Source organism: Ursus arctos, unplaced genomic scaffold (genome assembly GCF_023065955.2).
Source record: "Ursus arctos isolate Adak ecotype North America unplaced genomic scaffold, UrsArc2.0 scaffold_84, whole genome shotgun sequence".
In the NCBI taxonomy this organism is placed as follows: domain Eukaryota; kingdom Metazoa; phylum Chordata; class Mammalia; order Carnivora; family Ursidae; genus Ursus; species Ursus arctos.
The window spans coordinates 937-73,025 of NW_026623105.1; the positions used below are offsets into that span (position 1 = coordinate 937).

The window sequence follows — 72,089 nt, forward strand, 5'->3', positions numbered from 1 at the left end:
TTCCAATATCTGTGCGGGGATTCACGGCTCCCCCACTTCGTACCTCAATGCTCAGTGCTAGAGATGTTCATTTGTAGAGATCCAGATGTATCTTCCTGCGTCTCAGGCTGATTCCGTGGGTGTTTAGGCTGGTCTGGTACCTATCCAGCTCGACTCAGGGGACCGGCTGAAAAAGGGGACCCCCTACTCCTCTGCCATCTTAACTCTCTCTCCGAGCCTCATTATTTCTGCTTGGGTTGCAGGGCCATCCCTAAACCAGTCACTTGGCTGGAACAGTGGAAAATGCTGACCGGCCAGGCTGGGGTCAGATGGCCATTCCTGGAATCCTGGCATAGAGGGTGGGTGGACTCCGCCTCAGCCACATGGACTGGGGTTAAGAGAGGAGTGGTCCTTAGAAAACTGGGGTGCTGGGACCAAAGAAGGGGAGATGGATTCTGGGAAGCCTGGAATACAGATGTTGGAGACAGGTGGGTCCTAGTGAGAAGGGTGCAGGAGCCCATGGGTGTGGTTTCGTGGCCTCCTGGGCCCTTTGCCACGAATCAGTGAGCAGGCATCCTGCGGACCTAACCATCCCTCCCCTTCCAGCGTCTACTGGGACTATGCCATGACCATCTGCCTGGAGGAGATTGTGTACCTGCACTGCCATCAGCAAGGTAGGGACCATGGGGGAGCACGGGGCTGGGGTGTTCCTCCTGGCTCCCCTGCCTGGCCCCACCTCCTTAGTACCTGTGCAGCCTCAAACAAGTGACCTCTCGCTGAGCCTCAGTTTCCCCATCTGTAAAACGGAATCACAACAGCACCTACTCCTGGCGTTGTTGTGAACATCCTGTGACATATGATAAGGGCTCAGCACCAAACCCATGGTATTAGCTGCTCACGCCTATTGAGCGCTTATGATGTGCCAAGCAGGGCTCTAAACAGCTTGGCACGAGGTCACACACCCCGGGAACTCCTGAGTTTGGACTCGAAATCAGGTCTTTATCATTCCAAAGCCTGTGCTCTCAAGATCTGGGATTAATAACTAGAGTTCTCCTTTAAGGCTCAGAGAAGGCACATTCAGAACAAGCAAAAGGCCATCCTGCTGTAGAAAGCAAGTGATCCATGCCCCACCAAGGCACAAAACATGAAGCTTAGTTAGTGAGACAGATCTGGGTTCAGATCCAGGCCCTACTGTGCAGCCCTGGGCAAATTACATCGCCTCTCTGAGCCTTGGTTTCATCACTTGTAAAACACACAATAAGAGATATACCTCATAGGTCTATTTTGAGTATTCCAGTAAGACACTGCCTTTAACATGCTGTGCTATATACAGTAAGCGCTCAATACGTGCTAGCAAGTCAACTACTGCCCTGAGAAGGGATAGGTCTGCAAGCCTCCATGAAGAAATAGGTCAGGCTGATTCGTAGAGGGTGATTGAGGGTGTAGAGGGACATCACATGTTTAGGGGCATCATTTCCTTTGGGGGGTGACTTCATCGGGGCCAAACATAGTCTTCTGGATCATGTCCTCTACTTCCTGGTCAGTGACCGTGGCAGGTGGGGTGGAAGAGGCTTGGCGGGGGCTAAAAACTGGCCCTGACCTTCTGCCCAGGCCTTTCTCAGAGCCTTGGAGCAGGTCTGTGGGTCTGGTTTGACATGCCTGGGGGGATGCGTATGCCGGGAGGGCCCCATACCCATGCCTCATACTGACTTCCCGCTGGATCTCCTCTGGCTGGGTCGTGGTGGCAGTGGACAGCGGCGGGACAGTGGTGCTGGTCAGCCAGGACGGGATCCAGAGGCCGCCTTTCTGCTTCCCCAAGGGAGGGCACCTCCTGCAGTTCCTCTCGTGCCTGGAAAATGGGCTGCTCCCTCATGGGCAGCTGGACCCTCCACTCTGGTCTCAGCGGGGAAAGGTGAGTGATCACAGGGGACCCAGGGAGGCTGGGGTGGGGGTCAGCTATGGGGAGTGGTCATTCTTTATTTTTTGAAAGAGAGGTGCATGCGTGTGTGTGCAAGCAGGGTGGGGGAGGGGTGGGGGAGAGGGAGAATCCCAAGTAGGCTCCGCACCCAACCCAAGACTTGGGGCCGGATCTCACGACCCTGAGATCATGACTTGAGCCGAAATCAAGAGTCAGATGCTTAACCGACTGAGCCACCCAGGCACCCGGAGGAGTGGTCATTCTTGCCCATGGATCCTTAAGTGGCTTTGTGGGCACATACACACCCCACTGAAACCCTCAGGCTGTGCAGATTGTGGGGACAGGTGTATCCCAAGGACTGTGCAATAGGACACCTTCTTTCAGGGCAAAGTATTTCCCAAACTGCGCAAGCGAAGCCCTCAGGGTTCCGAGTCCACGTCTTCAGACAAGGAAGACGACGAGGCCACAGATTACGTGTTCAGGACCATCTGCCCCGGCATGCGGTCTGAATTCGGTAAGCTGCCCCGTCTCTGGGCCCCCTGGATCCAGATGTTAGCTGATCATGAAAATGATTCCAGGTGTTTGGAACTAGAGGACAAGTGGTTTTTTTCCCAGGGGCCTGAGCCTCACAGAGCTAACACAAGCAGTCATGTATGGTTTTCAGAATCTTTGAGAACAAGGACGTCCTTTCTGAAGAAGTGCCTACATCAGAAATGGGCAGACTCCTTCCTGTGGTCCAAATTCGGCCCCCGGCCTACTTTTGTAAATAAAGTTTTATTGGAACACAGTCCCGCCCATTCATATCCATATTGTGTGTGGCTGCTCTCACACCGCAGCAGCGGAGTGGGAGTGTTGTGACAGAGACCGTATGGTCCCCAAAGCCAAAAATAGTTACTATCTGGCCCTTTATAGAAAAAGTTTGCAGATGCCTGCCTCAAGTAATAAGAGAGAAGAGTTTGGCCCTGTGGGAGGGATGAGGGGCCATAAATGGTTCTAAACCCCCTCTCAGTGTCTTCCTGCCTCTGTCTCCACCACCCGGTCTGTGTGCACAGAGGAGGCAAAGACAAGTTCTGAACCGTGCAGACAGGCTCAGAGTCAGAGGAGGGCATTTTCAGACTCCTGTGTTGCTGAGACTGTCTGTACCATCTGGCGTGGTAGGCGTGAGCCACGTGTGGCTCCCGAGCACTTGAAATGCAACGAGTTCGAAGAGAGATGTGCCTTAAGTGTAAAAGACACCCTGCATTCTGGAGACTTTGGAGCAACAATAGGAAAGAATGTAAAATATCTCATCAGCAATGTTATATTGACTCTATGTTAAAATGGTAACATTAGGGATACACTAGGTCAAACAGAATATACTGTTGAAATTGATTTCATCTGTTTCTTTCCCCCCCTTTAGTGTGGCTACTAGAAACTTCTAAAATAAGCTGGTGGCTCAGGGAAGATTCCTATTGAACAGAGCTGGCCTAGGGCGGGGTTGACACATTGGATGAATAATTGTGTGTTTGGGAGGGGGGGTCTTGTCCATTATAGGATGGCAAGCAGCATCCCTGGTCTCTACCCACTGGATAGATGCCAATAGCATCTAGCAAATTCTCAGGTTGAGACAACAAAAAATGTCGCCAGACATCGCCAAATGTCCTTGAGGGGCCAGAATTGCCCCAGTTGAGAACTGCTGGTCTGGACAGAGGATGGATGAGGTTGAGGGGGGATATCGGTCAGGAGAGTGTGAATAGGGTCTTGGGGTCTGATGCCCTGGGTCAGAATCCCAGCTGCACTATTTGTTCACTGGGTGGTCTTGGGCATGATGCTTCCATCTGTGCCTCAGTTCCCAAATCTGTAAAAGGGGATAATAATAATAATAATATTTGCTCTCAGTAAGTGATAGCTGTCGTTAGCAGAAAGAGAAAGGGGACCTCGGTCGGAAAGAGCTGTTATGCCAGTTACCACCTGCTGGGGCCGTGGATGGTTCAGTAGTGTTGCCATTCTGAGCCTCAGTTTCCACTCTGCAGAATGGGAGGAGAGATGCATCTCCCACAGGGGCATTAAGGCTGATAAAGCAATCCCTGCACAGCAGCCGGCACACAGTAGGGCATTTTATAAACATCAGCGTTCTTTCTTCCTCAAAGCCAACACAATACATGGGAGCTGTGCAGAGCCGGGCAGGGGGGAGATCAAGCCCCGAGGAGTGGGTTCTTTGGCTGTTTCAGGGTTCTGCCCACCTCAGACATTTCATTTCACTAGTGCTTTTTGTTTTGTGTCTCAAGTTGCTCCTGACCCCCTGGGCAGCCCTGCCCCCGGCTCCGCGAGCCCCGCCAGGACGGTGGTTCCTACCAGCCGGTCCGTGCTGGTGGTGGCCAGGGGCGGTCAGTGGGCGCGAGCCAGATGGGACACCACCTTCCCCGTGTCGGGCCGGAAGCAGCAGCCCCCCAGTAATGTCTGGGCTCCTCCCATGCCTGGGGCTGGGTGCTGGCCACCTCTGCCATGCTGTCTTTTGAGTCTTGGTCCCCAGGACGAGGGAAGCCGGAGACAAATGGATGCCCTCACGCTGTCCAGCCTCCACGTGGCAGAATGCAGCTTGGAGTGTTGTGGGGTCCATAGGGAAGGGGTCCACTGGTGATGCTGGTGGAGTGTGAGATGCTGGGGCCGGGGCCAAGGCATACTGGCCACAGCTTGCTGAAGCTGATCAATGCTTCCCTGAGACTGGCGGAGAACTGGGGATGCTTTTCTAGAACATTTTACAGGGGCTCACTGGTCTTTCTTGGCCAGCTCATCAGTGAATCAGCTTGGGGAGGAGCTTTCTGCACTAACAGTGGCTAGGGCTGGGCCCTGTCAGCTACTGAGCTCTGATGACAAGTGGCCCTGGGTCCATAACTTCCCAGCCTCGCAGCCCAAGGGAAGAGGCCAGGGATTACCAGTCATCCTTGAGGGGGCAGGGCCTGTGGGACAGATGTGCACCCTTCTCAATCTCCTAGGTCAGGACTTGGCAAACCAGGGCCCAGGGGCCGGAGCCAACCTCATTCAGTGCGACCCATGAGCTAAGAATGGTTTTTACATTTTTTTAATGATTGAAAAAAATCAAAAGAAGAGTAATATTTGTGACCTGTAAAAATACGAAACTCAGATTTCAGTGTCCATAAATAAAGTGTTATTGGAACATAGCCACGCTCACGTGTTTGCAGCTTGTGGATGGCTGTGTTTGCATGATGATGACAAAGTTGAGTGGCTATGATCGCGGCCAAATGGTTCACGAACCCTAAAAATGTTTACTGCCTGGCCCTTGACGGAAAATGTTTCCCGAGCCCTGTCCTAGAGAAAATAAAATGTTTGCACCTGTCTGGAACTGCCAGGAGGCCAGGAAGTTAGTGATAGAAATTGTAATGTGTGAGTCACCGTTGTGTCTGTCATGCGGCTCTGCAGACGGGGCGGTTTCCATGGAGCTGGCAGGGAAGGCGGTGAGGGACACTCCAAGTGCTGCATCCTGGGACCATGTGATCACAAGTCACCAGTGTCCGTGTTAGGATATCAGTCATGCTCTCTTGGTTCTCGAACGTGGCTGCTGTTATCAAAATTTTTTTGGATATACGGATTTAAGGGCTGTATCTCCAGGAGGTTTAAATTCAGTAGGTCAGGGGTAGGATACAGGCATGGCTTTTTAAGAAGCCCCCCGCCACGTGATTCTGGGTGGGGGTAACCCACCTGTTTGAGACCTGTTGATGGAAGAGCCCTATGGCTCAGGATGATGGACAGTGCAGGTGGCCTCATCAGCAGGAGCTCCATTGGGTCCCTCGTCCTTGGCACCCTGCCTCATCTGTTGAGTTAGGCTCCCTTCTGTCTCCCCGGTAGACTCTGTCTTCCAGAGAGTCTGTCTCTGGCGACTCGGGACTATGAGCCGTCCCCAGAAGCCCCCAGCAGGCTCCTCTTCCTTCTTGTCAGCCTCCTGTGAGGACGCTTGAATGACAACATGGTGAGGCTCGGCCTCCTGCTCTGGGACTGGGTCTGTCCCTCTTGTCTGTCTCTCTTCCCCCCATGCCCCACTTCTTCCTCTCTCTTCAGCTCTCATCAGCTCTGCCTGTCTGCTGAGGGCCCCAAATCTTGGTGGTGGTTTTCCCTGGATCAGGTGGGCTCACAGGTCTGGGTCAGATAATGATTGGGGTCGCTGTCTCTGACTGTAACATTCAGGGTCTTTCCCTGTCCCTGTGCTGGCCTAGGGGCAAGCTGGTTGCTTTGGGATGAGCTTTCTGTGACCCACATAGGCTTAACCGGGGCTCTTGCTCCGACCCTCCTGTCCACCACAGTCCCCCAGGACCTGATGGATGTCTCCGTGAGCAACCTACCGCCCCTTTGGCAACCCAGCCCCCAGAAATCCTCCTGCTCACCCTGTTCACAGAGTGGCCTGGCCGATGGTGGCTCGTCCAATGGCTGCAACCATGAGAGGTATGAGGGGCTTAATCTGTGGGTGGAGGGTGTGGAAGGATTTGCCAAAGATTTGTAGATACCCATGTCTTGCCCAGCACTGAATTCAGAGGAGGAACATAAGCTATGAGATCATCGAGGTCTGGGTTAAATCCTAGCCTCATGAAGTCCTAGCTTCCTTACACGTATCAGTCAGGATAACCAAGGTTATGTTGCAGTAACAAACAGTCCTGGAATCTCAATGGCTTAGTACAACAGAGGTTGATTTATCATGCGTACTGTGTGTCTCTCGTGGGTCAGCTGGGGGCTCTGCTTGCACCACATTAAAGGGCCTGGCTGATGGAACGACACCTTCTGGAATATTCCCAGTCGCAGTGACAGAGGGAAAGGTAGGTCTGGGGCTCCTGAAGGACAATGAAATGCTCCACCCTGAGAGCAGCACATACTCTTTCTGCTCACGCCTCATTGACCTCATCCACAACATTCCAGGAAGCGCAGCCCTATCATGCTCTTGGAAGGCGGAAACTAGCAATACTACTCACTGCAAACCACATGTGCCTCCATTTGCTTCTCCACCGAATGGGGATACGAATGCTTGCTTTGCATAGCTATTGTAAGGACAAATCAGATACTGGTCTAATGTGGCCAGCACGTGGTACCCAGCCCCTGGAAATGTTCAATTAAGTGACGCTTCTTATTTTATTGGATAAAGTTAGACCCCCCCCAGATCATCTATCTCCTGGCCGACAGATCTCATGTGTCTTCAGGGCTGCTCAGTGCAATAATGAGACTGGTCTTGTTTCCCACCAAACCCACCTGGCCTGGCTGGGGAGAGTGGAACCCCTTTTTCCATGCCAGGCCCCTGGCCCCATGGGTGGTCCTGTCTTCAGCCATAGGAGCTTAAGGGGTGGGAGCTGGCATCACACTCTTGCAGTCGTCCAGGGCCTGCTTTCGGCACGTGGTCCACAGACCTGCAGCAGCATCCTGGGGCAGATCTCAGTCCATCTTGCCAGACCTACTGAAGCAGAATCTGCATTTCACTGGATCCTAAGATCGTGTGTGCACGTTTCAGTTTGAGAAGCTTTCCTGTAATCAGAGAGTCTCCCACGTTTGTGTGCATCAGAATCACCAGCGGGAGGTGATACTGGTTCCCAGACAACTTCCTTAGGGGCCCCGATTGAGTCGGTCGGTGCGGGGCCCAGGAATCCGCATATTGGAGAAATCCCAAGTGATTCTTGGGCTGTGGTCCAGGGGCCATTGAAAAATGCTGTTGTAACCTAGTGTCCCCTCTCGTGGCATCTGCTTCCACACCTGGAGTGACGGGGAGTTCATCACCTTTCACAAGCCAAGTCCCCTGTGGGACAGCTGTCCGTGTGGTGCTCTTCTTAGGTAAACTGAGCAAGCCTGAGCCCCACCAACTTGAGGCCATGACGAGGGTGATTTTCATGTTTAATGCCTCCATGTGTGTAACTGGAACACCTTAGCCATGCCCCTGTTCCTGTCTTGTTGAGTTTTCCTGAGTGTCCCCAGGATGTCCTGAGAAAAAAAGATGCAGATATTCCTCCACTCTGTTCTCTGTGAGAATGCAGTCCCATCAGCAGTCCTTGATTTCCCCAACAGTGCTAGGGCCTTACTCCCCTCTCCTCTTTCAGCCAAAACAGCCCCCCCCCCCCAAATTCCCATGCAAGGAGAAGCTCTGAGGCGTCACCTCCTTTGCAACAGCCAGACTCTGAGTCCCAGTTCGGCTCAGTTTGGTTTAGCTGGGTCACTTCAGAAGTCAGAACTCTTTCTACAAGTGACAGAAACCCACTGCAGACTGGTTCAAATACAGAAGAAAATCTCAGCAGAACTGAGGAGTCTAGAGGTGCAGTGACTTCAGGCATGGTTGGTTCCAGACGCTCAGAACACAAATGTCTCTGTTTCTTCACCTCTTGTCTCTGGCTGCCTCCGTGATGGTTTCATTCTCAGGCAGGCCCTTCCTATGCAGCGGCAGAAATGGATCCCAGCAGCCACTGCCCTACATCCCTCTGGCTTAGGAACTCGAGCAGAGAAAAGAGTGTGTATCTCCCCGTAGTTCCAACGAAAGTCCCAGGGCTCGTTCTCATTGGCTCAGGTCGGATCACATGACCACGTCTTACCCAATGCCTGTGCCTCCAGCCTGAATCCTGCACGGGGTCGAATCAGCCCCATGCAAACCACAGAGAGTTGGGGAGAAAGTGACCCCAGAGCTGATAGGTGAAGTGGACGAATGGGTAGAAACAGTAGTCCCCCCAGAGTCCCCTTGGCTGGTTGGTTTTAATCTGCCCCCTCCGGGTAACGGGCTCCACTCCTCCAGGAAACGTGGGCTCTGTGTGGTCTTTTCTAAGTGTCCCCTCTTCCTCCACCTGCAGGGCACCGCTGAAGCTCCTCTGTGACAACATGAAGTACCAGATCCTTTCCAGAGCCTTCTATGGATGTGCGTACTGGCCTTTTTTGCCACTGTGGTCTACGGGCACGTTGATCGAATGCCTGTTGTATGGCATCAGTATTGGGGGAAGGAGCCCGGCTCTGGCACGTGAACCTCGGCTCCCCTAGTTCCCGGATGTGTCTAGTTTTAGTGAAGTTAGGCAGACTTCTCGGAGCCTGAACTCCCTCCACCAGGGACTGGGCATAAGTTTTATCTCTAGTTCTTAGAGAGGGCAGCCAACGATGGGGCTCCTCGTGGCAGGGGTTTGGTTGGTCACCATCGCATCCCCAGTGCCTGCCTTAGAGGGTTTGTTCTCAGAATTAAAAGAGAAGCCTGTATAAAACCCCTAGCACCCAGCATTCCATGTCATGGGTGCTCAGCGAAAGTCCGTTCCCCTCACCTGTGGGCAGAAGCAGAAGAGTAAGGAGAAGTTAAAAATTAAAGCTTAAATACAGGTATTCTGATTATTTCCAGTTAGCATATGAGGAAGCTAAGGCACAAGGAGGCAGAGTGACTTGTCCAAGGTCACACCGCTAATGCAGGACAGAGCTGGGACTCAAACCTAGGCCTGTCTGACCTCAAAGGCTGTTTTGTTTGTTTTCCTTCACTCGCTGTGTTGATTCTTAGCACGTTTTATTTTCCCAGCCTCCCAGCCTAGATGAGGGAGATAAATCGTGTGTATTATCAGGGATTCTAGAAAAGTGTTAATATATCCTGCGTAGGCCTGGGGAATAGCAGGGCCAGCCGTGTGCCCGAGTGCCTGGAGGGGCAGGGAGAGCATGAGCTCCCAAGAGCAAGGATTTTTGCCTGTTCTGTTATCACCCATCCCCAGTGCCTAATGCAGGGCCTGGCGTGGAGCAGGCCCTGGACGAGTATTTATGGGACCCAAATGGAAGAGCTTCCTGGAGGAAGGGTTGGGGGTCAAGAGGGATCTCAAACAATGTTATCGCATTCAGTGGCTTGTCCCTGGTGGTGGTTAAGAGCCCAGGTTCTGGTGCTGTGCAGCTTGTGATCAAATCCCAACTCTGCACTTCCTAGCAGTGTGACCTGGGCAGGAGACAGAAGCAGTCTGTGCCTCGGTTTCCCCGTCTATAATGTGGAGAAGATAGGAGTACCTGTTTCATATGGTTGTATGAGAATTTAGTGAGTTAAGTATGTGAGGTACGGGCAGCTCCCTGGCACGTAGTGCGTGCTTGTGTAAGTGTTAGTCACTCCCTCCTCCTCCCCCTCCTTTCCCCTCCCCCTCCTCCTCCTCATTGCTGGTAGGGGCCTGTCCTCAGGCCCCAGAAGGGTCCTCTCTGGGCCTTGATAAGGGAGAGTCAGAGGGCGGGGGCACAGGCAGAGCAAACACACTCTGGCATTTGCTGATTGCCTCTTGTGTACCAGGCACTGTGCCCTCCAGGTGCCCAGGGCAGAGCAAGTAAGGGGCAGCAGGTTAGTGGGAAACCCTTTAAGAGTGCAGAGCCATCTCTGAAAGCAAACTAGGTACATCTCCCAGGGCCTTCTTTATCCAGCTGCACTTTGCACAAGATTCGTCCACCTCTGCCATTCTCCTCCCTTGGGACAGATTGGAGGCACCCAGAGGCACAGCGAGCCTGTGGGGTCACTTACCACCTCCTTCCTGCCGCCCCTTCCCGGCCTCTGCCCATGGATTAAATACCTTGGCTTCTGGCAGAAATAATGTCACCCTGGCCCAGGCTAAGAAAGGTGATCGGACGTCTCCAGGCTCACCCAACTATTAAGCAGTCAGGCCAGCAAGGGATTTTGCCCCTCAGAGCCCCTTCCTCGCCTGGAAGAAAGGGATGGTGGGACTTTCTAGGTCATGAGGGTTCACTGGGATTGCGGGCGGGGCAGTGCTTTGAGATCCATGAGACAAGGCAAGGTGGGTTGGGTGGTGGATGATGGCCCTTTCCCTCCCTCCCTCTCCAGGGCTTGCCTACTGCAGACACCTGTCCACCGTGAGGACCCACCTGTCAGCCCTGGTCAATCACATGATCGTGTCTCCAGACTCGCCCTGTGATGCTGGGCACGGGCTGACGGCCAGGATCTGGGAGCAGTACCTTCAGGACAGCACAGTAAGGCTTGGCCTGGCTCGGTCTGCAGTGGGGCAGACAGAGCCTGTGGGGGGACCGTCTGGTTATCTGAGCAGTAGACCCACCTGCTTGTGAGGACTTGAGGCTGTTATGACACCTTTGGGTTCTGCATACCCAACGCAAAGGCCCTTCCCTTCTTGAGAGTTCCAAGACCCACAGCCCACTTCTGCCTGTAAGGGTGAGGATCAAGGAGGATGGAAAGTACATATTCTCATCTAGAAGGAGTAAGAATGAATCCATCACCAAGCATTTATTAAGCACCAGCTGTATGCTCAGTGGTGCAAGAAGTGCTTTAAGTCCCCAGCAGGAAGGAACTTACAGCACAGTTGAACTACTTAGAGTGACGGAGGTAGTGAAGTCAGAGGAGGCAGCTGGGTGGAGGAAAGCCCGCCACGTGCCCCTCTGCCTCAGGGCCAGAGAATCCTCCCATTAGATATTTCACCCGGAGACAGATTTCTAAGATTTTCTTATCAGAAGGCAAATGTCCCCACAAGGAAGGTGTTTACGGTGGAAAAAAGCTTCACGGTCGGAGAGTTTGGGAAACAAGATGAGTCAACTTTTCTGTACCCTGCAGCACTTCCTAGAACCTTGGCTAGGCTGATACACTTGCCGGTCTCAAGAAACGGGGGTGGGTGGGATGGGGGGGAGCATATGGAACAATCCCTCAAATGTGTGGGGCCACAGGGACCTTTGTTGGAAAAGTGCCTCCATGGCTGGTGTGGAAGGCAGAATCGATTTCGATAGACACTAGTCTCACTGCCGCCAGCAGCAGGCTTTCAGAAGAGAGACCTGATTTCTCCACGCGGGACGAACGCGGTGGCTCAGTCCGCCGGGTGCCTTCCCACCCGGGCCCTGGGGAGGGCCTGGCTTCGCCACGCTGGGGAAAGGTGCTATCCTGTGTATTGATTTGGGAATGCTGGGGGACTCTGGGAGAAACAAACTGGTTCCCAAACCTGGACAAACAGAAGGGTTATTTGACATTTTTTTTTGGCCAAAATTAGCTGTTTTTCTGAACAACAGGAGGAATGCCTGCTTACTGGGACAACTCAAACAAGGAAGAATGCAGGTGTATAAAACGAAAATTGTTTAGTTACCTTCTTTCTGCCACAATGCGTTCGTTCTGATCGCCTGAGTTAATGAATAGTGTCAGTTATGTAGAGACCCTAATGTATATTTCTGGTGCTTATACATTCATAGATATGTCTACATAGATATGTCTGTAATTCTTATTTTTTTAAAATGAGGTGATGTTATATTTGTATTTTAAGCAACAATTTCAGTTTATATCAAAGACGTCTTTCAGGGGCGCCTGGGTGGCACAGCGGTTAAGCGTCTGCCTTCGGCTCAGGGCGTGATCCCGGTGTTCTGGGATCGAGCCCCACATCGGCTCCTCCGCTATGAGCCTGCTTCTTCCTCTCCCACTTCCCCTGCTTGTGTTCCCTCTCTCGCTGGCTGTCTCTCTCTCTGTCGAATAAACAAAATCTTTAAAAAAAAAAAAAAAGAGGTCTTTCAGATCTGTAGGTGAAGTCCTAAATGCTAGCACCTTAACACCTCACAGATGAGTAGCCCATAATTTATTCAAATCTTCCCCTAATGATAGACAACGGGGCTCTTTCTCTTTTTAAAAACTATTTCAAACAGTGCTCCAGTCAACATCTTCATAAGCACATACCATTCTGCCTAGTGCTTTTATTTCAGGGGTAGATTCCTAGAAATTGATTGATACGCATTTAAAATTTAAATAGATATGCCAGCTTACTTTCTCAAAAAAGTCACAGTGTTCATAATCCCCGGGGGCCTGGGAGAGTGCACATTTCCTGAGGAATTCGAAAGATATAGACTTCTGGGCTCCACTCCAGTGTTACTGATTTAGCATCTCTGGGAGTGGAGCCCAAGAATTTATATTTTTTGGAAGTTCCCCAAACGCTTCAGTGATCCCCCCAGTTTGGAAGGTACTAGTCTAAGTACAAGTTGGTTGATCAAATAAATTAGTCAAAAATGAAAAATTTTCGTCTAACACTTTTGCAGTCCTTTCACAAATGGGCCATATTTTTACCCTTCTTGGTTGCATTGTTGTATTAGGGTGGACTGAGCAGCAGTATAACAAATGTCCCCACTTTTTCAGTTGCTTGACATCATGGGGTATGTTTCTTGCTCCGTGAGGAGTCCTAGGTGGGCATTCCTGGCGAGTGGGCATTTGTCCTCCCTCCAGAGGTTCAGGGGCCTTTCATTCTCATGGCCCCACCATCCTCCAGGGTTAATGGGGGGATGCAGAGTCTGAAGGGAGTACACTTGCTCCTTTAAAGCCCTGGCCTGGAAATGGCTTATAGCACATCCTGCCAGATCCCATTGGCCAGCGCCTCATCACGTGGCCACACCTAACTGCAAGGGAGGCTGGGAAATGGAGTCCAGCTGTGGGCTCCAGGACCCAAGCAGGTGGCTTTTTAATGAAGCGTTTACAGCCTCGGACACAAATAGTTCTCGGATTTTAAGCAGCTTTGACAAGGCTGTCTGCAGAATACAAGTTAAAATTTCCAACAAAGACAAAAGAATGGCTGGTTTTGCCATTGTGGTTGGGTACATCTAAGACGTGCATTAAGATGTAAAATCAGTGGGATGCCTGGCTGGCTCAGTCAGTAGAGCATGTGACTCTTGATCTCAGGGTTGTGAGTTTGAGCCCCATGCTGGGCATTGAGCTTACTTTTAAAAAATGTCACATATGCTTGTAATTTTGGAATGTAAAGAGATAGGAGGAAACAGAACCCTACTACCCTTCAGAGTAGCTTTCTAGTAGTCATTGGTACTTTCCATACACACACACACACACACACACACACACACAAACATGAACAGATTGGGCCTGCTGGGTGCCCAGCATGACTAATTATAACTGCAAAGTCTTTGCCTGAAAGTGAATTTTTGAAAAGAGAGTAAATCTATTGGACAATACAGCAAACAGTTGTTAAAGTCGTCTTAGTGTGCACAGGAGTCATAGTGCATGAAGAACCAGCTGGAAATGTTCATTTGGGATTGATTTGCTTTTAAGCAATTTTCTTTGAGCTGAATCAAGGTTAATAACTTTGAACTCATGCTGCCATATCGACACAATGCACAACATCGACTAAAAATTCAGTAGAAATGTTCGTTCATTCTATACTGACCTTTTGGGATTTTTTGCAAAAAAAATGGGTTCACACTAGATATGTTCCGCCTCTTGGGATTTTTTTCCACCTAATAATACACTTTGAACATCTTTTTGTGTAAGTTCTCACGGATGCGCGTCCTGCCCTTTCTCCTCCTGCCCTTTCGATGTGGTGTTCCCATGTAGGGATCCGTTGTTCCTCCGTCAGCGGGCAGTTGGGGGTTTTCCCATATGATGCCAGGATGGCTGTCCCGGTACACACAGCTTTGCTTATTCACAGCATGATCTCTAAAGGCCAGGTCTGAGAAGTAGGGCTGCCAGGTCACGGAGCCCTCCTTCTGGTTTTCTGTTGACCAACCCTTTACTTCCTGCCACCTACCACAGAGCTACGAGGAACGGGAGCTGCTACATCTCATCTCCTATGGCGGCATCCAGCCAGAGATCCGCAAGGCTGTGTGGCCCTTCCTCCTGGGCCACTACCAGTTCGGGATGACAGAGGCAGAAAGGAAGGAGGTTGGTTGCCCCTGATGGGCAGTGGGGTCTTTGGCAGCAAAAGGTGGGGCTGGGGGTGCTCTGGTTTCATGCTGGACCAAGATGGGGCAGGGGAACGTGGGGGAGCCAGGAAACCCCAGGGCGGGGCTGTCCGGTAGAAATACAATGCAAGCCACAGATGCCATTGCTTAAAATTTTATTTTGGGAGATAATTATAGATTCACATAGTTACAAGAAATAATGCAGAAGGGTCTCGCATATCCTTTATCCAATTTCTCCCAATGGTAGCATCTTACAAAACTATAATACAGTATCACAACCAGGGCATTGACGTGTGTGTGTGTGTGTGTGTGTGTGTGTGTGTGTGTGTGTGTACCACCCCAGTCAACATACTGAACACTTCCGGTGCTACCAGGGTCCTCGTGTTACCCTTTTTGAGCCCCACCTCCCGGCCTAACATTTGGCAACCACCAGTCTGTTCCTCCTTCCTGCAACTTTGTCATTTGGATGATGTTGTAGAAATGGGATCATGTCGTATCTAACCTTTTGGGATTGACCTTTTCACTCAGCATAATCCCCTGGCAGTCTGTCCTTTCTATGGCCAAGAGTTCCATGGTGTCCCACGGCCTGGGTGAATCACAGTTTGACTATCCATCTGTCGGCGGATAGGTGGGTTTTGTCCTGGTTTGGGCTATTACAAAGAAAGCTGCAGTGAACATTCGTGTTTTCGTGGGAGTGTAAGTCATCATTAAACGCTCAAGGGTACAATGCTGGGACGCACACTATGCATGCTTAGTTTTGGGAGAAACTGTCCAGCTTCTGCAGCGGCTGAGCTGTGTTCTCTTCCCACCCGCAATATCCAAGTGAGCCACACCTGCACCCTCCCTGGAGTTTTGGTCTCGTTGCTGTTTTTTACGTTAGTCACTCAGACAGGTGTCAAGGAGGTTTCATTGTGGTTTTAATTTGCATTTCCCAAATGGCCAGTGACAGTGAACATCTTTGCACACGCTTACTTGGCATCTGGGTATCTTTGGTGAGGTGTCTGCTCACGTCGTTTGTCCATTCTCTAGCTGAATTGTTCGGGTTTTTACTGTTGCATTCGGGAGTTCTTAATACACTCCAGATATTCCTTCTCTGTTGGATAAATGGTTTGCAAGTATTTTCTCCCAGTCTGTGTCTTGTCTTTTCATCCTCTTAATGGGGCTTTTGCAGAACAAATGTCTAAATTTTTTATGAGGTTTAGTTTACCAATTTTTCCTCATGTACATTGAGCTTTTGGTGTCGAGTCTAAGAACGTTTTGCTTAGTTAGCCCTAGATTCCGAAGATTTTCTCTTATGTTTCTTTTCTCAAAGTTTTATAGTTGCACGTGTTACACTTATGTCTGTGATCCATTTTGAGTTCCTTTGTGTATACAGGGAGTGGTTGAGGTCGGGGTTCATTGTTTGCCTTTGACGTCCAGCGGCTTCAGCCCCATTCGACAAAATGGCCATCCTTCTTGCACTGAACTGCTTTTGTGTCCCTGTCAGCAATCAGTTGGGCCCGTTAGTGTGGATTCCCATTCCGTTGCATTGGTCTAATGCTACCCTGCTGTGAGTCGTCTCCAGCCGATAGCACACCGGGGCACCTACGTTGATCCTGAGTGTTCGGTTAATGCTTTAGTAGTCCTGTTTCAGAAAGTAGAAAGGAACAGATGCCCATAAATATTTTTACAAATGATAAGTTCACAAGAAGTTGCAAAAACTGTGACAAAGAGGTCCTGCCGTACCCAATGGAAGCATCGCCTAGAACAGTAGCTCATTATCAAAACCGGTACGTTAGCGTGGGCACCATAGAGCTCCCTTGACTACAGGCCTCACTAGGACTTCACCAGCTTCTGCAGTATCTCGTGTGTGTGCACACGCGTGTGTGTGCGTGTGTGTGTGTGTGTGTGTATGGGTAGGTCTGTATCATTTTATCAAGGTGAAAGTAATTTTAATAATACATTTTATTTAACCCAACATACCCAGTATATTACCATTTCAGCCTGTAGTCAATATAAAAATTATCGAGAGATTCTGCATTCTTTTATTCATACTAAGTTCTTAAAACCTGGTGGTATTAACATTCCATATCCGAGTACCACCTGTGCTATTATACATTTGTCAGTAAATTGACTCACTATGTATATAGCTTATTTAAAATGATATTTGGTATCCCTGCCATCAATGGAAAACTGACATGACTTGCGTAATAGAAGGAAACCATAAAAACAAATAGGATATGACAAAAGGACATAATTCAGTTCCACGCAGATGCCGTAGCCTGCCTGAGGCCAGCTCTCTCTTTGTCAGGAGGGGGTTTCTGAAGTGTGATAGGAGGTGTTCAAGACACTGTAGCACCAGACTGACCTTCCCCGTAATCTGAAAAGTTAAAGGGGAGCTGAAAATAGAAATCACACCGTGATTCTGTATGATAAGACCCCATGCCAGTGAACTGTCTGAAATCGTCTCGGAAATAGCGGGAGGCCCCTGCCACACCTCACCCCCTTGCCTGCTGGGCTCCCGGTGAACAGGAACAGCGTTCTGGGGTGCCAGGCCCTGTGCTTGGGACCAGGGACCCAGCGGTGTGTTAGACGAGGTCCTTGCCAGGTTAGTGGGGGTCGTGCAGAGTCCGATGGAGGCAAACCCAGGGTTGTAAGAGCGCATAGGAGGCACCTCTACCAGGCAGAAGGCTTACCTGCTCTCTTTCCAGGCCATGGGGGTGAGGCAGGGCCTCTAGGAACAGGGGCCAGCCAGAGCTAAGCCCAAGGGGAGACTCGTGCATAATGCAGTGTGTGTGTGTATCTGTGTGGGGAAGGGCGGGAAGGGCATGGTGGACATGGTGGCTGGCACATAAAGGACAGGAGGGTGGGGGGTGACAGTGAGAGGTGGGGCTGGGGAGGAAAAAAGAGGAGGCTGCTGAGGGGTAAACTCATAGGAGGGGCCAGGCTGGGACAAGCAGGCACCGGGAAGGAGGCTGCTGGGGTCGTCCTGGTGCAGGGTCATGGAAACCTAGCCTAGAAAGGCAGTGGGAATGGGGAGGTATGCTGGGATGAATCTTCTGGAAGTCCGTGGGAGGGAGGACAGGCCTTGGGCAGGGTGGACCCTGAGTCTCTCTCTGGAAGCCCTGAATAGCTAAAGGATTCCCCACCCCTCCCAACCTGGACACGGAGCAAGTTCCCTGCCTTCTGTCTTCATGCCTGTCCACACCCTTACTTAGATCAGCCTGTCTGTCCCGACTTGTGCCCAGAGGCCGGGCTGATTCAGAGCCTCGGTTACCCAGGCCGTGTATCAGGAACAAGGCCAGCTACCCTCCCATCCGCTGACATGCCACAAGGGAAATGCTTGAAATCTGTAGTCCTCCTGTAAGTAAAGGGAGGGGTCAGTTTTGTTCATCTTTGTATCCTCGGCACCTGGCCCTGCACAGGGCACGTGGGAGGCCCTCAGTAAATGTGGGGGGGGGAGGGTGGACGGGTGGTGGAGTGGGTACCTGGCACATTGTAGGTGCCTCCCGAATTAGGGGTGAATGAGTGAATGAGGAAGGAGAGAAGGTAATAAGAAAGGAAAGAAACAGTCCTCTCACTTCAGTACACCCTGGGCTTAGTATGCTCCCTGGCTCCACGGATATTTGAATGTGTGAATGAATGAATGAATGAATGAATGAATGAATAGGAGGGAGGAAGGGAACATTGAAAGAAAGATGCAGCCTCGCGCACGTTTGTGTACCCTCAGGGCCCAGCCGGTGCCCTGCACATAGTGGGTGTCCGTTGGATGTCCATGACATCTGGGGTGTCTCTGGGGCTCAGGCTCCCAGGTCGGAGCTGGCGTCCTCGTCTGGCTTGGGCTGGCTCTCCCCAGGGCTGACCTTGTCTCTGCCCCGGCAGGTGGACGAGCAGATTCACGCGTGCTATGCGCAGACCATGGCCGAATGGCTGGGCTGTGAGGCGATCGTGCGGCAGAGGGAGCGGGAGTCCCACGCGGCTGCCTTGGCCAAATGCTCGTCAGGGGCCAGCCTGGACGGCCACCTGCACCAGATGAGGCACAGGGACGCTACCATCAGCAACGAGGTGATGGGCGGCACCCATCTGGGAGCACGAGGGTGGGGGAGGGGCGGTAAAGGCAGGGATCTGCTCCGTGTAGCTCTTGTAGGGACGGTGACGGCTGTCTGGAGCTGTCACCCCTAGCATGTGGGTGGGAGGTGACCTTGGAGTTCGAGAGACCTGCATTGGAATCCAGCCTCACCATTTTCTGGCTGCGGGGCCTCCAGCAAGCACCTTTACTTCCGGGCCTCAATTTCCACATCTGTTAAAGGGAACACCCACTGGCATAGGGGAAGTTTGTGTGCAGCTCACGTGAGATCGTGCATACAAAGCGCCTGGCACAGCGCTCGACTTTCACATATTCGGCACATGCGCGCTGAGCACCGCGTTCTGGAATGTCGGGAACGCTCCCGTGGCCACATCACACCTCTCCGCCCTCACCGAAGCGCCGGCTTGGCAGCCCAAAGAAGGAGCTGAGAACAAGGTTAATTCTCTTCCCCAGCGAGGCACACTCATCGGGTTGCCAGCAGTCACGCTGCACAGCATAGCAAGCGACCACCAAAAGTCAGTGACTTCTGACAATGAGCCCTGAATGTGTCCTCGTGGGTCTGGCTCAGCGGAGCACTTCTTTTTTTTTTTTTTTTTTTAAAGATTTTATTTATTTATTTAACAGAGATAGAGACAGCCAGCAAGAGAGGGAACACAGCAGGGGGAGTGGGAGAGGAAGAAGCAGGCTCATAGTGGAGGAGCCTGATGTGGGGCTCGATCCCATAACGCCGGGATCACGCCCTGAGCCGAAGGCAGACGCTTAACCGCTGTGCCACCCAGGCGCCCCAGCGGAGCACTTCTGAGTGGGGCTGGCAGGGCTCACTCTTGCCTGCTGTCAGCGCCTGGTCCGCTAAAAGGTTTCTTGATCTTCGCTGGGCTCTCTGCCATGTCTGGGGTGACCGGGATGTGCCCCACATGTCCCATCGTCCAGCAGGCAGAGCTGGGCATGTTCTCATAGTGAACGCAGATCATAGACAAAGTGGAGATACACGAGGGCTGGTTAAACGTCTGCCCTGGCAAGGTTGCTCACATCCCCGGGCTGCCGCAGGTCCCAGGGCCAAGCCTCGCAGCCAAGTAGGCAGGAATGAGAAGTTCTAAGGGCAAAAGCATGTAGACAGAGGAATAAAAAAATCAGGCCATTAGTGCCAACCAGTCACTGGGAGTTGAACTTAAATAGTAGGCGGAAGTCTCAAGTACAGGGCAATTAAAGGTAGGGTTTTGCGGTTGCAGGAGTGGGAACTGGGGTCCCCTGGCTGCTGTGTGGCCCTGAGGCTCCAGGGAGCAGAGGGATACCCCCCCCCCACTCTCATTGTACAGATAGGAGGCTGAGGCCCTGAAGGGACCTGCCCAAGTCAGGAATAGAGATGAGGCCGCACTTACAGAATCCCTGCCTGAGCTGAGAGCAGGGCCCCAAAGCCGGGATACAGCCTCACCCCTGCTCTCTCGGCCCCTTTTTCTATCAGTCCTCCCAGAGCTGCAGTTCAGGCCGCCAGCATGTCCGCCTGCAGAGTGACTCCAGCAGCAGCACACAGGTGACCTTCCAGAGGCCCCGCCCCTTCCCCAGACTCCCCTTCCCCCACCCACCCTCTCCCTCCAACCTGGAGTAAAGGGATGGGAGGTCCATCATCTATAGGTCACCTAGGGTTTATTTGTTTTAGCTTTTCATGCTAGCATTAAAAATGGAGTTTTTAGGCACACAAGTAATATATGAATCTCTTCTCCCTGTAAAAAATTAAAGTATTGCAGAAAAAGCTAAATTTGGCTTTGATCATTCCTAATACCCACTTGCCCTCCCTAGAAATAGCATCATTTTGCTGTGTGTGCTGTCAGACCCTACTGATTGCCTGTACGTACACAGAAATATGTACACGGTATATAGAGGACATATTGCAATGTTTGGTAATTTTTGAAAATTTCTACATAAATGCCATCATGTGTGTTGGTCCACAGCTTTCCATTTTATTCAGTGAAATGTTAACTCGTCTCACGTGATATTAAATAAAAAAGCAAAGCCCCCAAAATAGGTGTACTATGTCACCTCTTGCATAACAAGAGGGAATATTAATATTAATATACCTATTTTCAAAAACAATGGATGAATAAGCCAGAAATGAATCAGAATGGTCGCCTGCAGGAGTCAAGGGAGGGCTCAGGAAAAGAAGCTACATTTCCCTGAATAGCCCTTGTTTCCTAGTTCCAACTTTGGAGTTAGGGACATTTTTTTTTTTTTGCATAATTTAAAACAGTTGAATCTAGAAGAAATTTTGAAAAACCAAAAACGTGATTTTAACAGCAAATCAGATTGGTGACATAAACACACAGAGAAGAAATACTTCGTGTTCCCTTGGAACATGGTCTTACATCCTTGATAGGATCTGACCTCAGGACACAAAGAACCACAGAACAATCTTTGAGATGTATCCTGGAGGCTTTTCCATGGTAGTTCATACATTATCAAAGTACTTTTGAAAATTAATCCGTAACAGCCAAGCACGTGGATATACTATGCTGTTTCTAGCCTGTTCCTTCTGTTTTTAACCAATTTTTTGCTTTAAAAACTATGTGCCTATCATTTTGTGTGATGAAAGTTACGCTCCTTGCCACTTGAATTCCCTAGTACTCTCTCCTCAGGCAATTTCAGTGCTTCCTTATTTCTGGATTATTCTATGCATTTCCATGCAATAGGTCACTTTTTTTATTTTTCACAGCGGGAGCTTGTATCATACCTGGTTCCACCCCATCCTTTTCCCCAACTGTATAGTATTCCACGTGCATGTTCCATATTTGAACCAGTCCCCTGCTGATGGATATTTAGGCGGCTGCTGGAACCAGGCCACAGGGGACATTCTCTGTCTGTCTGTTTTTGTGCACCTCGTCTTCAGGTGTTTGAGTCTGTGACAAAGTGGAGCAAGTCGAGGCAGAAGGCAGGTTGGAGGAGAAACAGCCCAAGATCCCCAATGGGAACCTGGTGAATGGCACCTGTTTCCCAGACTCTGGCTATCCCTCCTCCCACAACGTCTCCTCGGGCCTCTCGGAGCACTCGGAGCCCAGCCTGAGCACAGAAGACAGTGTCATGGACACCCAACAGAATGCCCCCCTGGCACTTCGGCCTGGGGACAGCAGCGTGGAGAACGGGCAGAGCAGTGAGGCCACCACCTCCTGGGATGAGGCCCCCCATGAGGAGCTGGCCATGCAGGACAGCCTGGAGAGCGACCTCCTCGCCAACAAGAGCATGGACGAGTTCATGTCCTTCACCGGCAGCATGGACGTGGCCCTGCCCGTGGAGGGGGCTGCCATGGAGGGCTGGGGGGGCGGCGAGGTGGAGAAGCACAGCCAGGTGGACAGTGAGGACAAGCTCTCAGAAGAACCCGAGATGGAAAGTCTCTTCCCCGCCCTGGCTTCTCTGGCCGTGGCCGTTTCTGCCAACAACGAGGCATCACCCGTGTCCTCCAGCGGCGTCACTTACTCTGTAAGTCACCAGGATTCTCCTCCACTCCGTGTTCTCACCTAACAGCTGTGGGAGGGTGGGCGTGTCCCACAAGCCTCAGTTTCCCAGCACGACCTCTGCTCTGTTACATTTTCCCAGGCACAGAGGCTGCACTGGAAAAGCCCCTTTGGGAGGGAGGACAATATCATACCAGGCTCTGCTGTTCAAACCACCCCAGGTTCAATCCCAGCTGAGGCACGCCACTTCATGTCTCTGAGCCTCAGTTTCCCTATCAGTCGAGTACCTTCTCTCTTGAGCTGTTCTCAGAATTAGTGAGTCCGGTCCTCCATGCCTGACATGCGGTGACCTCTCAGTCAATAGCAGCCTTGAGGATGAGTATCTTGGCGTACGATCAGGTCCAACGTCCTTTAAATCCTCAAGTTTGCTTTCTTGCCAGAAGGTCCAAGCCAAAGGATGTCAACTGAATGGGAGGTTTTCGGAGCCAGGAGTTGTGTTTCCATTTTCCTTTGAAGAACTTATTTCTATCTAAGATACACATGCCCATAGTTTGTAGAGTCAAACAGACAAGGCTGAATAGGAAATCAGAAGTGCCCCCCACCTGCCCCCGTGGAGCCCTCCCCAGAGGTCATAATGGTTACTTACTCTGCCCAAGTTATCTGGTGTTTACCCCTGTGTCCGTAAATAACATACTTGTATTGCTACTTCTTGATCTTTTTTTCCTCTTTTTTTCTGCAATTCCAGACATTCCACACCCACACCCTCGCCCCATAAGTGACACCTTCCCATCCCCATCCATCCACTACAGTTACAATGATTTCAGTTAAATGGCTCTTGTTCACACTCGTATAACAACAGAATGTATACACCACGTAGGAAGCACTATTTCTTTTTCTTTCCTACAAAAACAATTTTGTTTTCCCCGGATGCATTTTGATTTCCTTATCTCTGTTGTCTTTTCCTACGTTTGCTACGTATGGGTCATCACTCCATGCCCCCAGCCTCCGCACTCTGCCAGTTTTCTAAATCTCTCCTGGAACACTGCGGACACATGAGGTTTTCTGTTCATTTGTATGTCTCGCGAAGTCTCTCCAGTGGCCTTCCCCGGTCCACTGCTCCCAATGGATAGCTGTCATCTTAGATTTTTCTCCACCTGTACATGGAGGTTACTTTTGCTTTTGAATTATGCACCTGTGTATGTTGTAAATCTGATTCAAAGCTGTTAATTATCCAGAGAGATCTATTTTACAGTTCATCTGACACCTTGATTCAAAACAGGCAGCTGTCCTTGAGAACCCAAATGTTAGTTTTTCTTCCGGGGTTCCCTTACCAGGGATGGGGCTTTTGAGGGGGTCCCACCTTCATGCAGGAAAGTCTCTTATTAGATTCCTTACCTTAGGGGAGAAAGACCCCAAAACCATTCAACCCAAGCTTATGTTTTGCCAATTTGGAAGCTTCCTTCAAGGCAGAAGCCAGATTTGGTATTTTCTTGCCTTTCTGGGTTAAATTTTGGCCTTGGAATGTTCCGTATTTTTCTTGCCATATCATTGGACCTTTTCATCAGGTGGGGTCAAGGCAGTAAGTCCAGCATATGGTGGGAACCAGACTCCCGCTCGCTTCCTCCCTTCTTCCTGTCCGGTGTTCAGTGGGGGAGGGTCGCTGCCCCTCCAGCTGGTTATAACCCTCGTCCACTCAACGGGGACCATTCGTCTGTGCACCTTAGAGAATTGTTCTGTTTTATAGAAGGGAGAAAAGCTAAAAGAACTTCCATCCCACAAAGTGAAAAGAGGCTTTCGGGGGAAACAACAGAAACGAAATCGAACACCCACCCAGGCCAGGGAGAGGACATGCTTTTCAGTGGCAGCAGGAGAGGGCGAGGAGGGAGGAGGGAGAACCCTTGGAATCCCACCTCTGGGAGGAGTTGGGGTGTAACTGTTCCTTCCTCCCCGTCCCCTGGGTCTGCAGCCGGAGCTCCTGGACCTGTACACGGTGAACCTGCACCGCATCGAGAAGGACGTGCAGAGATGTGACCGCAACTACTGGTACTTCACGCCCGCCAACCTGGAGAAGCTGTGCAACATCATGTGCAGGTGGGGGGATGGGGAGGTCTGCGGGGGGGGGGGGGGCGGGAGGGGTGGCAGAGACGGGGCTCACAGGGAGCCCAGCCGGACGGCAGCCTCTGCCCCTGGCACCTTGCCCACCTGGCGTTTACACCAGCCCACGCTGACAATAAGATAACAATCCGAGCAATGATCACAACAGGGAGCATTTATTAAGCACTTACTGTATACAGGCACTCTCCTGAGCCCTTCACTAAACACTGTTTCATCTCGTCCTCACAGCAAGCCCGTGGGGTGAAGTGTTACCCCCGTCCACAGGGGAGGAGATGGAGGTTGAAGGCCAGCTCTTTGCTCCCGTCCCCCAGCGGGCAGTTGGCTGAGCAGGAGCTCGTACTCACGTCTCTCGGGCTCCAGAGTCTTGTGCTTTGTTTCCTTAAGCCAAGACCTGGAGCCTCTCATTACTTTTCACTACATACTGAATATTTTCTTTCTTAAAATAAGAAGGTAACTCAGGCTTATTAAAAACCTCAATCACCCAGCGAAACCACAAGTTCCTAAGGTCTAAAGAGAAGCTGCTTCCCTCTCCAGTCATAATGCCCCCTCGCCTAGAAGAAACTACTGCTAACAATTGAGTAAACATCCTCCCAAGCCATGTGTATATTTATGTGTAAAATAACATAATATAGTGTGTATTATATAATATCACATGAGTACATATGTGTTTTAATGTTTTTTTATTTTATCTATATGGGATTAATACTCTGTCTTCTACGAATTGCTTTATACACTTAATCATGCATCGTGGGCATCTCTCCAGGCTGCTCTAACTCAGGGTTAGGGCTATACTAGTGTAGCCCACAGGCCAAATCCGGCCCACCACTCGTTTTTGTAAATAAAGCTTTATTAGAACCCAGCCATGCCCATTCGTTCGCATAGTCTCTATGATTGCTTCTGCAGAGTTGAGTAGTTGAGACAGAGAACGCACGGCGTGCAAAGCTGAAAATAATTATTATCCGGACCTCTCAGGAAAGGTGTGCCAATCCCTGCTCTAACTCATTTTTATTAATAAGTACTATCCCTTAACTATTCTATTTTACAGTCTCCTAAGCAATCATTGCCTCTCAAAATTGAGTTGAGGAGATACAAATATAATGAACTTTAATATAGTATGTTACATTAAAATGAAAAGGTGCTGGGGAAGAAGGAAGGATAAACCAACCTTTTCTGGGTTATGGCCTTGGAAGAAATCATGGAAGGCCTCACAGAGGAGGTGACATTCAAGATGGCCTTTGACAAAATTAGGAGAGACTCAAGAAACCACTTGGCATATATGTACTCTGTGGTGAGGCCACCTGGGTTCAGATCCTGCCTCTGCCATTTATTATTAGGTGTATGACTCTATGCATGTCACTTGTGTCTCTGGCCTCAGTCTCCTCATCTGTAAAACGGGATATGATAATACCTTTCTCATATGATTATTTTGAGAATTTCATGGTGTAATACATTTTTAGTGGCTGAGTATACAGTAAATGCTCAGTAGATATTAGTTATTATTAAGGGGGCAGATGGGAACTCCAGGCACAGAACTGCCAGGGCAAAGCACAGGGGCATGAATGTGTGCCTGAGAGGAGGAAGTACCAGGAGGTGGTGGGGCTGTGATGGGGAGGAGACAGTGAATGCCGTGTACCCCCAGCGAAGGGGTTTGCATGTTGTCTTGTCATAGTGGGGGGCCTGTGAACATGTGGTGCTTTGAGTTGGGCTTTAGGAAGGCCATCGTGGTGCCTGAGAATAGGATATTTGAAGCGTGTCAGATGGGGGAAGGGAATGAAGGTGGGAGCTGAAGGAATGAGTGGTCCAGGTGAGGGGTGGGGAACTGCGTCAGGGAGGAGGGAGAGGATGAGCGGGTTGGAGAGACAGGTCGTGAGTGCCATCCTTGGGCCCCTTGTCTCTCTTGAAGCTACATCTGGCAGCACATTGAGATCGGCTATGTCCAGGGCATACGTGACCTCCTGGCTCCACTGTTGGTCATCCTGGATGACGGTGAGTATGTCCTCCCCACTCAGGGCCAGGGGTGCAATTTTCTCCCTACTGCAGAGGAGGGGATGTGAACCTCATTTTGTGACTCCATGGAATGGGTCAGTGCAGGTGCTCAGAGGACCTGTTGGTGACCACACCAAGGTCCTAGTAAAATAAAAAGTTCGTTCCACATTAGCCAACACTTATCGCCAGGTGCCCAACACCCCGCCAGGCCTTCGCTAGCCACTGATTGTACAAACGTGAATGGGAACAAAGAAAAACCCAGGCCCAGATGTCTTCACTGGTGAATTAATACCAGTTCTTCACAAACTCTTCCAAAAGGTAGAATAGGAGGGAATACGTTCCGACTCACTCTATAAGACCATTCCTTATATGAGGACCCATTGGTACCTTGATACGTATACCAGACAAAGATGTCACAAGAAAAGAAAACTACAGACTGATGTCCTCTATGAATATAAAGACAAAAATCCTTAGCAAAACACTTGCAAACTGAATCCAGCAAGATATAGTAGGACTATATACCATGGCCAAATGGGATTTATCCCAGAAACGCAGGCTGGTTCAACGAATGAAAATGAATCCATGTAATTCACTATACTAATAGAATTAAGGACAAAAATGACATGGTCATCTTAATTGACGAGGAAATGGCATTTGACCAAATCCGACACCCTTTCATGTTAAAAACACTCTACAAACTAGAAATAGAAGGAAACTTTCTAAACACGATAAAAGGCACCTAAGAAAAACCTACGGCTATTTCATACTCAATGGTGAATGACTGAATGCTTTCCTCCTAAGATTAGGAAAAAGATAAGGATGTCCACTTTTGCTACAGAAGATTCTAGCCAGGACAATTAGGGAAGCAAAAGAAATAAAAGGTAGCATACTGGAAAGGAAGTAAAACTATCTATTTGCAGATGATGTGATTTTTGCATATAGTAATCCCAAGAAATAAGAAAAAAAGTATTGGAGGGGCGCCTGGGTGGCTTAGTAGGTTAAACATCTGACTCTTGATTTCGACTCTGGTCGTGATCTCCAGGTTGTGAGATCGAGCCCTGTGTCAGGCTCCACACTGGGCATGGAGTCTGCTTAAAATTCTCTCTTCCTCTCCTGCTTCCCTCCCCCCCCCCAAAAAAAAATATTGGCGCTAATAAAAAAGTTCAGCAAGGTTGGAAGATACAAGATATATATACAAAAGTCAGTGGTACTTCTATACACGTGCGTTGAACAATCCGAAAGCGAAATTAGGAAGGCAATTCCAATTGTAATAGCATCTTAGAAGATATTTATGAATAAACTTAACAGAAGAAGTGAAAGACTCGCAGGTTCAATTCCAGACTGCTGTGATACAGCGAATATTGCAATAAAGCGAGTCAAATGAATTGTTTGATTTCCCAGCGCATATACAAGTTGTGTTTACACCACACTGTAGTCTGTTAAGTGTGCAGTGGCATTATGTCTAGAAAAATAATGTACTTACCTTATTTTAAAAATACTTTATTGCTAAAAGAAAAAAAAATACTAACCATCATCTGCGCTCCCGGCGAGTCATAATCACTGATTACAGATCACTGTAACAAACATGATAATAATGAAAACATTTGAAACAGTGCAGGTATTACCCAAATGTGACACAGAGACACAAAGTGAGCAAATGCCGTTGGAAAAATGGTGCTGATAGACTTGCTCGATGCGACAAACGTTTAATTTGTAAAAAAAAAAAAAAAAAAAAAAAAAGCGGTATCAGAGAAGTGCAATAAAACAAGTATGCCTATATACCAAACCTGTAAAACACTGTTAACAAAATTAAAGATCTAGGGACCCCTGGGTGGCTCGGTCAGGTGAGCGTCTGCCTTCGGCTCAAGTCATGATCTCAGGGTCCTGGGATTGAGCCCCATGTCGGGCTCCCTGCTCATTGGGGAGCCTGCTTCTCCCTCTCCCTCTACTCCTCCTCCCTGCTCACGTACTCTGTCTCTCTCAAATAAACAAAAGCTTTAAAAAAATTAAAAGATCTAAGTAAATGGAAAGACATGTCATGTTTGTGAATTAGAAGACTTGGTAGTGTTAAGACGGCAGTACTCTCCAAATTGACTAGAGTCAGTGTGATCCCTATCGATATCCCAGCTGCATTTTTTGTACAAATGGACAAGCTGACCCTAATGCGGATAGCATTTCGGTGGAAACCTGGCGGTGAACTCCAGGTAGTGCATTCACCTCTCCGGTTCTCCCCCACCCCCGCCCCCACCCTGAACAGGGCCCCAGAGCTGAGTGCCTTTGCACTTGCCCTCCTCACCTTTTGGAAGGCTGTTCCTCTTCTTCCCAAAGGAGCAATCTCTCCCGTGTGCTACCACCTCTAACAAAAAGTGAAAATAATTATTCTGCCTGTATATTTAGCTCCTGTATGCAAAATTGACTCGGGATCATAAAAAGCTGCCTTTCTCTGCCGAGGCCTGTAATAAACACGTGTTGTACATTTCAGAAATCAGACGGGCCTGCGCTTTACTTCTGACACTTTTGGCTCTGCTCCCTTGGGCAGGAATCTCGGCCCCCTCACCAGTTTCTTTCACCTCCACGCAGTCCCTCCCCTGGACGTGGCATGAGTCTTTGTGGCAGTACATATGCCGATTCCTATTCAGTCAGCTTTGTGCCTGGAAGGTCAGAGGACGCCCTTCTCCTACACCAAATCCCAATTCCCCACCTGCGCTTAAGGGCTCTGCGTGGTCTGCTTTGTGCCTGACTTTTTGAGCTCAATTCGGACTCTTCTTCTCCTGGGTTACCTGCTCCTTTGGCCTTCGTCCTGTATGTGGGGCATGTCAACCTGTGCCTCCTTGTCCCTCTGCTTGGGAAGGCTCTTCCTTTGGACCATTTCCCTTGTGGTTACGAGATGCATCAACTCACACATCACACCTCAGAGAAGAGATGGTATCCAGCCCCCCGCCCCCCAGTCTTTGAGAGTGGTGCAGACACTGTCCACCACACCACCCTTCATGAGCTCCGCTTTGACTCCTCTTACTTACTTGTCTGCTTTTTGCCCTGTCTCCCCCATTGGGTGGGAAGCTCAGTGAGGTCTAGTTTAGTTCACGCCAGTGGTGCCTGGCACATGGCCACTCAGTAAACTCTAGTGGACAAATGTCTTGTTTCTCCAACTAGATTGTAAGCTCTTGAGCAGTGGGACAGCTTGTCCTTCCTTTGACTCCTTCTCCATAGTGCCTGGCACATAGGAAGTGCCCGGTGAGCGCTGCTTCATAGCTTGTTGAATGTGGTTGACTGTCATTTAGGGGACAGCGACTGAAGAGGAAGGCATCTAGAGTCACAAGTTTCCAAGTGCCGCTGTAAATGTGCTCTCACATGCTATGTAAACATGGGGAGCCCGTGACATGGGACAAGCTTTGATCTGGATTCTAGTTCCACTGCTACCACTAACCAGCGGGCATCCTTGGGCAAGTTTTTTTACGTATTCTTCAAGGGAGCAAGTCCCCTAGACCCCCTCAGCTCTCACCCCTGTGAGTATGGGAGTAAAGTGAGGGGCCACCTAAGGCTTCCTCTCAGCTCTAAATTCTGACCGCCATCCTTTGAGGCCAGGACCATCCCCAGCATCAGGTGGTTTCCGCTTGGTTTTTTGAACATTTACTAATATCCATAGCTTAATCCTATGCAATAAGAGGCGTCGTTCTTTCCAGGACAGACAACAGGTGCAAAGGTCAGCGGCATAGAGATGTCACTGAGAAGTTGGGTCGGAGGTGTAGGCAAGAGGAGGGCCCCGTAGCTGGAGAACGGAGGTGGAAGGCTGGGTCCTGCCCTGCGGTTTCTTGCGGGTTGCTCCCGTGAATGCTTGAAACGCGAAATGCGCGTGGTTCATTTGTGAGAACTGGCCTTGAAAAGCAATCTGGTGACGGAGGTGAGGAGGGCAATGAGTGGGCAAAAGTTGAATTTTGCAATCAAGTTAAATTCCAGGCCTCGTCGTGTACAGCTTCAACACACCCTCCACAGAGGGAAAGGAAAAGCTGATTCGCGAAATTGTTCCAGTGAGCGCTTGGGCTGATGCCCGCCGCCCCCGCCTCCCCTCGCTGCGCACGAATTGTGGGGGCTTTCTAGATGGCTTTAGGACATATCCCTTGTGAATGGCAAATGTGTATATGAATAAAAAATGAGTCGGGCACATGCCCAAAGCTCGTGGGGGGACGGCGGTGCCTGTGCACCTTCCTCAGCTGCTCGCACTGGCGCCTCTGCTGGGTCCCACCTACACATTTCTCTTCCCTGGGCTCCGGGGCTAATCTGAGCCGGGGCCCCGCCGGGGACCGTGGTCGCAGGCCACAGTGGGGGGCTCTGAAAGGGTTCTTGTGAGCCTTCTATCCAGGGTGCTGGGTGCCCCGTGTGTCCACCGAAGGCACCGAGGCGCGCATTGCCCCCCCCCTTTCTTTTTCCCTGTCAAGTCACTGCAGCTCTTTTGAGTGCTGTGCGCCTCGCCTTCCCCACGGAGCACCCCAGGCCCCCGCACTGGCACTGGAGCTTGTGTGCCGAGGGTCCCGACCCCCGGCCTAACTTCTTGGTCCCCTTGGCAGGAATGTGCTGGCCCTTCTTCCGGCTGTGGTCAGAGTCCGGTCACGCCTAGATGGTTTCTGTGAATCCTGGGCGGCCGCCTACACCGCCTCCCAAAGCCGGGTTCCTCCCCCGACCGCTGCAGCGGACGACTTCCACGTTCACAAGCCCCGAGTGGCCAGAACGGCTGCGCCTCTTTTTGTAGACTTACCGGGGGGATGCGTGTGCTCGCCTGGGCCGGCAGCTTTGGTCGCTGCCAGGGCGCCATCAGGACTGGCTTCCTTTCCCTTCCTCGACACGTTCAAGGTGCTGAAGCCACGTGGCATTTTTGCTGGCATCCACACTGTGCTTAGTGAAGCGTCCCTGAGAAGGGAAGTTACCTCCCGTTTGAAAACCATCCCAAACTATAGCTTGAGAGTATGGGAGGTTGATATGAACTTTATCTAAGAATGTTCGGAGCTTTTAAACAAATTAACTTAAAAATAAAATTGACTTTCTTTAGAATTGTTAAGTTGAGAAAAAAGTTTAAGCGTGTTACTACGTGTCAGCCAATGAGATCTTCAAGATCAAATTTTTTAGATGGATTGTGCCTGCTCATTATGCCAGGTATGAATGTTTGGGGAGTTATCTGTGTTTCTCATCATTTTTAAGCCTTGATCTTTTGGCCATTATACCTTTATTTGGGCACATGACGAGCCAGAACTTTTGTGGAAAAGAGCTCTCTGGAGAAGGTTTCTGAACCAAAGAGCCGTTTACCCACGTGTCAATTGCTTTCTCTATTCACAATAGTACTTGAGATTGGTTACCTTTCCCCCAAGAGGGCGCCTGGGAGCCTCAGGCAGAAAGGTGGTTAGAAGTCTGCTGAGGTGGGTCTGGTCCGGACGCACCTTCATGGTGTTCTGTTTGACAGTGTATAGCCTCTATGCCCACACTTCTGATGACAGGGAACTCATGACCTCTGAAGAGGGACAAGCACGTACTTGGTGCTGGCAGGTGTTTTCCTGAGCCCAAGTGCGTCTTCTCATACTTACTCTCTCCCACTCTCCAGATTTACTTCTTCCCTTTGGGGCCCCGTGGAAGTCAGTCCTGGTTTTTAGCCTGGGTTCTCTAGAAATCAAGGCTGGAGGCAGAAGGAAGAGGGAGCAGGGATAAAAAGGAGGGCGGCAGGGGAGTCCATAGCAGGGAACTTGCCGCTGTTAATCACGACTGATGTCCCAGTCCACGGGACCGTGCCTCTGAGGGGCCGCCCCAGCCAAACCCTGAGATGTCCCCTCGGCAGTGAGAAAGGGGAAGAATCCAGGTATTGGGTCTGGTCTCACGCTGGGGGTCCAGCTCCCTTACACGCCAGGCTCCACCCACTCATGTGACCTCCCCAGGGTTGGGGACAAGAGGCACGTGGGCAGCACCACTCTTAAAGTTCAAACCAGGACCCCTTTGAGAGTGAAAGGGACACGTGAATTATGTCTAAACAACAGGCGTAAACTGGGGCTGGTCTGGGCAAACTGGGATGCATGACCATCATCCTCAGAGCCCATGAAGAGCAGGATCCGGGACTCATGAGGCCTCGAGGCTCTGCAAAGGTGCCTAAGGGGCTCTGCTACAACTCTCATCCACATGGCAGTCTGAGTTGAGGGTTCATTCATTCCACAAATATTTATTGAGTGTCTGCTAATACCAGCACTGCCCTGGGCCCTAGGGAGGCAGCGGCAGTGTGCAAAGCCAGGCACAGGTTTCTGCTTTCTGGGAGTCTATAGTTTAGGAGAGCAGATATCCACTTAACAATAACTAAACAACTCTTTAATTACCAGTGTGGTGCTGTGGAGAAATGCTGTAAATACACAGAAGGGTATAACCTCTTCTGGGGCAGGTGGCAATCAGCAAAATGTCCCCGTGGGAGTAAAGTGAAAGGTGAGATTCTAAAGTGTGAGTGGAATTAGCCAGGCTGGGCTGGGCAGAGGAGGAAAGCCTGAGGGAGGGAGAAGGGGAGAGGCAGGGGAGGAGAGAAGATTGTCTCAGTCAGGGGGGATCTCATGGCAGAAGATTCCTGGCCGGGAGGACTTTGGTGCCCAAGATGGTATGAAATGCCCCCATGGGTCTGGGACCCAGGATCCAGGGGGAAGACTGGGTGGTGGTGAGACCACATGGGAGGGCCATGTTGCTCCAGCCTGACACCAGGCTAAGGATCACATCTTCAGTGATTTAAGTTGAAGCTGTGTCCTCACTACCAAGTGCGGTGTGGCAGCATGTGCAAAGGGGAAAATCTTTAACATGCTTTTGGGAGTGTCCTACAGTGAAAGTTACAGGTGCTTTGGGTAGGACGGAGGGAGTGGAGATGGAGAAAAGTAGATGGGTTGGGGATATACTTAGGAGACAGGATAGGCAGAGCTCAACAACCCATTGGGTGCAAGTGGGGAGGTACAGGGAAGCAGGGAAGGGTCAAGGATGAGCTCTGGTTTTAGCACGAAGAGCTTCAGCATGGAGGTGCCCTTTCACGAGGGGAGAGGGATGGAGAGGGAGGGAGGAGCTGTTTGTGTGGGAGGAAGAGACCCAGCCATTCCTTTTGGATTTGTAGAGGCTGGGGGCAAGTGAGACCTCCCCATGGAGATGGGAAGTAGGTAGCTGGGGTGGAGGTCTGCCACCTGGAGCAGATATTTGGCCTGGAGTTAGGGACTGGGGCTTTATGAATCTGTGAAGCCACGGGAGAGGTTAGACCTGCGAGGGAGAACTAGAAAGGAGTGTCCAGGATGGAGTCTTGGTTTAACTCTACTGTTTAAAGATCTGGAGGCGAAGAGAGAGCTCTCAAAGCAAATTTAGAAAAAGGGGCCAATCAGAAGGTGAACAGAGAGAGCGGTCACTTGGGAAGCTGAGGGAAGAGTGTTTCAAGAAGGAACAAAATAGTTAACTGCGCTCAAGGCTTCTGAAAGGTCCAAAAGATTTAAACCAAGAGGCTGCAGGTTTATCAACGTGCAGAGCCATTGCTGACCGGAAGGAAAAAAGAGAGTTTTAGCAGAGGGCAGTTCGATCGGAGGGGCTTGAGGAGTACGGGAGCCAAAGAAAAGCAAACAGTGGAGTGTGGATGAATTGGAGCGAGGCTGGGACAAGAAGAGATGAGGCGCGTTTGGTGGGGGCCACCGGGGAGGGCTCACTTCGGGAAGGTGAGAGAAGGTCCAAAGGCTGCTGGCAAGGAAGCTTGTAAGGAGAGGCTGAGGTTATATGGGAAAGAGGGGAAAGTGAAGTCAAGTGCCTGAGAGGACGGGGCAGGGAGGGGACTATGAAGCAGCCAGAGATGTGAAGGCCGAGTGAATGCGAAAGGGCTGCCCATAGGTTCAGATAAGATGGTGGCAGGATAGGACAGAATTCCTGGCTGTAGGCTTCGTATTTTCTTTGAAACTTTGAGAGAAGTTCACCTGCTACATGGTAGCAAGAAAAGCTGGAGGTTGGAGGGAACAGTTGAAGTATTAAGTTCCATGATGCGAAGACGAACCAGACGGGTTCACCGGCTTCTCGATACCGGCTGGCCGGGACGCTGGCCGGCCGAACTGGCCGCACAGGTGGTGGCCACTTTCTTGAGAGTTTGAGGCACGATGTTCCTGCCTTCTCATTAAAAGGCGTTCTGGACTCAGTCTATTAATGAGCATCTGAGATGCTGTTCTCACTTTTTTAGCTTCTCCATTCATTTCACAAACTACTATTCTCTGCTACCTGTCTCAAGATCTGAAATTTGGCTTAAAAAAAAATCACTTTCTGGGAATGGCTTTGACATCATAGCTGAAGCGACAAAGCCTTTAGAACAGAGTACATTTTGTTCTTGCTTTTGCAGTTGTTCATTGGGATGGGGGTCATTTCATCAGGACAGGAAGGCCCCAAATGCACACAGATCAGAGGTGGCAACGGTCCTCATCTCTCGTCTGTGCTCCTTTGTTGTAGAAACGATGGTCCTGTTCGAGGGCCACATCTGGAGGCTTGAGTTTGCTAAATGTGCTCTACACCTGGACAAGTCACAGAGACTTTTTTTCCCTCCAAATTTTTATTTAAATCAGTTAACACACAGTGTAATATTGGTTTTAGGTGTAAAATTTAGGGATTCAACATTCCATACGTCACCCGGTGCCGCTCATAGCAAGGGCACTCCTTAATCGCCGTCACCTGTTTCACCCACCCCCTCTCACCCGCCTCCCCTCCAGTAACCATCAGTTTGGTCTCTATAGTCAGGAGTCAGTTTCTTGGTTTGTCTCTCTCTTCCCCCCTCCCCCACCATGTTCATTTGTTTCTTCGATTCGAAGGTCAGGTGGCAAATACATATACACTGGAATATTACTCAGCCATAAATATGAAGCCTTGCCACTCACAGACAATTTTTATGAGAAGCTGTTTAAGGGACACTATCCCTCCTGGGAATGCCAGAGATCCAGGGGATTTAAAAGTCTGGAATAAAATCTGTTGCAAACCACTATATTGGTGAGTGGCCTAATTCTAAGTTCTGTTCGGCTAAGATGCCCCAATAATGGGCCTATGCCCCTTGTGGGAGAGAGCAGTGTTGATCTGAAAGCTGTGGTTTAGTGCTATGGGACTTCCGGTGAATTCCTTTAGGAGGAGTATAAACTTTGTGCCCTGGAGTTAAGATTATGGTGTAGAAGAATAACAGGCCTTCATAAACGTGAACACTGCTGCATGCCCTCTCTTGACTTCTGACTCATAACCTGGCCAGGCTAACCTCTGATTCCTGGCAGGAACCTTCCACTCTAGCTATGCAGATTAGATGAGGTTGAATCCGCTCGAACTGCCCGCAGAGCACTCGGGGCTCTGTACCTTCTTTCACCTCGGCACCCTCAGTTCCTTGAAGACCAGGACGATGCCTCCTACGTGTTTGTATTCCTAGAGTTTCGCACTCCTCCTTTCTTGATGTACTTACCTTCTCGAGTTTTCAGAAGAGTTGCTCGGTTGTAACGACTAGACTTTGAAGTTGCTAATTTCTAAAGCTGGGCCTTTTCCCTTTTGTTGTGATATCAGCAAATTCTATTTTCTCTCTGCTTTTAGTAGACAAATAGCAGCATTCTCATGATGCTCCCATTGTCTGGACCCAGCTCTCCCATTCTCCTCCTCTCCCCTCCTATACCTCTCTACTGCTGAATTAATAAGAGATGAGCCAAGAAGTGTGAGCCACTTGTGTGGTTAAAGGTGACTGATGCCACGTGAATTTCAGCCCTAAAATAACAGGCACAGGCAATGTAATGCATGGTGGTGTAGACTGCCCTCTGCTGGTATCATTCAGAACTGCAGAAAGCCTTGTTCTAACCCACTCTGTGTCACATTAACGGAAGAAGAAACAGCTTTTCACAAGTCAAGAAGCTTAGCCCCTTGGAAATCCGAAGACATGGAATGTTAATGTCCCTTGGATCCCCTCGGATCCCCTCTCCAGAGCCATACACTTGATTTTAGTAAATCACTTAGCATCACTGGGAGAGGTTGTATTGCTTTAGAAACCGAATGGTCTTTCTACTTTACAATTTTACCAAGTCCTGGCACTGGGTAAAGCCGTCCTTTGAAAAGTCACACTTACCCTAGAAGCCAAAGCGGTGGCTGTGTGCACTGAGGGAGACAGGGGTGGCCCGTGCTGGAGAAAGGGTGCTGGGCTAAGCTGGGGAAGGACAGCCTTGGATTCCTGGCTCCTTCCCCAACCTGAGTTTTAACTTGTGAAAAATAGGGTGGTTTGACTAGATGATTTCTAAGGACCCTTCCAGCTTTGTGTCTACTGTAGACAGCACCATCCCGGCCCTCCAGGAGCGTATAATCCAGGTAGCATGTTTCCCGGAGCCCCCAGGGGTCACTGTGGTAAAGCACGTGCGTGGCCTGCAGTGGCTGGTTGCATGAAGTGATCTGACATGACAGATGGCTGGCCATCTCTGTGACTGGACCTGAGTGTTGGCACGTGCGCGCGCGCACACACACACACAAAATCACACTCATGCTTCCCTCCGGCTTGCTGCCCCTATCGAGTCATGTTTGCTGAGGTCATGTGGGCATCCAGCACTCCATGGCAATTCCTGTGTACGTTCCCACATGGCTTTCCCTTCCATTGAGCACAAAAGCTCTTTCAAAGCTTCCCTCCCCCAGTCCTTTGGTCCTGCCACCTGTCACCAAACTCCTAGTGGGTGATTTTGCCTCCCTCCCGCTTCACAGAGGAAGACAGAAGCTATTGGTAAAGAGCTCCCCTGCCCTGCCAGCCTCTCTCTCACGGCTGGCCGACTCCTGTCAGTATTTAACTCACTCATGCTGCCCCGTCCAAAAAACCAAAACACAAAACACAAAGCCAGCCTCTCCGAGGATGCCACATCCCCATCCTGTATCTTCTGTCTCCTCCCTTTCACAGCCAAATTTCTTGAAAGCAGTGTCTACATTCACTGTCTCCCTCTCCTTCCCCCCACTCATCCCTTGCCCCACTCCGTCGGGCTTCCTCGCTCCTCTCCACTCCCCTGAAACTCTCACCACTGACCTCCATGTTGCTAAAGGCAGTGGACACTTGGGCATTTCCTGTCTTCTCATGCCTAGGTGGTTCCCCTCTCCCTCTGTGAGCCTCTCTCTTCCCATGACTACTGTTACCCTAGATGCTTCTGGTTTCTCTCCTCCCTCTTTGGCTGCTTATTTCCAATGTGTGGGGTCCTGCCACCCTTGTTTTTCCTTTTGGGTTCTGTCCTAGATACTTTTCTGTTTTGCTCCACACACTCTCTTGTCAAAAGGAGATGGAAACAGAGTGGTGGGGGTGGGATCAAGAACAGAGAGGGAGGTGTCTTGGATAGGTTGGTTATAAAAAGCAAAAGGGGAGGGAACTTGGTCCTGTTTCCAGTTCAGAACTGTTGGTGGGGCAGTGGTGGTGGTGATCAGGTTGGATGGAACAGTGTAGGAAAAGAGAACAGCACCAGGTGGCAGGCCTGAGCCCCATCAGCCCCTGTGGGACATTGGGGGCTGGGGCCCGGACATGCGTGCACATCCTCAGGGGCCAGCAGGCCGAACCCTCTAGATGGCTGCCAAGGTGGGGGTGGTGATGGGACCCCGTAGATGAACGTGGCTAGGGTGAGCTGCCTGGAGAAGGAATGGGGTGGAGACTGTATTGTAATTGTGACAAGGGGACCCCAAGGGGCCCATAGCACCAGCAAGGGCTGAGCTGGGGTGTATCAGCCAGAGCAGGTCGACAGGCCCTTTGGGAGAAATGCCAAAGGAGAAGCCTCATTTTCCAGCTGGATACAAGGGGCAGGACCAGACCACCTCGCTAAGTGAAACCAGCTTATGCATTCCTAGTGCCCAGTCCAAGGTGGAGGTCAGCAGAAGGCAAGGCCTCCATGCCCTCTAGGGGTGCTTGCATGTTTTCATGGCATGGTCATTGGTTTCCCCCAGAATGAGTGATCCAGGAGAGCTCAAGGGAAATCCCAAATGTCTTTGATGGCCTAGTCTTGGAAGGAATACGCTGTGATTTCTATTGGTTACACACACAGGCCCTGCTCGCTGTGAAATAGGAATACACTAGGGCACCAGCACCTCTAAGCCCTGACGACCTCGTGGATAGGGGCATGGGAGTGAGAGAACATAGGACATCTTATCCACCCCCAGAAGTCATCCAAAAGAACTCCTTTAATTAATTGGGCAGAGACTGTAGCAACATAAACTGTCAAGTTGAAAGTTTACTGGTCCTTATTCTTAAGGAGGTGTGGGATCATGAGAATATCCAAGTAGTTAACAGAGGATAAAGAACCCATGTTTTCTTTGCACACTTGGGTATGAAGTGAGAAATTTATAAATTTTACAAGAAATTTGAAGGGGCCTTAAAATGCTTGAAAATATACTAGGAAGATCGGTAGGGGAAGAAAGGGATAAAGAAAGGGGGGGTAATCAGAAGGGGGAATGAAGCATGAGAGACTATGGACTCTGAGAAACAAACTGAGGGCTTCAGAGGGGAGGCGGGTGGGGGAATGGGATAGGCTGGTGATGGGTAGTAAGGAGGGCACGTATTGCATGGTGCACTGGGTGTTATACGCAACCAATGAATCATCGAACTTTACATCAAAAACCAGGGATGTACTGTATGATGACTAACATAATAAAAAAAACATTAAAAAAATAAAGGTTTAAAATTTTTTCCACAGGGAAAAAAAAATACACTCGTAATAATGATAAACATAGTCTATGGGTCAACACAAAACACAAAACACAAAAACCCCTGTAAGACAATGTAATGTTAAGTGAGCAAAGAATACACCTTGTGTGTTTGCTTTTAACCACTGAAAACTATATGCAGTTGGGTAGAAACTAGGAAAAAAGCACAGGGAGCTGAAACTATCTCTTTGACAGGCACCTGGATAGATTTTTACAAAGTTTGTATTATTAATAAAATGAAAGTATTATAAATTCATTTTATTAATTATGGTTTGTTTTAAAGTGATGAGTAAAAATCATATTTTTGCTTTGTTTTCTGGTGGGGCAGCCCACTGCACACTTCTTTTTTCTTTCACTGGAATGAGTGTTTCCATTTGAAAACCACCCAGAATATAATTTTCACTGGCCATTGCTTTAAAAATCTTTCTTAAAAAACATACAACTGACATACCATTTCCTTCTGCTCTGAAACATTGTAGAAGTTTTAGGGTGCACCACAGACTACAGAATAGAAAGTATAGGATGATCTCATTTGTGCACAATAGTCAGATGTTTCCACCCCACCTGCCCCCTCTGTGTTACTGATTCCTGACTATGGTCTACGCTTCCCTTGAGTTTCAGTAAATTTATTTCTTTTGTGAAATATATTTACTATGAAATGTATTATTTATCTATTGCTGCATAAAAAATTACCCCAATGCTCAGTGGCTTTAAACAGTGGGCATGTATGTATTGTCTGACATTGATTGGGGGGGGGTCAGGGATTTGGGAGTGGCTTAGCTTGAAATTGCTCACGAGGTTGTATTCAAGGCCTGGTCTAGCCCTGTAGTTGTCAGAAAGCTTGTGCAGGGGGTGGAGGACCCAGCTTCTGCCCACTGCTAAATCTACAGCTTCTCCCACATTTTAGATTTTGGTTATAGTAGCATCCCATTACCAAGTTCCCAAGTCTATTAGTTATCTCTGGCTGCATGACTGCATAACAAGTGACCCCAAAACTTAGATGCTTGAAACAACAATTTCAAGGTCTCTTTTGAATGGCCAGTAAGTGAGGGCTGACTGTTGCTTGCTGTGTGGACCTTCTTCAAAGTACAGCTGCCTGTATTTTTCCATGGCATGGTCATTGGCTTTCGGCTGAGTGAGTGATCCAGGAGAGCTCAAAGGAAGTCCCAAACGTCTTTGATGACCTAGTCTTGGAAGTCATATGCTGTGATTTCTATTGGTTACACACACAGGCCCTGCTCGCTGTGAAATAGAAGTACACTAGGGCATAAATACCAGGAGGTGAGGAGCATTGGGGGCCATCTTGGAGACTGGCCACCATAGTTCACCCTCTGGCCTCCAATGACTCATGTCCTTCCCACATCCAAAATATACTCATCTCTTCTCAAGGTCCCTTGTTAAGGGTTTCATCCCATTAAAGTATCTCCTCAAAAAAAGAAAGAAAGAAAGAAAGAAAGAAAGAAAGAAAGAAAGAAAGAAAGAAAGAAAGAAAACCAAACCTAGGATCTCATTATTTACATTAGGGCCAACTGTGGGGCTACTCAGGCCCAGTTGCTCACAGTCTGAAGATCTGTGAGTTAAAGAGACAAGTTATTTGCCTCTCACACACCCAATATTCAATGGTGGGGCAGCGGGCACGGGATAACTGTTATAGACATTCCTGCCAAAAAGCAGGGAGAAGGGGGCCACATAGGAGTCACTGGTCCATAGCAATTCTGAAATCCATTGGGATACATTTAAAAAATCACTTTAAAAGGACTCAGTCCTACTGCTGCCTTGGAATGAGTCTCTTTGCCTTTTGGCTTTGCCATCTGGCTCTTATTTCTACCCTAATCATCTTTCCTTTCCCATGAGAGGCAGCCTATGCTTGCAACCAAGTAGTTTCCCAGTCTTCCTGTCTGTAGATGTTTGAGGTCCAAAGTCTACTTTTCATTTTGAACTGTCTCTGCCCTTTCAGTCCAAGCTGGTGGTGTTTCTGCCACAGCGATTCTCTTATTAAAGTTTTTGTGGGTCTCCTGCCATAGTGTGTTTTATTCCTTGGACGAAAGCCACACCCACAAATCTCTTCCAGATAAGACTTTATCTCTACCTTAGGCTGCTACTGACTGAGACATCGAAAGGCAATGCCTTCAAAGTCCTTAGAAGTCCCAGACAGTATGGGGCTGAACAGTTCTTTGAGGTCATAACAAAGGATTTTTCAGTTCCACTCTCAGCTTCACCTTTAGACCACGTTTTCTTGAGAGGGCCCTGGATTTGTTCTTTGCCCAGAAGCCATTTCTTAATTTTAGCATCCTTTCCATTTGGGGAGACTGGGGGTTTTCAAATGCAACCATTCCTGGATCCTTCCTGTGTAATTGTCCCTCCTCTGGCTTATCTCTGCCCTGTTGCATTTTGGTCTGAGCAGTAAGACAAACACCAGCACACCTTCAGAATTCAGTTCCGTCACCAGCTCGGGAGGTACATTATATGCTCCACGTTCTGTAGATGACAGTGTTGATCATCAACTTTCTGCCACTACACAACCTCTTGTTTCCAATAATAGTCTCCTCTGCTTCCTTGAAGCCCTCACAGGCAGCCTCCTCAAATGCCACCAGCTTTTGCTAACAGTTTGTTCCAAGTCCTCTAGGCTCTCGTTAGCCCTCTTCAAAGTACCCTCCCCCCGCTGCTGCCCGCTGCCAAGCACACAGCTTCTCCCACCTTGTAGGTTTGTGTTTTAGTAGCACTTTACTTCCATGGTCCCCGATTTATTAGTTACCCACTGCTGCATAACAAACCACCCCAATACTTAGATGTTTAAGGCAATAATGACCATTGATTATCTCTACCCATTTTCTGTGGGTTGGGAACTAGGGGACGACTCAGCTGGTGGTCCTGCTTCAGGGTGTCTCATCTCCTGGAGTAGCAGTTCAAATGTCAGCTGGAGCTGCAGTCATTTGAAGGCTTTCCCAGGACCAGCAGATCCAGTTGCAAGATGTCTCACTCACCTGGCTGGCCAGTTGTTGCTGGCTGTACACAGGAGGCCTCAATTCCTTACTGCGTGGATCCCGGGCTATTTGAGATTCCTCACAACATGACCGCTGGCTTCTCTCAGAATGGGTGAGAATTTACTTTTTGTGACCAAAACTTGGAAACCACACACTGTCATTTCTGTAGTGACAGCCAGGTGTTCTTACTGTGGGAGGGGACATGCAGGGGGGCACTGATGCCAGATAGCAAGACCAGGATGGGGGCGCTGAGGAGGGATCTTGGACACGGGCTGCCACTTGAACTATGTGAACAAAACAATGTAGACACACACATACATTTATTGAGGTGGAGAAAAAAAACACCCCCAAGGAAAGAGTACACATGTGTGTGCACACACACGTACATGTGCACACACACACACCCACACACAAATGTGTCTAGAATAAAAGAATAATAAAATGAGAAATAGGTACTCTCAGACAAGTACAAGAAATAAAACATTATCAATAACTTTAACTTTCAAGCCTTTGTTCCCCACATCTCATTCCTTTCCCAAAATGGGAAGGTATTGAACATTGTGGTTACATGACCTCTGCTTTCTTCATAGATTTTTGGAGGGGTAATGTTCTAAATATTTAACAACCAGTATGATGTGGGCCTGGTGACTGGGATGAGGCCCTAAGTGTTCAGCACAGCTGTGCCAGTGCATACTGGCTAATACCAAGCTTGGTGGTGGTATCTCTAACCAACAGGTTTCATTGAGAATGTTTTTAGAGTTTGCTTTTTTCATTTACTGTTTTATTTCTGGGATTCATTCATGTGGAAACATGCAGCTATAGTTCACTGCTGTGTAGTGTTCCACCGTGTGACCATCCCTTACTTTGTTTAGTCTCTCTCCGAATGATGGCCATTAGGTTCTTTCCAGTTTTGTTTTCTTTCCTCCTATTAAGACAATGCTGGTATGAGATTATCTATACATTTCTTCCAATATACTTGTGTAAGAATTGCTCTAGGTATATAGCTAGCAGTGCAGTTCCTGGATCTCGGAATATATATGTGTTCAACTTTAGAAGGTAATGTCAAACTGTTTTTCCAAATGGATGTAGGAATTTGTATCCTGATTACCATTTAAAGAGTTTTCTTTGCTTGACACTTTGGAATCGTTAATTTTATTATTATTACTTTTTTGTCTGATGGATGTTAAATGGTAAGTTAGGTTTCCTTTAGTTTCTGTTTCTTGATTAGTAATGAAGATGATGATCTTTTCGTATTCTGGGTTTTTAATCATTCCTGTTTCTCCTTTTTTGGATGTCAGTTCCTGCCTTTTGTCTACTTTTCTACTGGGTTATTTCTGTTTCCCACTCTCCCCCCCCCCCACAAGTCCCACACTTTATATGTTTTATTGAATCAGATAATTGATATTCAAATTCAGTGACTTAGTCATGTCATTAAAGACATCAAGGGCTGTTCTGGCCTGTCCTGCCTGCCTTCTGGGCCTCCCTTAGGGTGAGTGGTTGCAGCAATCCTGAGCCTCACGTTCTCTGCACTGCACCTCCAGAGGCAGCAGAATATAATTGACCATGGACATGTCAGAGAGCTCAGGGATTGAGGCCAGGGATTATCCCCTGTCTGGTCAAAGATGTGTTTCCTATACTTAACATTCCTGGTACTTTGTGGGCTCCCACAAAGTATGTGTTGCAGGAATGAGCAGAAATTGCTTCCTTCCTAGGAGATCCTGCCAATCCTCTCCACCTGCCTCACTGACCACAGGTGGGTCCTGTGCAGCTTCCTGAGCAGTCTCGAGCCAGGAAACACCTTGCATGGACAGGTGCGGGCTTGATGAGTTGGGCGGATATAATTTCGCCTTAGAGCTATTGGGATTTTCAGTCTCCAGATTCCACAAAAGAAGGAGACGGGTCACTGTGGAATCTGTTCCAGGGAAAGGGCCATAATATCCTCTGGGAGCGGTCTTGCATTCCATTTACAACAGGAAATACGATGAGAACTTCTCCAAGGGGACCTCACCTACCCCATCTTCTTCTCTTTGAACTGATGGGTCTACAGCTCTCTGACTGTTGGTAGGAGCCAATGCTGATGCTGGGTGCGGTCAATGGCAGCAGAGCAGAAGGAGGATGGAGTGGTGGGAGGTTTTGCTTGATACCCTATACAGCTCTCTGGACTGATCAGTGTTTTCAGCAGAATGTTTTCCTGCTCTATCTAGTAGTTTCCATTTTTCAGCTCTTTTCTCTTTGTGAGGATCCACTTCCTTTCCAATTGTGGAAGTCAAATATCTTTTCACCAGATCCACAGTTTGCCTCAATCTATCTCCAGTACTTCCCTTCACACTAGAGAGGATTGCAAGCTCTAAGTGTCGTGAGTAGCAAGTCCTCCCCACACACAAGATGAGTCTCAGGGCCAAGACAATGGAAGTTCCTGTCTTACACAAAGAGATCCTTCAAGTGTGCCTGTTTGGATAGTCTCTGTTTTTGGCTTTTGTCACTTCTGAAGATGGATAAAAATTTCATTGAAAAACATGGAGAAGGAATTGGAAAAAGGAACATTTTCCCTGAAGGAAACACACATTTCTTCTGAATGTGACCTGACATGATCAAGGAAATAGTTTATGGTGATGGCACACCTACTTAGAGATGACCTATAGTCTTTTATGCTCATTTTCCAGAGTTTTACTGAGATGCAATTATATAAAATAAATGGCATCTACCTTAAGTGTATAGTTTTATGAGTTTTAACATATGGATATACCCATGATACCATCACCACAATCAGAATAAGGAACATATTTGTCACCACCAAAAGTTTCTTCATATCTCTTTGTAATCCATTCTCAGGTAACCAGTGAACTGGTTTCTGTCACTATAGATTACTTTGCATTGTCCAGAATTTTATATAAATGGAATTGTACAGTAGGACTTTATTTTTGTCTTCCTTCTTTCACTCAGCATAATTATTTTGAGATTCATCCACCATTGCATGTATCAATAGTTTTATTTTTTATCACTGAGTAGTAATCCTTCTCATGAATATACCATAATTTATTGATTCACCTGGTAATGGACATTTCGTTATTTTCCAGACTTTGGCAATTGCAAAGAAAGCTGCCATAGTTTTACTGTATGGTGACTAACATAATATAATAAAAAATATTATTATTAAAAAAAAGAAGGCTGCCATAAATATTCATGTCCTACTCTTTATTTGGATACACACTTTGATTTTTCTTGGTTAAATACTTAGGAGTGGAATAGCTGGGTCATAGGGTAGATGTTATGTTTAACCTTTTAAGAAACTGCCCAACTGTTTTCCAAACTGGTTGTGCTATTTTGCACTCCCACAAGCAGTGGAAGAGTGTTGCAACTGATCCAAATTCTTGGCATCATTTAATGTCTTCCGTCTTCTTAATTTTAACCATGCTAGTAGGTACGTCATGGTATCTCGTTGGAGTTTTAGTTTCTATTTCCTTAATGACTAATAATGTTGAGAGTTTTCCCATGTGCTGTTATGTTATTCATATATTTTCTTTGGGAAAGTGTCTGTTGAAATATTTTGGCAGTTTAAAAATTAAGCTATTTGTCTTTGAGCTGTAAGTGTTTTTTATATGTTCTAGATACAAGTCCTTTGTTGCATTTATATTTTGGAAATACTTTCTCCCAGTCCTTGGTTTGTCTTTTCATTTTCTTAACATTGTATTTTGAAGGTCAAAAGGTTGGAATTCTGATGAAGTCCATTTTATAAATTTTCCTGTGTTACAGTTTCTGCTTATGATGCTCTGTTTAAGAAATATATGTTAAGGGGCGCCTGGGTGGCACAGCGGTTAAGCGTCTGCCTTCAGCTCAGGGCGTGATCCCAGTGTTCTGGGATCAAGTCCCACATCAGGCTCCTCCGTTATGAGCCTGCTTCTTCCTCTCCCACTCCCCCTGCTTGTGTTCCCTCTCTCGCTGGCTGTCTCTATCTCTGCCGAATAAATAAATAAAATCTTTAAAAAAAAAAAAAAGAAATATATGTTAAGCACAGTTTACTAGGTATTTCTTTTCTGTTTTCTCCTGAAAGTTCTACTTTTATAGTTAGGTCTTTGATCGATTTTGAGGTTAAATTTTGTGTATGGTGTTAAGGGTCAAGATTTATTTATTTATTTATTTATTTATTTTATATTTTAATAATATTTTTTATTATGTTAGTCACCATACAGTACATCCTTGGTTTTTGATGTAAAGTTCGATGATTCATTAGTTGCGTATAACACCCAGTGCGCCATGCAATACGTGCCCTCCTTACTACCCATCACCGGCCTATCCCATTCCCCCACCCCCTCCCCTCTGAAGCCCTTAGTTTGTTACTCATTTTATTTATTTTTGTACGTGACTTTCCTATCAGTTCAGCATTTTTTAGAAAGATTGTTGTTTCTCCCATTGCCATGTCCCACAGTTCTGTTTCTGGAGTCTCCGTTATGTTTGATTGATCTATGTGTTTATCTTCATGCCAATAGTACTCTATCTTTTCACGGATTTCTGCCCTTTATTATTTTTCTCTTGATCGTTCGGATTTAATTTGCTCTTATTTCTTCTGATGGATGCTTAGCCCATTGACTTGATATCTTTATTTTTTTTCCCTAATAGGGGTGTTTAGTGCTGTTCATTTCCCACTGAGCACTGCTTTAGCTGAATTACAAAATTTTTCATATGTTGCATTTTTATTTTCATGCAGCTCAGAGTACTTTTAAAATTTCCTTTTGATTTCTTCTTTAGTCCAAGGGTTATAAAGAGTGTGTTTATTTTTTTAAAATATTTGGGGATTTTCCACATACCTTTCTGTTACAGATTTTCAGTTAATTTCACTGTAGTTAGAAAACATTCTTTGCTTGATTTGATTTCTTCAAAATTGACACTTATTGTATGGCCCAAAATATGATTTTTCTTGGTAAATGTTCCCTACACTCTTGAAAAAAAGATATTTCTTTTTCTATAGTCTCCATTATGTTTAATTGATCTTTATGTTTATCTTCACGCTATTACTATGCTGTCTTTTCATTGATTTCCACTGTTGTCTTTATTATTGATTTTCTTACTATGTTTGGATCTAATTTGCTCTTGATTCTTCTGATTTAGTTTGCTCTTATTTCTACAGTTGTTTGATGGATTGTTCTACAAATGTCAATTAGTTCAAATTGTTTGAGAGTGTTCAGTCTTTATGTACTTATTTTCTTCCTACTTGTCCTTTTCAGTTATTGAGAATAGAATGGTAAGTCTCCAACTGTAATAGTGGATTTGTCTATTTCTCTTTTTCAAGGCTCCATGTATTTGGAAACTTATTGCAGTTAGAATTATTCCATCCTTCTGATGAACTGATACATTTATCGTTATGAAACATCGCTCTTTCTCCTTGGTAATAGTCTCTGATATAAAATCTACTTGTCTGATAGTAATAAAGCCTTTACAGCTTTCTTTTCATTAACATAAGCAGAGTAGTACATATTTTTTATCCTTTTACTTTTAACTTATTTATATTTTATATTTAAATCGAGTTTCTTGTAGATAGCACATAGTTAGATCATGCTTCCCTCCCCCATTTTGACAATATGTGAATTTAATTGGGGTGTTGAGACCTTCTGCATTTAATGTGATGAAAGACTTAATTGAGTTGAAATCTTTTGTTTTGTGTTCTGTTTGTCCCATCTATTCATCATCTCCTTTCTTCTCATTTCTTGTCTTCTTTTGGTTTACCTGAGTAATTTTTTTTTGTGATTCTGTTTCATTTCCAATATTGTCTTATTAATAATACCCTGTATAGTGTTTGCTTAGGGTTTAATGTGTACATCTTTAACACAGTCTCCCTTCAAATAATATAAAAATAATTATTATGTATGGAATGTTTGAGTCTCGCCCCAGATTCATATGTTGAAGCCCTAATACCCAGAGTAATGGGAAGTAACCAGGGTTAGATGATGATCTTAGTGCCCTTATAAGAAGAGGCACCAGGACCTCTCTACATGCACACACATGTACACGCACCAAGGAAAGGCCATGTGAGCACATAGTGAGAAGGCGGCCATCTGTAAGCCAGAAAGAGTCCTCACCAGAACTCAACCACTCTGGCACCCTGATCTCAGACTTCCAGTCTCCAAGACTGTGAGAAAATAAATCCTGTTTTGTTTAAGCCACCCAGTATGCAATATTTTCTTAGGGTAGCTCAAGCAGATTAAGGCAATGATCTTACAATTGTATATCTTCATTTCCCTCTCCTAGTCTTTGTACTAGTGTATATAATTTTACTTCCAGATATGTTATAAGCTCCACAATGCATTATGTTTTCCTTGAAGCATTCAATTATTTAAGGAAATTTAAAAACCTAAAACGACATCCTATTTGCTCACGTTTTTGTAGTGTAGTGTGGTTTTCATTCTCTGTGTAGATTCAGGTTTCCATCTGGTATCATTTCCCTCCTGCCTGAGGGGAAGTGATATTGTTGTTTTCCTATAATGTTGTTCTGGTGATGGTGAATTCTTTTAGTTTTTATATGTATGAAAAAATATTAAATTTTCTTTGGTTTTGAAAGGCTTTTTCCTTAGAGTGGAATTCTAGGTGAATAATTTTGTCCCTATCATGTTTTAAGGATGTTGCTCTATTACATTCTGGCTTACATATTTTCTGCTGAGAAGTCTTCTGTCATTCAAATTTTTATTCCCCTATACAGTTTTTGGTCTGGCTGGTTTTAATATTTTCTCTTTACTATTGATTTTAAACAATTTGATTTTGATGTGTTATGGTGCATGGGGAAGTCAGGGTTTATTGAGCTTATTGGAACTGTGGGCTAGTGAAAATTTATAGCCATTAGTTCCTAACATACTGTTTTCTGTCCTCAATAATTTCTGTTCTTTTTTGGGGACCACAATTATGTTCCTTAAAGTTGATCTATAGATAACTGTTACTCTGTTTAATTGTTTAAAGTCTTTTTTCTTTCTGTTTTCCATTTTGGATAGTTTCTAATTGTTGGCATATTCAAATTCACTAACCTTATTTTCTGTAGTGCTTTATCTTCTGTTATTCCCAGGCTGTGTATACTTTTTGTTGAAAATTTTATTGAGCTAATTGTTGATTCATATGCAGTTGTATATTTGCCTATTTTTCACCAAAGTTTGCACTTTGCAGAATTATAGTACAATATCACAACCAGGATATTGACATAGATACAATCTACCAGTATTATTTAGATATCCCCAGTCTTACTGATATGTGTGTGTGTATCAATGTGTAATGTCTTTCAATAAAGCTTTAAAATCTTCCCCATAAAGTGATTGCATATTTTTATTAGATTTATTTGTAATTACCTTATACTTTTGGTTGCTAATATAAAATTAGGTTTTCTAATTGTTTCTTTCACAAAGTAATTTTTAATTGAGTTTTAATCTGCTCACTTGCAGATAAAAATCTATTCTAATAATTGCTTTGTAGACTTTTTGATATTATATGCAGACAATCGTCTCAGTGAGAAATGATTTTGTTCCTACATTTCTAGTTCTTTCATTTTAGATTTATTTACGTCATTTTAATTTATTTTCCTGGTTTTATTATTTTGGCTATGACTTCCAGTAAATGGATGTGGTGATAGCAGGCATCCTTGTGTTATTTCTAATCTTTGAAAACAACTTTATTGAGGCATATTTTACATACCATAATATTGCCCAATTGTCAATTTGATGATTTCCATACATTTACAGGGTTGTGCTGATTTGCAATTAATCCCCACTTCCACCCTCTGTCTTAGGCAACCACTGATCTATTTTGTCTTATAAATATAGAGATGCTCAAAATCAATGGTTATAAGAGAAATTCAGATTAAGGGGAAATCACAATTTAACCATTAGATTGGCAAAAGCTAGAGAACTGCAAATGCTAAGAATTGGTGGGGATATGTGGACAGAGGAGTCCTTGCAGGCTGCTGGATGGACTGTTGATTGATGTAGTCATTTTAGAAAGCAATCTGCTAGTACATCGTCAAGTACTCACATACTCTATGACTCAGTTCAACTGCTTCTGGTATTCATCCCAGGGTAATTTCTGCACAGATCTATAAGAGGTCATCCTTTGGAATGTTTATTGCAGCATTTTTATGGGAGCGGGGAGTTAAAAGCTACTTCAGTGTCTGTGCTAACAAAGTGGATAGGTAATGTGTGGTGTCTGCATTAGACACAACAAACGAGAGGTACATGTTATATGTGTGTATCTTAAAATGTTATAGCTTAGTGGAAAAAGTAGGAAAAAATGAGATGCAATGCAAAAATGCAATATAATACCTTTTATTTAAATAAAGATATATGTTCTCAAGTTAAAAAAACATTAAAATACAAACAAAAATAATAATATGCTATTAATGAAGGAGTATAGCTGACTCACCCTGCTGAAGTACTTGAGATATGAAACAAAGCCCAGAAATCTAGCTTGTTAGCAAGCTTTGTAGGGATAACTGGGTAACTGACTCTGGTGGGCCAGGAGGGTGCAATCCAGAGAGTCTGAAGTGACCTGCCCTCAGAAGGTTTCACCACAATTCTCTATGTCCTGGTCATGTGATCTGAAAACTTTTATCCTCCTGTCTTCATTTGTTCCTAATGCTTTTTAAAAAATAGTTTCTGCTTGTAGACTGTCTTCTCTGTCTTCCTTCTTTTATTTAGGTGAGAAAATTCTGTTTGACTTAACTGATGTGGTGTCTGCTACTGTACTTTCTGACAATCTAATCCTGTTATTCACAATTGTCGGAGTAATGATTGCGAGCACTGTAGAGTCCCATTTCTTGGTTTACTTTTTCATTTTTCTGATGCATATCCTGTAGTAGTCCTCTCAAAGAAGGGTACATGGAAAGTAAATTGAGACTTTACATAGTTGAATTCATTTATATTCTGGTGTAGTTTATAATTCTAAGACAGAAGTCACTTTCCAACAGAATTTTGAAAGCACCACTGAGTTCTAGTAGCCAGTGTTGTTTTTGGGAAGGTTGGGTACCATTATGGTTCCCATGTGTGTGTGTGTGTGTGTGTGTGTGTGTGTGTGTGTGTGTGTTTTAATCCTTATTCTGAAATCATTTTAGACTGACATAAAATTTGAAAAGGTAGTACAGTTTCGGTATATCCTCTACCCAGTTTTCCTCATTGTTAACATCTTACATTACTGTGATACATTTCCCAAAAGGAAGAAGCTGATATTAATACTATTACCTCCAGGCTTTATCCAGATTTCACCAGTTTTCTATTAATGTCCTTTTTATGTTCCAGGATCCAATCCATGGTAGCACATTGCATTTTAGTTGTCAGATATCTCCAGTCTCCTTTGGACTTTGGCAGTTTCTCATGACATTGGCAGTCTTGAGGAGTACTAGCCAGGCATCCTGTAGATGATTTCCCAGTCTAGGTCTTTCTCACAATTAAAATGTGGTTGTGGATTTTTGGAAAGAATACGATAGAGGTGAAGTGCTTTTTTTTGGTTACATCATATCAGAGGTACATGCTATTTATGTCTGCCTGCACTAAGTATGTTAACCCTGACTTGGTTAAGGATTTATTTACCAAGTTTTTCTTGTCTGTCAGATGATGGACATTTGGGTTGTTTCTGGTTTTGGCTATTGTGAATAATGCTGCTATTTGTATACAAGCTTTCATGTGGAGAATGTTTTTTTTATTTCTCTTGGGTCTATACCTAAGAATGGTATTGCTGGGTCATACGGTAACTCTATCATTTTGAGGAATTGCCAAACTGTTTTCTGCAGCACTCGTACCACTTTACATTCCCACCCTTCAATGTATGAGGATTCCAATTTCTCCACTTTCTTGATAACACTTGTGTTTCCCTCTATTATTTTGATCATAGCCATCTGAGCGGGTGTGACAATGGAATCATTTTGTGGTTTTATTTCCCCGATTGCTAATGATGTTGAGGATCGTTTCATGTGCTTATTGACCATTTGCTTTATTTGACCATATCCTCTTTGGGGAATGAAATGCCTATTCAGATCCTTTACCCATTTTTAAACTGGGTTAATTATCTTTTTACTATCAAGTTGTATAAATTCTTTATGTATTCAGGATACAAGTACCTTATTTGACATAAAATTTCTCCCTTACTTTCTGGGTTATCTTTTTACTTTCTTGAGGGTGTCCTTTTATGCACAATGGTTTTTAATTTTGATGAAAACCAATTTATCTTTTTTGTCACTTGTGCTTTGGATGTTGTATCCAATAAGGCTTTGCCTAACCCAAGTTCACAAAGATTTACTCCTATGTTTTCTTTAAAGAGTTTAATACTTTTGACTGTTACATTTAGGTGGATTTTTTTTTGTTATGTCCATTTTATGTTAGTTTTCTGTGTATTATGTGAAGCAGGGGTTCAAATAATTTTTTTTAGTGTGTATGTATGTAATTGTCTCAGTACATTTTGTTGAAAAGTTTATTTCTTTTTCATTGGATTTTCTGGATGTCTTTGTCAAAAATCAATTGATTATAAATATAAGACCTTATTTCTGGATTCTGGATTCCATTCCATTGATTTATATGCTTATCCTTATGCCATTACCACACTGTCTTGATTCTTGTGGCTCTGTAATAAGTGTTGAACTCAGAAAGTGTGAATTTTTCAATTTTGTCCTTAATTTTCAAGATTGTTTTTTCTGTGTTGGGTCCTTTGAAGTTCCATGCAGATTTTAGAATCAGGTTGTCCAGAACGTCTGTTGGGATTTTGATGGGGATTACACTGAATCCATAAATAAACTTAGGAAAGATTGCTTTCCAAATAATATTCAGTCTTGCATTCCATTAGTTTATATTGGATGTCTTTCCAATTATTTTGATCTTTTATTTATTCAACAATGCTTTATATTTTTCAGTGTACTTATACTTCTTTTGTCAAATTTCACTGTATTCTTTTCGAAGTATTTTATTTTGTTGCAAACGTCATTGTTAAAGTCATTTTCTTGCCTTGTCTAGCTAGAACTTCAAGTACAATATTCAGTAGAAGTGGTCGGAATGGGCTTCTTAGTCTTGTTTCTGATTTTAGGAGGAAGGCCCCCAGTCTTTCACCACTGAGTATGACATTAGTTGTGAATTTTTAGTTAATGCCTTCATTAGGTTGAAGAAATTCCTTTTTAGTCCTAGTTTGTTGAGTGTCCTAATCATGAAAGGGTGTTTGGATTTTTTCAAATGGTTTTTCTGTATCTAATGACGTGATCAGGAGTCTTTTCTTTATATTAATATGGTGTATTACATTGATTTTTGTGTGTTGAACCAACTTTACATTCCTGGGATAAATACCACTTGTTCATGGTGTATAATCCTTTCTATAAGTTACTGGATTTGGTTTGATAATATTTAGCTGAGGATTTTTATATCTGTATTCATAAGGAACATTGGTCTGTAGTTTTCTTCTTTTTTCTCTTTTTAAAAAATGATTTATTGCTGGTGATGGGTATTAAGGAGGGCACATATTGCATGGAGCACTGGGTGTTATATGCAAACAATGAATTATGGAACATTACATCAAAAATTAAGGATGTACTGTATGGTGTCTAACATAGCATAATAAAAAATTTTTTAAAAAAGAAAAAAGATTTATTTATTTATTTTAGAGAGGGGGAGGGGCAGATGGAGAAAGATAGAGACCCCCAAGCAGACTCCATGCTGAGCACAAAGCCCGACATGGGGCTTGATCCCATGAGCCTGAGATCATGACCTGAGCTGAAACCAAGAGTTGGTTGCCTAACCAACTGCACCATCCAGGCATCCCTGTAGTTTTTCCTTATGATGCTTTTATCAGGTCTTTCAGGATGATACTGGCATTATCTAGGTTATGCAATTTGTTGGCATTCCCTTATAAACCTCTTCATTCCTGTAAGGACTATAGTAATGTCTCCTCTTCTGTTGCTGAGTTTAGTAATTTGAGGGTTTTTGTTGTTGTTGTTGTCATTCATTCTGCTAAAGATTTGTTAAATGTTTATCATTTCAAAAAAGTACTTTAGGTTCCATTGATTTTTCTCTATTGTTTTCTATTTTCTGTTTCGTTTATTTCTCTTTTAATCTTTATTATTTTTTTTCCTTCTCCTTACTTGGGTTTAGTTTGGGTTTTAGTTTCTTTTTCTACTTTCTTAAGGTGACAGGTCAAGTTATTGATTTGGGTCCTTCTTTTTTATATAGGCATTTACAACTATACATTTTCCTCTGAGCTCTAATTTTATTGTATCCCACAAGTTTTGGTATGTTGTGTTTTCCTTTCATTCATATCAAACATTTTCTAATTTCTTCGGTAATTTTTTGACTCATTGGTTAGAATGTTTAATTCCCACATATCTGTGAAGTCTCCAATTTCCTCTTATCATTGATTTATTATTTCATTATCATCAGAGAATATACTTTGTGTGATTTTGATTTTTAAAAAAAATTGGAGATTTGTTTTGTGGATAACCTGGCATATAGTTTATTCTTCAGAATGTTCCATGGGAACTTGAGAAGAATGTGTATTTTGCTCTTGATGGGTGGAGTGTTTTGTAGAGGTCTGTTAAATCTGATTGGTTTGTTGTGTTGTTCATGTCTTCTATTTCTTTACTAACCTTCTGCCTAGTTGTTCTACCCATTACTGAAAGTGGAATATGGAAGTCTCCAACTATTATGTTGAATTGCCATTTCTCCCTCTATCCTTTCAGTTTTGCCAAAATATGTATTTTGGGCTCAGCTGTTAGCTGTATATATGTTTATAATAGTCATATCTTCCTAGTGGAATTGACCCTTGTATCATAAAATATCTTTCTGGTAATATTTTTTTACTTAATTTTTTCCTTGATATTAATTTAGCCACTCCAGTTCTCTTTTGGTTGACATTTGCATGGTATATCTTTACCCATTCTTTTATTTTCCCCCATGCCTTTGGATTTAAAGTGAATCTCTTATAGACAGCATATAGTTGGATCATTAAAAAAAAAAAAAACCCATTCTATCAATCTCTGCCTTTTAATTGGAGAGTTTAATACATTTATACTTAATGTAATAAGTATTAAAATAGGATTTATGTGACCATTTTGCTATTTATTTTCTTTTTTTTCTAAAGATTTTATTTATTTATTTGACAGAGATAGAGACAGCCAGCGAGAGAGGGAACACAAGCAGAGGGAGTGGGAGAGGAAGAAGCAGGCTCCCAGCGGAGGAGCCCGATGTGGGACTCAATCCCAGAACGCCGGGATCACGCCCTGAGCTGAAGGCAGACACTTAACTGCTGCGCTACCCAGGTGCCCCTGCTATTTATTTTCTATATGTCTTTTTTGTTCGTTAGTTCTTCCATTATTGCCTTCTTTTGTATCAAATAGAAATTTCCTAGTATATCTTTTAAATTCATTTTTAATTTCTTTAAAAATATTTTTTAAAATATCTTATTGATTGCCCTGGGAGTTACTGTTAGTGTCTTAATTTATAACAATACAATTTAGATTAATACCAACTGAATTTCAATAGTATGCAAAAACTACTCTTATATAGCTGTTTCTCCCTCCTTTATACTATTATTGTCACAAATTACATTTTTAAACATTGTGTGCTCATTAACATAAATTTTAATTACTTATTTTTGCAGTTGCCTTTTTAAAATCAAATAGGAAAAGGAGCTGCATATAATAGCTACATTTATACTATTCTAAAATGTTATATTTACCTTTAGTGGTGCAGTTTCTTTGTGATTTTGTATTACTGTCCAATGACTTTTTTTTTTTTTTTGCAACCTGAAATATTTTCTTTAGTATTGTTGGACAGCTTTGCTAGTAATGAATAACTCTCCCAGTTTTTTTTCTTTTGTTTATAGAAGAATGTTTTAATTTCTTTTTCACTTTTGAATGAGAGCTTTGCTGGATATAGAATTCTTAGTTGGCAGTTTTTTCTCATTGCTTAGAGATCTTCATGTTAATTGATTTCTAATTTGCTTCCATGGTAGTTGGATAATGCATTTTGTATGACTTGTGTACTTTTTTTTTTTTAAAGATTTTATTTATTTATTTGACAGAGATAGAGACAGCCAGCGAGAGAGGGAAAACAAGCAGGGGGAGTGGGAGAGGAAGAAGCAGGCTCATAGCGGAGGAGCCTGATGTGGGGCTTGATCCCATATCGCCGGGATCACGCCCTGAACCAAAGGCAGACGCTTAACCGCTGTGCCACACAGGCGCCCCATGACTTGTGTACTTTTAAATTTATGTAGACTTGTTTCATAGTCTTGAATATGGTCCATCTTAAGTATATGCTCTGTATGCATTTGAATGAAAAATTTATTCTACTCTTGTTGGGTGGATATCTATAAATGTTAATTAACTCAAGTTGGTAGGTAGGGTTATGCAACTTTTCTATATCCCCACTTACTTTTTGTCCCCTTGTTTTTGTCAATTACTGAGGATTGTTGAAATCTCTGACTATAATGGTGGATTTATATGTTTCACCTTATTTTTAACAAGTTTTGCTGCTGTGTTTTGAACCTCTGTTATTAGGTACATAAACCTTTGATATTTGTACATCTTCTTAGTGAACTGATTCATTATTATGAAAATATCCTCTTTATCCTGGCTAATAGTCTTTGCTCTAAAATATGTCTTGTCTGAAATTAATATAGCTACTCCACCTTTCTTATGATCTGTGGGAGCATTACATCTCATTTTTCGTCCTTTCATTTTGATTTAATTGTCTGTATATTTAAAGTGTTTTTTTGGTAAGCTGCATGCACTTGTGTCTTGCTATGTTTAAATCCCATTTGACATCCTCTGCCTTTTCTTATATTTCAGTGTACTTTATATATTAATATGTGAATATTATTATGATTGAATATAAATCTATCATTTTGCTATTTGCATCATCTTGGTATTTGTGTCATCTACTTCTTTTATTTTATTTTATTTTATTGTTGTTATTGTTTTTATTTTTTATTTTTTTTAATGATTTTTTTATTATATTATGTTAGTCACCATACAGTACATCCCCGGTTTCCGATGTAAGGCTCGATGATTCATTAGTTGTGTATAACACCCAGTGCACCATGCAATACATGCCCTCCTTACTACCCATCACCAGCCTATCCCATTCCCCCACCCCTCTCCCCTCTGAGGCCCTCAGTTTGTTTCTCATAGTCCATAGTCTCTCATGTTTCATTCCCCCTTCTGATTACCCCCCTTTCTTTTTTTTTTTTTTAAAGATTTTATTTATTTATTTGACAGAGACAGCCAGTGAGAGAGGGAACACAAGCAGGGGGAGTGGGAGAGGAAGAAGCAGGCTCCCAGCAGAGGAGCCCGATGTGGGACTCAATCCTGGAACGCCAGGATCACGCCCTGAGCCGAAGGCAGACGCTTTAACGACTGCGCTACCCAGGCGCCCCTACCCCCCCTTTCTTTATCCCTTTCTTCCCCTACCGATCATCCTAGTTCTTATGTTCCATAGATGAGAGAAATCATATGATAGTTGTCTTTCTCTGCTTGACTTATTTCACTTAGCATTATCTCCTCCAGTGCCATCCTTGTTGTAGCAAATGTTGAGAACTCGTTCTTTCTGATAGCTGAGTAATATTCCATTGTATATATGGACCACAACTTCTTTTTTCTTTTTTTTTTTTTAAAGATTTTATTTATTTATTCGGCAGAGATAGAGACAGCCAGCGAGAGAGGGAACACAAGCAGGGGGAGTGGGAGAGGAAGAAGCAGGCTCCTAGCGGAGGAGCCTGATGTGGGGCTCGATCCCATAACGCCGGGATCACGCCCTGAGCCGAAGGCAGACGCTTAACCGCTGTGCCACCCAGGCGCCCCTGGACCACAACTTCTTAATCCAGTCATCTGTTGAAGGGCGTCTCGGCTCCTTCCACGATTTAGCTATTGTGGACAATGCTGCTATGAACATTGGGGTGCATATGGCCCTTCTGTTCACTACATCTGTATCTTTGGGGTAAACACCCAGTAGTGCAATTGCTGGATCGTAGGGTAGCTCAATTTTTAACTTTTTAAGGGACCTCCACACTGTTTTCCAGAGTGGCTGTACCAACTTGCATTCCCACCAACAATGTAGGAGGGATCCCCTTTCTCCACATCCTCTCCAACAATTGTTGTTTCTTGCCTTGTCAAATTTTGCCATTCTAACTGGCGTAAGGTGGTATCTCAGTGTGGTTTTGATTTGAATTTCTCTGATGGCTAATGATTTTGAACATTTTTTCATGTGTCTGTTAGCCACTTGTATGTCTTCATTAGAAAAGTGTCTGTTCATATCTTTTGCCGATTTTATGATTTGTTTGTTTATCATGTATTGAGTTTGAGAAGTTCTTTGTAGATCTTGGATACCAGTCTTTTATCTGTAATGTCATTTGCAAATATCTTCTCCCATTCCGTGGGCTGCCTCTTAGGTTTTTTTGACTGTTTCCTTGGCTGTGCAGAAGCTTTTTATCTTGATGAAGTCCCATAAGTTCATTTTTTCTTTTGTTTCTCTTGAATTGGAGATGTGTCATGAAAAAGGTTGCTGTGGCCAATGTCGTAGAAGTTGCTGCTTATGTTCTTCTCTAGGATTTTGATGGATTCCTGTCTTACACCAAGGTCTTTCATCCAGTTGGAGTTTATCGTTGTGTATGGTGTGAGAGAGTGGTCAAGTTTCATTCTTTTGCATGTAGCTATCCAATTTTCCCAGCACCATTTATTGAAGAGACTTTTTTCCACTGGATGTTTTTTCCTGCTTTGTCAAAGATTAGTTGCCCAAAGAGCCGAGGGTCCATTTCTGGGTTCTCTATTCTGTTCCATTGGTCTATGTGTCGGTTTTTGTGCCAGTACCATGCTGTCTTGGTGATCACAGCTTTGTAGTATAGCTTGAAATGTGGCAACATGATGCCCCCAGCTTTGTTTTTCCTTTTCAACAATTCCTTGGCGATTTGGGGCCTTTTCTGTTTCTGCACAAATTTAAGGGCTGTTTGTTCCTGTTCTTTGAAAAATGTCATTGGTATTTTGATCAGGATGGCATTGAAAGTGTAGGTTGCTCTGGATAGCATAGACATTTTAACTATGTTAATTCTTCCGATCCATGAGCATGAAATATTTTTCCATCTTTTTGTGTCTTCTTCAATGTCTTTCAAGAGTGATTTGTAGTTTCTAGAATATACATCCTTTACTTCTCTGGTTAATTCCAAGATAACGTATGATTTTTGGTGCTATTGTAAATGGAATGGATTCCCTAATTTCTCTTTCTTCAATCTCATTGTTCATGTATAGAAATACAACTGATTTCTGAGCATTGATTTTGTACCCCGCCACATTACTGAATTGCTCTATAACTTCTAGTAGGGATGTACTGTATGGTGACTAACAATGCAATAAAAAATATTTAAAAAAAGAATAGAGTTATGAAAGAAGGAAGGAAGACTGACAGAGTCACTCACGTAGAGTGGAAAAGACATGGAGGAGGTAGGGTTTATGCACGTCTCCTGTTTCAGTTCCATATAATCGAAGATCCAGTGGTCGATGAATGAGAACACATTTCAAATGTGAAAGATTACTCCAGGAGGAGTAAGCATTGCTAAGACAGTCCTGCAAAATGCAGTTGAAATAGGGTTGATGCACATCTTCTGTTTTGGTTCTGGGAGCTGTACGAACTTTGGACTTTTGTCAGTGTTGCAAATGATCACTGACCTCTGGGCCACCTCCAGGACCACATCCTCCTGCTTTGGTCTGAAATAGACATCAGGGAACACCTGGTAGCCAAACCGCCAACCATGTATTAGTTTAAGGTCTGCTAGCAGCAATCCTAATTCTTTCACAGCTTGTGTGACCTGGTGGTTTTGGCCTCTTTGAGCCTGCACTCCCTGCTGGCAGTGCGGAGCACACTTTCAGTTTGGGGGTGACTCTGTGTCTCCCAGAGTGCCATCCCTAAGACCCCCAACTCAATGCTGTACTTGTTTTACAGATGGTTCTTCTTGGCTCACATTCCTTGGCCTCGTGGGTAGGATGCAACACGTCTGACCTCTGCGTCTTCACAGCAGATTCCAGTGCGATACGTACAAGAGTGGTACACCCTGTCATCTCCCCGGTGGTTCTGCATCACAGTGGTTAAGTTGTCTTGGTTCTGAACCTCCCAAATAAGTTCACGCTGACTTGTCCTCAGGGCCACTACCGAAGCTGTATATAGATCCCCAGTGCCATGCTGGCTCACTTTCTCAGAGCAGCTTTGGAGAACCTGGGGCATCTGTCTTGTTATGCAGCTGTGGGAAACAGCGGGGGGAGTTGTATGAGATCATGAGAGGCGCGTGGTTTTCCGCAGCTCTTACAAGAGGTCTACAGGTTAGTGTTGGGTGTGTCTTCTGAGGTCTTGAGGTGATTTCCCTGCAGGACCCATGTGTGTCCTGAAGAATGTGAAGCTCCCCACAGACCCCCTGGGGCAGAGTGAAGGCTACATTCTGAGGGTCAGACAGCCCCTCCCCTGACTGTCCTCCTCTGGGACTGCTGGGTCCCTGTCCTGCTTGCCTGTCCCATTCCCAGCCTCTCTGAGAGCCCTCAGCATGCCCTTCTCTGTGGAGGAGCCTTTGCACTCGTGAGTGTTGCAGGTGGCATGGCAGAGACTATGTGTTCCTGTGGAGACAGGAGGGGAAGTGACTTTGCACAGTCCACACTGTGGGTGGGGCATGAGCGAGTTGGGAGCAGACAGGGTGGCCTTCCCGCCCTGCTCTTGCCCATAGACTGAGCAGAATTGATAGAACCTCAAACTCACATGGAGAAATGGGGCCATGAGGTGACCCCCTACCTCCTACAAGGCTTTTTGGAGGTTCAGGGGACCCAAGGAGTTGGGCAGCTCCCAACTGACTGGCAATCATCCATATCTCAGCTTGATACCTGGACCTACTAGTGTCCACAGGGGTCCACCGCTGGGCGAGGGGAGCTATGTTGCTTGCACGAGACCAGGGGACTGTCCTGTTCGCTCCTTTCTCAGCTCCCTGAGGGGAGAGATAAGGCCACTCCATCAATATCTCATGCCTACTAGCGATGTTCTGGACGAAGCTCTCTGCTGACTTCTGCAGGTTGGGAGGGCAGGACTGGGTCCTGCAAAGTGAGGGGTCAACAGCTCCTGGGGCCCTTTTCCAGAAGAGCCCAGTGCACTCACCTTCTGGGGTCCAGTCCCTAGAGGTACCCACTGCCCTCCGTCCCAGTTCAGCAGCTGCTGGAGGACACAGCCCGACCACCACGGGGAGTTGTACGGCTCAGGCGGAGGTTCCTCGTGGGATGTGCTCGGGGCACCCAAGTGCCTGCAGGGACTAGTCTGACCTTCCTCTCGTCTCCTGTTTGTGCTCAGGCACCGGGGCAGCACCCCAGGTTTTGTGTGCCTTCCTGAGGTGCTAACAAGTAAGTCAGGGAAGCGACGGAGAACATATGTGCAAGTTTGCCTTCCCCCTTTCCTGCCCAAATCATCACTTTCCTAAGTCCTTCTCTTCTGAAGGACAGACTGCTTCTCTTGTTTTAGCTCTCAAGTCTCTGGAAGGAGAGATTCTCGAGAGCTGAAAGGAAGAAAAGAATCAGGCATGTCCACAGACTCCCAGACTCCCTCCCTTCCTGAGGCCCCTCAGCAGGGTGAGCTCTGCCCTGCTGCTGTCAGGGCTGCTCCCCAGGCTCAGTGGTGAGGGGTCAGGCTGATGCGAAGAAAGGGGTGGGGACGGCTGCAGAGTGATTTCATGAACAATGCAGACGCAAAGCCTCAGTGCCTGCAGGAGACCAGGTCCACCAGGGTGGGCCCTCGTGAAACCAGGGAACAAGGAAGAGCTAGGAAGAGGTGCTTATGGACAGACAGCAGTGAGAGGAAGTGCAAGAGATGGAGGAGGAATTGAATTATAGGCACAATGTTGTTCCTTCCCTGGGAATCCTCTTCATCCTTGAAGTTATCTGTCAGTGCACAGTGGATCGAGGATGCTGTGTGTCCTTGGGAGAGGACAGAGGACAGGAGGTGAGAACCTCTGGCTCCTGCTCTTAGCATGATGGGCTCTGGCCTCAGTTTGATGGGTCCTCAGCTCTGAGTCCTCCCTGGCCTTGGTCCCTTTATCTCCATAGGGTGGAAGTGGGTCTCTGGTCTCTCACTTGCTTTTCCCACCTCGGCTTCTCTCCTTGACCAGGAATGAAGTCTGTTTCATCCTGTCCCCCCGTAAGCCATCACTGTCCCCATGACTGTCTATGCAGGACTTTGCCTTCCTCCCGCCTTGCTCCTCTCCTCCCTGCTCCCCTTCCTCCTCCTCTCCTCATGATGCCCCATTCCCTTCCCCCTGCCAAGCTCTACCAATCATAGTGTTCTCAAATAGGGGACAACCAAGGAAGGAGAGGAGATATGCTGGCTCCCACAGAATCAATTCCCTGATCCCTCTGTGTCGGGAGCAGCTGTCCTGGGTCTGGGATTGCTGGGGAACTCGAGGGAGAGAGTGCCAACCGCCTCCACATATCCAGTGTCTCAGTGACTGAGATGACCTTCCCAGGGAAATGCTTCAGGCTGAAACAATGTCACCTGTTTGCACAAGTGGTACAGAGGTTGAATGCAAAGGAGAGCACAGTAACTTGTCCATTTCCCCTGAATGTTTGAGTGCCGCACTGGAAAATGGCTACAGTGTGTCCACTGAAACACATGGTGCCTGCCGGTGCTCCGCTGAGCCTTACAGGGCAAGGACCTCGGCAGGGCGGGCAGAGCCCTGGGCAGGCCTGAGGAAAGTTCCCAGGGTGGGCATCACTGGAGAGTGGGGAGCATGGCCAGTGCTGTGAGCCCAGACTGGCGGTTGTGAGATGAGTAGTGACTCCCTGGCCCTGCTGCCAAGAGGCTCTGTCCTATGCCTAGACGACCCCTGGTGACAGGTCAGTGGGGCTGTGACAGCAAGTGTGTGGAACAGGCCCAGCGGCACGTTCGCACAGGACTCTAGAACCCCGGCCCGCCCCAGAGGGTCTCCGGGGTGGTAGCTGCACAGGGGCCTCTCTCCCCTGGAAGCACATTCAGGGGTCAGACTCGGGTGGGGTGTGAAGGCTGCCATAAGCTAAGGGACATGGGAGCCTATGTAGTGATGCCGGAGGAAATATTCTTTAGCCCCCCCAGCTCTGGGAGTCCTCTTGAAGGTGCAGCAAACAGGACAGAACCACAAAGGTTTGGTCCAAGTCCTGGCAGTTATGAGGGAGAGGGTTTACTCTCTTCCACCTCCTGGCTCACAGCAGAACTTAGCGTCCAGGTTCTCGTGTGTGGGAGAGGGTTGTTGTGGCCCACAAGTCATGCCATTGTAGGTCAATGGCAAGAACGACATAGAATGTCTCGTGCACAATTCCCGAGAGGCACTGACCAGAGAAACCAGGCTTCGACATCTGGCAGAGGCAGAGGGAGGAAGTGCAGGTGTTATGGGAAAGATCATGAAAATAGCAAACCAAGGAGTGCTGATGACAGAGCAGAGCACACCAAAGACCCATGGACACAATTTCTGCTCTTTTCAGTTAGAAAATATGAAATGAACAAATCATACCTGTCTCCAATGTTTCCCTTTTCCTTTCTGATTTCTTACCCACCTTCTTCATTCTCCCGAGTGGCAGGTGCAACCCCATGTTCCCAGAGCCCTCTCCCCCACTGTTCTCTACGTCAGTGCTGTTCCCTACCTGAAAAGTCTTCCTCTTCCTCACTGCTGGAGTCGTGTACACTTTCCACTTCCAAATCTGTAGGAACAGAAACAGGAGAAATCCTGTTATTAGAAAGAAAGGCTCACCCGTTCATCCCACTTTAGCTGAGAGGTCTACGGGTCATGACCTTTCTCGTACATTGTCAGATGTTCACGGGGCTGCTGGAGACAGAGCCCTTCAACGAGACTAGGATCCCAGTTGCAAACCTTCTGGTGAGACCAAGATGCTGTAGGAATATCCTCAGAGTGTCAGGTCTACACGCCCCTTCTAGCTCTCCCCTCCAAATGTCAGAATCTGAAATTCCAACAGCTATGGGCTGCTTGGCATGTGGCTGGTGTGAGGGAGCAATTGGAGGTTTTATTTTATGATTTGAGTGTAGTTCATTGAGTTAATGAATAATTGTGTGAAATGGATTGCAGACAGACTCCTTCAGGGATAGCACAGCACTAGAATCCAACGATGAGCTAGATAAAACCCCCGCTCCCCTGCTTGCTTCTCTCCTATGAATTGCTGGCCTGATTCGACCACTTACATGGAGGTAGTTCCTGGGCTAACCCACACCTGCCAGGCACTACTGGAGGCCTGTCGACACTAAGAGACCAAGGGGAACACCCAGTTCCTGGAATAAATGCATGGATTCAATGCAGCAGCTACCAAGATGACAATGTCATGGTATAAAAATAGAAAAACTGCTAAAATATCTATGGCACCGCCAAGGAACACAGACAGCCAAAACATTCCTGAGAATGAAGAACAAGGTGGTGGCTCCAAAGACGCCGACTCTAAAAGACAGTGGACAGCGTCACTATGCAGACAGGATGGTGCCATCACAAGAATAGGCAGGGACACGTTGGAGCAAAATAGAGAGCCCCCAAACAAAAGCACTCATTCGTGGCATAAGGAACCTTGACAAGACTACACGTTAGGAAAAGCATACTCTCTGAAACATCTAATGAGAAGGAGAATGAGAAGCCAACCTACATGTTGGAGAAAATATTTGTAATTCTTTTATCAGAAAAGGATGCTCATTTAAAAAATGGGAAAAAAATAAGAATGGCATTTAACCCAATTAGGGAATAGGGAAGAGACTTAAATAGACTTTGCTGCAAAGGAAACAAATGAGTGGTCAACAGACATATAAAAAGATATTCAACATAACGCATCACGAAGGCAGTGGAAATCGAAAGGACGATATCCGTTCATCTGTTAGGGTAGCGGGGATCCAAACCAGAAATTCAACCCCGGAACGGATGTTGGAAGGATGCAGAGAACGAGAGCCTTTGTATGCTACTGGTGGAATGCAGAATGGTGCAACTATCCTGGAAAAGTGTGTCGAGGGTCCTCCAACTGTTGTTGCAAAAGGAACTCGCATAGATCCAGCACTGACAGGGTTCGGCGGGTGGGAGAGAGGGGAAGGGGCACACAGGTAGGTGGAGAGGATGATGGGAAGCTGCTCTGTCCAGGTGCTGAAGAAGATGTCTGCACAGGGGCACCCCAGCAAGGTGGCCACATGCTTTCTCGTCCCCCACGAAGGAGCTCCTATTAGGCTAAGTGTGGCCATGTGGGCGCAGGTAAGACTGCTGCTCCTGAACTTGAATCTTTGCAGTCAAGCTCCAGCAATGAGAAACTATGATGTGCAGATGGAGGATTTCTAGGACAACCTTCTTTCGATGGGACGGTTTTTGGAGCCAATGAATGACATTTTAAAACCAAGCAGTCTGTTTGTCCTTGTTTCTTTGAGGAAAATAGGTGTATGATAATCACATTCTATTAAAATACATGTTTCTCACAAGATTTAGGCACCAAAGGAAAACGGAAACCCAAATTTGGCTCTGTGTACATTCATAGTGACTGAAAATAATTTGTTTACCTGCAAAATCCTTCAGAATAAAACAAGCCCCTCTTTCACGGGCACATGGACAGGGAAGCAAGTGGTGATGCTCCCATCGCACTGTCAAGGTTTGAGGTTCTCTTTCCCCGCCTTCCAATGCACAAAGCGCCCTTGCTTCCTCCTTGGAAGAGGCCCAGGTACCCACAATGACGCTCAGTCCCTGAGGCAGACCTCATCTCTCCTTTCCTATTACACTTGCTTTGCCCACCTCAGAGAGCCACGCCTAGGATCAGTGGTGGGCGTGTGATTTTCCACATGAGAATGACAGTTTTATTCTTAGACCCAGTACCTGAAGGTAAATGGTCGATCTCAATGGAGAAAGACAGAGGGAACTGGCCCCAACTAGTCCTGGCAGCTGGTCCTTTCTCAGGTTCCTCCCAGAACTGAGTGTGGCACGAGGCGGCCACAGAAGCCACGTGCAGAAGGAAGGAGTCTGTCCCAGCACGGAGTGCTTCGGATTGAGGCTTGGGAGGGCCTCATTGCGGGGCCTCTGATGAAGAGAGTTGTGTGTGAGTGAAGGGGCAAGAGCGGCGTACCGTGCCACGAGACCTACCACGAGGGAAGAGTCATAGCGTCACTGACTCAGTAACAGGGATTATGAAACGCGAATTTGTGTCTTCTGTGCACAATTATCCTCTTCCTAGGGAGTGATGAGATTTGCTTTCCAGGTTCCCTGATGTGTATTTGCAAGTAATGAACACATATTTAAACTGTACCTGTTGAAGAGATTTCATACGCATAGACGTACATGATGTGATGGTGATGGGGAATGTCACTGAGAAGGTTGACAACATGAGGGGCAATGTTTAAGGGAACATGAACCTACAGGAACACACCCTTCACCAAACTAACACACACACAAATCCTAAGGATCACAGCACATGCACTCAAACGCAGACGCACTTCCTGCCCCGCACACAAACCCACACCACCTACGGACAGCACACTAGCTTCCAGGGACAGTGCCATTGGGCCACAGGTCTACACTCGGAAAACCCCTTTCTATTTCAACTTCCCCTATGCTCACGCCAGCAGGACCTGGCATCAGGGTGGCTCTCAATATTGACCCTGCAACAAAGCCCCACCTTTCCCATTTTCTAGATGGTTGCAAACAAGTGAGTGACTCTAGAATAGAGGATACGTACCACCCTCATTTTTCATCAGGACCACCTGCAATTTCAGAGAAGAAAACGTTATGAGGATCAGATCATGCTTGTCCTGTTTGCACAGCACTTTTGTTATCTTGGTGATGGGAGAAAACCGGATGGGAAAGGGTGATAGAGCCCAGCGAACCCCAAAACATGAACAGAACAAAGTCAGCCGTGGACGAAGGTGTCAAATCTTCATGCAGGATGCATGTCCCGGGTCCATTTGACAAAATCACTGGCAAGGAGGAATAGCTGCTACCTGGGAAAAAGCTCCCTACCCTGCAGACTCTTGCTGATCCTGCTGTTTTTTACATGTCTTTGGAATCAGGTAACAGTTGGTACCTGATTCATCTCAGTGAACATTCTCCCCACCTCAGTGAACATTCTCCCCACCAAGGAAAGTGTAGATAGCAAGCGGGATGTTCATGCTGAGATTTGTGTGTCTGACTTCGATTGCTAGAGGAAAAAAGAATGTTGTAGCTCACACGAAGAAGGGCCTGCTTACCTCGTTGGTGGAACACTGGGCGTCTTTCCCCCTGCTGTCCTTGGAAAGGTCATCCATGAGGCCATCTGGGGAATCTAGGTAGATATGCACAGAGACTGTCAGGACACTGTTGGGGCTGCTCAGGAATTGCTTGGGGAGTTTTCCTTGGTGTGGACATGCACATGAGTGTACAGAGATGGCTGGTTAGTCCGTATGGCCTGATCTGCTGCTGGATCAGGAAAGGTCAGGGAGAGGAGCAGGAAAGTAAAGAGAAACATGGCCTCTGAATCTGAGCTACAGGGAACTGAATCAGGGTGAAATCGTCAATTTGAAAAGGGGGCAATCAGTAATATGCATGCTACGCTTTCCTGACAGTCCTATGAACCCCACTGACTCTTTGAAGTTTAGCAAAACTGCAAATGTGTGGTGCACATTTTCAAGACAGTTTCTTTGCAGGATAAATATACCCTGCTCCTACCTATATCTCATCTCTTCTAGAAGGTTGTAATTTATTAAAAGAACCCTGTGTTGCAGGGCTGCATCCAACCCTAGGAAAACTACCCTACAATTTTATATTTTTTCCCTAATCATTTATCATAAGGAAAATCAAAGATCCAACATTTCAACATACATTCCTGCATTTCAACGTAGCCACCATAGACAAGGTGCTGTTTCATTCCAGTCTTCCTTTTCTGTGCAATGTGTGTGTGTGTCCTTTGAGTCAGTGGGACCCATTCTCCCCGGAGCCCACCAGCAAGTGGCAAGTTTGTTACAGAGGGGAGGCCTGGCGAGAGCAGAGACACGGTGTAACCTGGCCGTGCAGGGGATTTGCAGCAAGTTGGGTCGGGCACCAAGCTAATGATGAAGCTTCACTGAGAGTTCCCATTTGCCACTGACCCTTCCGTTTAAGCGCTTTCAAGATGTAAGCGTTTTTGAAGGCTAATGATGATTTTCTGATAGGCTAAAATATCTTCCCGAATCTTCTCTGCTTTGACCATGTATGAGAAATGTCCCCTACTACGACAGATGTTGGCCCCTTCATTTCTGCCCCATCCCCATCTGAGGAAAGGGAATCCTAAGCAAACCTCCAGGTGTAGCTGTGGTCAGGGAGGCATGTGGTGTCCTAGGCAGTGTGCACAGTGGGGATGAGGTTTACCTTAGGAAATCTGACGCTTGTGTCAGTGAGAAATGTCTTCTGATGAAACACACACACTCAACACTCCCACTGGCACAATCCTGTCGCATCGACTCACACAGAAACAACCCCCAACCCTCATACACACCAGCCACACCCCCTAAAGGACCTACTTGTGTCCGGGGACTGTACAACAGGGTCCTAGGTTTTTACAGGGCAATCCGTTTTTCTCACTCAGTCCCCGCCTCCATTCCCAGTGGGATCCCAGAATCAGGGAAGCTCTCCGGAAAAAAGAAGAGAAAGCCCTACCTGATTCATCAACCAGATGTGTCCTCACGAAAAGACGGATCTTAGAAGATGTACCTTGACCCTGTCCGGTTGCCTCCTCCTGCAGTTAGAAAAAAGGAAACACCATGAGGATCACACCCTCGTCTGCACACCATTTGCACACATCTTTTGTTCTCTGGGTGACGTAAGCAAGCTGGATGGGATACAGTCACTGAGTGCATGATCACAAAAATGATAACTTCACCTGCCAAAAAGGCTCCAGAGTTGAATGTCAGGTCTCACGGGTCCATTCTGGCCAGCAAACACAAAGTCATTTTCCAGATCAGGAAATGATCTGGAAAATGCTCGCAACCATGCATCGTGTAACTAATTGGTGGTGACGTTTTTAACGCCCCTCTAAATACAGTGTCCATGAGTGATAGAGACTCGCTACGACCTCTCAGCACCAAGGAAGTTGTATATGCTCTCTGGGACGTACGTGCTCGCATGTTCATGGAAACAGAAGCAGAACGATGGTCGTATCTGAGGCACAAGACATGAGTTTACCTGAGGGAGAGTTGGAGCTTCTTCCTCGGCCTTTGAACCGGGTAGCTCTTCCACCAGGTCCTCTTCCACCAGGTCCTCGGGGGGAGCTGGGAGGATACAGAGCCGCTGTTAGGACCGGTGTCGGCTGTTCAGGGACTGCACGGGGAGTCTGGGTGGATGAGGACAGGAGGCGAGTGCGTGTGTGTGGTTGGTGAACATGTAGGGACTGCATGGCTGCTGGGCACCCTCCTTGGTGGACAGAGGAAGGGACGGGAGAGGAGCAGGAAGGAAATGAGTAAAGGGATTTTGGTGTTTCTAGTGAGGCGGGCCTGATCAACACGAAATAGTCCATCAAATACGGGTAAACCCTACAGTGCCTTCTGCGTGAGGACCGAGTCCCAGAACCTCTCTCGACTGAAGTGCCACTAAGCTGTCACTCTCTTCTTCTTTGGAAATCAGTTCTTGCCCCAGGATCTGCCTATGCTGCTCCTGTATTCATCATGTCCTTGTAAGATTTTGCCCTGGATGAAAAGCAGCCTTTATTGCGGGGCAGCATTTGGTCCTAGGGAAGGTACCTCAGTAGTTTCCTTCACTCATCATTTGTCCTAAGGAAACTCCGATGTGTAGCATTGGAAAATATGGACACCCTACGTTGTAAAACATAGCCAAGTCAATGAGTTTGATGTATTCCTTCTACTTTCCTTGGGCTGTACCATGTGGGTGTGTCTATCAAGACAGTGGTGGTCCCAACCGGCCCAGGCCATCGGACAAATGGGAAGTTCCTTACACAGAGGAGGCCTGGAATGAGCACTGGCACTCTAACCCTGCTGTGCAGGAGATGTGGAAAAGCGGTATTGGGCACAAAGCGTACAACCAAGTTTGACCTTGAGTTCCTATTTGCCCATGGCCCTTGGGTGTGTGCATACAGACCTGCCACCCTGCTAAGGCTTCTGGAAATCTGATGAAGCACACTAAATTACCTCCCTGGTTCTTATCTGCCAGTGGTCCTGTATACGCAATAACCCCAGCATGACGGATGTTGCCCTGTGCTGTCCCTCCATGGGGCCTCCCATTTGCAGCATCTATGGGCTTGACCAGGATGATGTGGCCTTTCTATGTCTGCTCCACACCAGTGGCCAGGCCACAGCCAGTGCTTTGTGCCCCTAGAGTTTCCCTGCTTTATGTGACCATGGAGGCCACTGTGTCATGTTGGGCAGTGTAGGGGGCCTTTGTAGAATCTAGGACGTGAGCTAAGTAAGCAATGCTGGCGCTCCTTTGCTGGCCAGCTCCCTTGCAAGCTCCTGACCCCGTGGCTGAAAGATAAGTGCAGGTCAATAGTCCCAAGCAACGTGCCGACCGACACCTGGGTTCACACCTTGGCTCTTCACGTAGGGAGTCAAGGGTTTTGATCATTCATCTCTGTGCCAACCCCGTCTCAGGAAAGGAAATGGAAACATCCTCCATGTATAGCTGTGGTGGTGGTGGGGGGGATGAGTATGTAAAGTGTGCCATGGTGATGGGAGTGTTTCAGAAGGGTGACACTTTTATTGCGATGGAAGTGTGAGAAGTACGTCCTGAAAAATGCACACACTCACGTTCACAATCCTAACACACAGACTCACACACACAGGCCCTTCACCCCACGTGCACACAAGTCACACCTTCTGCACGCCATAGTTCCGCCAGGCCCTGTAACACACGGTCACAGTGCCTTACTGGACAATCTCTCTCAATTTACCCCCACCTCATTCGCAGGAGGAACCCATAATCAGGGGGCAAACTTCTTTTTACCCTAGATTTCATCACCAAGTATGATACTCTTAAATACGTACACTGTTCGTTTCTCCCAGCATCTACCTGTGATTGGAGAAAATAAAACACAATGAGGATCACACCATCCTGTCCACTGTTTGCACAGCTCTTCTGTTTGGTGAGGACTTCAGGAAATTGGTGGGGTACAGCGGTTGAGTCAATGTCCCCCCACCCACGTTAAAGAGGACACATTTAGTGATGCTTGAGCTTTGCACGGCAGATCTCTGAGATCCACTGTGATCAACAGATAGAACATTCTTTTTCCAGGAGAAACATGTTCTGCTGAAGAAGGTGTTCGATCCCATACAGTTTGTCACTGAGGCTGTCCTGTTTCGTCGCCCTTTTTTGTGTCCCCTGTCAGTGGGTAACAGACTTCCGCTCGGCATTCCTCCAACAAAGGAGACTGCCTATCTCATGTCTGAGGTATCGTGCCAGATTTCCATCCTGCAGTGATTGAAGAAGAAGGAAGGAACATCGCTATCTCAGAGGAAGAGAGGCGCACTTACCTGAGGGACAGATGGGGCCCCCTCCTCTGTCCCGTCCGTGGGCAGACCCTCGGCCTGGCCCTCCATAGGATCTAGGAGAACACAGAGTAGCTGTCAGGATATTGGTTGTGCTACTCAGGAATGACTCAGGGAATTTTGCTTGATGTGGACATGGGGCCACAGGGGATGTATGTGATCGGTGAACGAGGAAGGCCTGACCTGCTGCCGGGCCAACCTCCTTGGTGTACAAAGAAATACAGAGGCAAGGAGCAGGAAGGGAAAGAGAAAGGGGGCCTTTGCTTTCAAGCCAAGGGGATCCCATCAGCGGGAAATCATCCATCTCAAACAGGGAAACACTCAAGGCACACTGTGTTTCATGACGCAGTCCCCTGAGCCCTCCCGCCCACTGTGAAGGCCAGCCACACTCCCACGTCTTCACCTCTCACGGGACCAGTTAGCTTTCATCCCTGCGAATCTGCTGCGACTGTATCTGTCCTCTATTGCCTCGGGGGACTCGGTGTTTATGTGATGGACTCTACGTGGTGTTTACGCTTTCAGTAATTACTAGGTGTGTGCTCAGTGACACCATTTGCATTCATAACGCTTTGTAGTCGACACTACCATCTGCATCCCAAACATTTGCATCCTGTCTTGAGGGACCTCTGTACGCATGCACCAATGACTGCACTTCCCCCTTCCTCCCTCCATCGTACTCTCTACTTTCTGGGTCTATCGATTTCCCTACTCTAGTTTCCTCAAAGGTGGGACCGTGTAATATACGTCTTTCTGTGTGTGCCTTGCTTCCAATAGCATATTAGTTTCTCATGGTGCATCCATTTCATAGCATATTGAAAACTTTAGTTTCTT

General features: G+C 46.6%; 1 protein-coding gene across 1 annotated transcript; it reads left to right on the forward strand.

The window, feature by feature from the left end:
- Positions 1-585: 585 nt before the first annotated feature.
- LOC125282387 (small G protein signaling modulator 1-like) lies at positions 586-30,752 on the forward strand (the record flags this gene model as incomplete). The annotated part of the gene is given in 14 exon segments (XM_057309489.1): positions 586-653; positions 1,644-1,891; positions 2,282-2,411; positions 6,196-6,334; positions 8,704-8,768; positions 10,689-10,834; positions 14,379-14,507; positions 18,389-18,571; positions 20,056-20,124; positions 21,475-21,484; positions 21,487-22,061; positions 24,003-24,127; positions 26,055-26,137; positions 30,574-30,752. Coding segments are annotated over 14 exon segments (2,149 nt in total), but the record flags the coding sequence as incomplete, so codon positions are not given.
- Positions 30,753-72,089: the final 41,337 nt, after the last annotated feature.